The sequence below is a fragment of the Drosophila tropicalis genome, unplaced genomic scaffold, assembly GCF_018151085.1.
Source record: "Drosophila tropicalis isolate 14030-0801.00 unplaced genomic scaffold, ASM1815108v1 contig_1, whole genome shotgun sequence".
NCBI classification, from domain to species: Eukaryota; Metazoa; Arthropoda; class Insecta; order Diptera; family Drosophilidae; genus Drosophila; species Drosophila tropicalis.
In genome coordinates, this window is record NW_027172355.1 from 824,479 (window position 1) to 896,567 (window position 72,089).

A 72,089-nucleotide genomic window follows, 5' to 3' on the forward strand; every position below is an offset into this window, starting at 1 on the left:
CTTCGGAGGCACGTAACAAGCTATATAAGCAAGACAGGAGAATGCACGCCAGAAAAAATAGTAGGCTAAATAATATGCAGGACGTTTTCCACAGAGCTATGGACACTAGCGATCCATTAATCTCAAGCTTATGCCTGGCCCAAAGAAAAAATAAAAATAAAAAGAAACCTATTCCTGCAGACGTACTGGCATTATTGGAAGTACCAGCTCCTAGTATCAGTGAGCGCCAAAACCTGAATGACGAATCTGATTTAGGAGAAATAGATTTGGATGGATTTGACTCAGATCAATCCGATATTTACATCGAATACTCAGTTGATGTGGATGCAGAATTTTTTTGAATGAAGACTTTACATTAAAAATTAAGGTTCTGATTCTTACAACTTATTTTATTTGAAACTCCTATTAATTTAAGTAAGTTAGATGTAATAGTATTTTTAAATCTTACTAAATATCTGATGATAAATAAGTTAAGTTAAAAAAAACGACTTTGGGACCATAGTGCAATCTTTAAACTTTCAATAGCTTCTTCCTTAGTTGAGGCCACGATCATTATATCATCCATATAGACGATATGCTTTCATCACTGTTCTTTGAAAAACAGTCTTGGTGGGTTCTATTAATCGAATTTACATTAGACCAGTAGTTAAGCGAGCTAAGGGAGTTCCGCGAATGAATGATTTTAATACTTTCTTAACAAGCTGAACAATTAACTTTTCGTAACTTTTTACAGAACGGTAACGGTTTTGCCTTTAATTATTTCCACACCTTCTGTTGATACTATAGCAGAGTATCCATATTATTATCTTGGACTACATGAAATACTACTTCGATACAATTCCCATACATTACTTGTGATTTAAATTGACGAAACTACACTAACATTACCAATTCCACTTAATGATATTACGTTATTTGTTCTTTTCACAGACAGTTTGTGTGCTATGCTTTCTCTGACTAACGAGCATTCTGCGCCTGAATCAAATGTAATCGGAAAATTCTCACTTCGGTGCAACATAATTGCTTTTGGTTCATCAACGACACATAGTTCAACCCTCTTATGCTTACGTGATCCTGCGTCACCATTCGAACTCTTGGTGCATTGAGTAGAGATGTGTACCGGCTCGTGACATCGATAGCATGTCACGACTTTAGCACGCACTGACGAAGCTCGATGATCTTCTCCAGATGTAGAAGGTTTCTGCACTCTGCATTCCGACTTCCTGTGTCCAAGCTTCCCACACGAGTAACATTTGATTGGCAAAATTTTTGCACGCTTTGCAATCGAATAATCGTCTGAAGTGCTGGACCGCTTATTGTCAAACGAAAAGACTTGAAACTCGGACTGTAAGTCCATGTGTACGCAATTCGTTGTAATCTGCAGCCATAGTTTGCTAAATGACCAATAACAACCGATGCAGAAATTTGCTCATGGTCCAGGCCACGCCATTTTGTTTAAAGTGACGTCATTAGCCGACTCGCACACACGGCAAGACACTCGCCAGAATTTGGGCGACGGTTCAGCGGCTCCAATGACTACGTCAAGGCCAAAATCAACGCACCACCTTGCAATGGTTTTTCTTTTAGAACGATGTCCACCGTAGCACACCATTGCGTGGCTAGCTCCCAGAAGTTTCGATTTTGTTGTTCTAATAAAATGTAAAACTGCTCCTGATTTATTGTTGGTGTTGGGTTAGATCCCACTTCTGACATCGGCGAGTTGAGTATTTCAGGGATTCCTTAATCGTTGATTCCATTATTGGCTTCCATTTTTGTCACTAGGTTTGTGCAGCGAGTGTCGACGTGCGTTTAGATTGAATTCCAGAAGAAAAAGAGACTGAGTTCTCTCAACCGCACACTGAGCCACACTCGATGACAGCCTATACTGTCATCGCACATATCTAGTGTTAAACAGTTCTACATCAGTCATGTTATTCATTACTCAACACTGATCAATTCGCCTTAAAAGTAGTCACACAATTCAAGTTATTAGAAATGCCTAATTCAATCTCCGACACGGTCATCCTGACAAATTACACATCCTCGTGTAGCAGGAATATAAACCACTTTTACAATCTCCGACACGGTCATCCTGCTTTAATGTTTTTAGCCACTTGTAACAACTTTAACAACTTTTTAGCAGCATAGAACAACTTAGCAACTTTTAACAAAACAACACTCGACTTTTCTCGATCACATATGCATTTAAGTCTCTGTACACGGACGATCCCCCAAATGTAAGATTTAGATTAATTTACTCAGTTCTTTTTATAATCTTGTTGAGCGTTTTCAATGTTTTCTCTTGCTCGACGACGCAACTCTTCGCGCTCGATGTTAAACTGCGAAATGAGCTCTTCATTTAGGACCTCTAATAATCTTCCATCCGCGTTGTAGTGCATTTTGGTCCCAAACATTACTTCAAACGGTGATGACTTCAACGATGCATGCACATGGGAATTAATCGCTTTCTGGACCTGGTGCACAAACTTGTACCATTTTGCGGAATCATGAGCCGACAGCTTTGTTATGATACTCGAGATAGAACGGTTTACTCTTTCGACTTGGCCGTAACCTCTGGCTATACCTGTTGTTGTCCACACTTGCTCCACTTTGTTTTCATTAAGAAACTCCATCAGTTTTGGAACAGCCAACAAATCATTGCCCTTTACGACTTTACAAAGAAGACCTCCTTTCAGCTTGAAATCTTGATACGGACGTTGATTTAAAATTTCCAATACTGCCTTGATGAAGTTGTCTTCTAGCTGGGCCTTTCTTATGCGAGTAGTCAATTCCGTTGTTACGACCATACTTCTGAGCGGAAAACGGCTGAGGAAGTCCACGTGTCTCATCTTATCACCCGGCCGGTGAACTGCTTTAAAAGGGAAGTCTTCCATATACAAAATCCATTGCGAGACTTCTCTTGGTACATCGCTCTTAGTAGTTGTCTGCTTAAACGCCGCACAGTCAGTGACAAGATTAAATTTCAAACCTAAGAGATAGTGTCGAAACTTCTTGAGAGCGAGATAGGCTGCTTTGACCTCCAGATAATAGCTATGACGTTTGGACTCTGCTTCTGTGCTTTTTCTGCCCCCATAATAAACTGGATGAAGATGGCCATCAAAATGCTGCAGCAAAACTGCTCCAAATCCGTCTTTGGATGTATCCGTGTGGAGTTCGGTTAGCGCTTCCCTTGAGTAGTAAATTCTCTAGTGTTTGCAGCGATTGCTGCTCTGCTTCTCCGATATTAAAAACAGCTTTCTTCTTGAGTAAGTTCGTCAGTAGACGTGCGACTTGTGCGTACCCGGGGATAAGTTTTCGAAAAAAGCCCGTAAGTCCCAGAAAAGCTTGAACTGAATTTATGTCCTTCGGCGTAGCCAATCGACTGACGGCTGCTGTTTTCTCCTTGCCAGGCCAAATTCGTCCGTTTTCAGTAATATGGCCAAGAAAACTTACGCGTGGCTGCATAAAACTGCACTTCTTCCATTTCATTATTAAGCCAAATTGGGCTGCCGTCTCGAGTACCATCTTTGTCCTTCGCATACAAACGTCGGGAGTCTCGGCATACACAATTATGTCGTCCATGTAGAGCTGCATTACACCAGAGTTAACTAGTTCTTGAAAAATATGATTCACGAACCTTATAAACGCTGCTGGAGAGTTTTTAAAATCAAAAGGCGCTTGATTGAACTCGAACAACCCATCTTTTGTGACGAATGCTGTATACGGCTTGCTTTGCTCCTCAATAGGGACAAAATTCATTTTCCAGATCTATTATGGTAAACCATTTCGCCGGTTGTAGCTTTTCCAACACCTCCTTTATAATCGGCACAGGAAAACAATCAACCAATACCGTATTGCTCAGCTTTCTGTAGTCCACGCAAACACGAAGTGTTCCATCTTTTTTTTCACGACGACTACTCTGCTGGCGACGTTTTAAGATGACTTTCGAACGATCCCTTGTTCGATCCATTGCTGGACTTGCTTCCTTACCTCGTTGGCTTCATCTGCTGCTAGGCGACTCGGTGAGTGATGAAACGGCTTAATCACTCCAACAGGAATAATCTTCAATTGAATCGGGCACTGCTTTACAACCTCTGATGACCCATGATAACTGCTGCCAATCATCTGTTCAACCCCTTTGCTATATTCTGGCGGAGATATAAAAGAAGCTTCTTCTGTGACATTATATATAAGTGCAAACTCGTTCATAGGAATATTATCTGAATTCTCCTCCAGGAATGTATATCCTTGTTAACTGCCCACCAAACGGAACTTTTTGATCAAATCATCCCTGAGCAGTTCATCGTAATCAATTTGGTTATTCGGAAGTACTATGAACTTTTGGTGTGTGTTCAACTTCACATCTGCAGTGAAGTGTTCAATAGGCTTTGCTGTGCCATTGCCTAGACTATGCAACATACGTATATCTTCAATTAGTGCCACGTTTTTTAATTTCTTGAAAATACTCTCCTTGATCACTGAGACGTCTGATCCTGTATCTACCAGACATTCGACTTCTACACCATTTATACGGATGTTCTTCAAACGACTGCGATTGGAAATAACACGAACTTTATCAGCATTTTGAGGACAATCACGGGATATATGTCCGTTTTGGTTGCACTTGAAGCATTTTGTTTCGGCGTCACATTGATTGCGCTTATGCAGTACTCTTTTTTAGCTATTTGCCCGTTGCTCTGCTTGAAAAATGATTTTTGTTGTTCTTTATTGCCCTTCCTTTCTGATATGTTTAAACAATCATAGATATCGAACTCTTCTTTTAAAGCCTTAAAAGACTTACAACGATATTGTGCAAGCTTATACTCATTTTTTATATCCAAACCATTGACAATATGGCTTATAACAGCGGCATCTTCAATATAACCAAGTGACGCTATCTTTTTCATTTAAAGTAGGTACTTATGCAGTGTCTCACTATTCTTTCTCTTTCTTTCTTGCAGCAGCTGATGAATGTCAGCACTATTGTAGTTGCATAAAAATTCCTCCACTAGGGCGCTTTTAAGTTCTTCATAATTGCAAATATTCTCGGATTCTAGAAACAGTTAGGCTGTACCACTCATTTTAGCTCTGGCATAGCAATATTTCTGCTTCTCACTAAGATCATAAACTTCGGCATTTCTTTTAAATATATCCAACGACTTTTCCACTTGTATAGAATTTCCATCATATTCGCCCACAACTTTTCCAAAGTTGTCTGCAGAAATTTTCATTTGACCATCACGCTTCTCATCAGACACAATTTTTATGCTCAGCAGCTGTATTATTTGTTCCATTTTCGCCTCTCCAGACTGTCCAGCTTCTTCTATATGAAATTCATTTGGACACACTTTAAGTTCATCTGTCATCTCGCTTTGAGGCGTCTTTTCCTCTTTTTTCGCCTAACTTCGAGAATTTTCCGGTTTATTGGTCACTAGAATGTACTTCTGGTTCCGAGGCCAGACTAAGACTAAAGCTACTCCAGAGATCGGGGACTTTAATATACCTCAAGAGTTATAATCTCATTCTGCTTAGTTTTGAAGTTGGGTTAGTCATTGAAAATAGATAAGTTTATGGTCTGTGGTATGTTTTTACTTGGAAGTGATTGCCATAAATTATGGTCGGAGGTGTGTAATTGCCCAGTGAATGGCTGCCAACTCTTGTGCTATTGTAGAATTGTTGCTTTCACCTTTGGTGAATGAGCGTGAAGCATATGCAACTGGGAGTCGTTTATCTCTATATTTTATTTTTTAAACTTTATCGAGATCTGTATATTTTTATACTGCGAGTTCCGTTAGACCCTAAGTAAATGTGTAAGAATGCGTGTGATGTTTTAAGTCCAGAAAAAGTATTTGTCCTCATTCTTTAAAAAAAAAAAATGAAGTAAGTAAGTCGACTCGCCGACTTGGGTATACCATACACCAAGTTAAAGAAACATTTCAAATTTTGAAAACCAAATATATGTCTATTAAATTGTTTTTACATGCCCTCATACCATATGCTATCTCGCTCACTCTACAAACACACGAGCATTCTAGCGCCGCCACTAGCCAACGGCCAATTCTGGCCTTGTGAACCACTTGGTAAAATACGTTCATACGGGTATTTTGCATTTTTCTAGTCCGATAATGGGCGTGGCAAAATATGAGAATATATATACATATACTCTGCGCGCATACTAAGCAAGTGTACATAATAAATTTGGTGACTTTAGCTTTGTTTTATTTGCAGGGGTGGATGTGTGCGTGGCAAAATTTTTAAGTAGCCAATATCTGCGCGTCTATCAAGCTAATCTACATACCAAATTAAATGTCGGTAGCTGTCATAGTTTTTAAGAAAACCAGTTTTATATAAATTCTGGGGGCGGAAGGGGCAAAAAGTTTGAACAATTAGTTTCTGATTTTTTTGATGTCTCTAGCTGTTATACTTTTTATGAAAAACAGTTTTGTGTAATTCACACCCATAGGATGAAATGGTGTATTAAGGTCGCCAAAATGTATGTAACAGGCAGAAGGAAGCTTCTCCGACCCTATACAATATATATATTCTTGATCAGGATCAACAGCCGAGTCGATTTAGCCATATTCGTCCGTCCGTCTGTATGAACTCGCAGATCTCGGAGGCTATAAGAGCTAGAGCCACCAAATTTGGTATGCATACTTGTGTAGTATGTAAATAAATAGCGTTAATTGGAATTTTGGCCACGCCCACTTACGCCCCCAGGAATCACATAAAACTATTTTTCTTAAAATCAATTGTAGACTCGCTTAATAGACGCGCAGATAATGGCTATTTAAAAATTTTGCCACGCCCACTTCCGGCCCCGCAAATTAAACAAAACTGATTTTATCAAAAACTAACAAAGCTAAAGTCACCAAATTTAGTATGTACACTAGCTTAGTATGCGCGCAGAGAATATATATTTTCATATTTTGCAAAAACCGATTTCCTCCTGTAGTTTTTTGACTATCGCAATCAAATTCGGCAGACTAATTAATCTTATCTATTTCTACCAAACTACCATTATTTTTAAATCTAACTAGAAACATGCACAATATGCGTACAAACATATTTTACTACGCTGTCCATAAGGCCAGGATTGGCCGTTGCCTAGTGGCGGCGCTAGAGTGCTCGTGTGTTTGTAGAATGAGCGAGACAGCAAATGGTATGAGGGCATGTAAAAACAATTTAATAGACATGCATTTGGTTTTCGCAATTTGAAATATTTGTTTCACTTGGTGTATGGTATACCCAAGTCGGCGAGTCGACTTACTTACTTCATTTTTGTTTATAGAAATAATTTCCTGCTATTGATTCGGTTTGGAGTCCGAATATGTCTGCGGACATATTCATGCGTGTCGGAAAGCTTTGTTGCCAGTTTTTTCATGACATCTTCACGTGTACCGTTGCGTTTTGGTTGTTATTTCATTGATTTTTAATATTTTAGTTGAATTTGTTGTGTTTAACACTCGGACAAAGATGTTATCTCTATTAGAAATTTTATTTACATTGAATTTTTTTGATTGACTTCAGCACAAGCTTGAAAAATTATAATGACAAGTGTGTGTAACAAATATATTTAAGGGGAAGTTAATATTGTCAGGCATTCGTATTAAAGTATCACTGGTATGTGTACAATCTAATACGCAATAACAAACATATATTAATGAAATCTTTACCTATAATGCTAGCAATAGGGACTGGAAAGTTTTGTTAAACTAAATGATAATTATGTGGGATTATATACATTCCTGTAGGTAATTCTACGAATGCTAAACCTTATGAAAGAAGTGAAGTTTCGCAAATTCCAAATATTTTTGTTGATAAATTGGTATAAGCATAGGCTTGTATATACTACAGGTGTTGTATATCTCGGATACAGCCGGATTAGACCACTATATCATATAGCTTCCATAAAAATGGCAAAGTCACGAACAGTGACTTTTATTATTTTTGGAGCTGTTGTAAAATTTAATATTAGTGAATTTATTACACCTATAAATGTCTTTGCCATATTTGATGGAGATCGGAAGACTATAAGAGATAGTTACCACAGGAACCATCGGTGGAAAACAGTTACTCTTGTCACTAACTTCGTTACCTTTTATGCAAATATCAGGACGGTAAAATTTTCAAATTATCAGCGAAATGTTTTTCGCACAGCTGATGCGCTGGAGATCAAATTTTTATTGGGGAAGCAAATTTTCGATTTTCGAAAATTTCTGCAAGGTCCCGTTAATTGAGCATAAGACTTCGTTTTGATAGCTCAAATTGACTGTCCTTTTCTGAACTAATGTACCGCCCGGATACAACCCATCCGAATATAGTCCTCTTAAGGGTTGGAAGTCCTGGACCTTGTTTTACTTGACCTATTGGTAGAAGGTCGTAAAAGGAATCTGCTCCAATGAGCATCTTTATCTTTTGCGGCTTATAAAACTGTGGGTCAGCTAATTGCAGATTATTAGGTATTCGCCACCCAGTGATATTAACGGTTTCCGAAATCCAAGGATACCTTACTGCGATTTACTCGCGACTTCACCACCGTGTGTACCAATTTTCTGACTTGTACATTGGAACCAGAAATCCCAAGCAAGTCGATTGGACACTCTTCTCTAGGTAACTGCAATCGTTGGGCCATTTTTTCGGTTATCAAGTTGGTTATAGAACAACTATCGAGCAAAGCTCTGGCGAGCACGAAATCACCAGCTTTTGTTCCAGTGCCAACGAGTACAGTAGCAAGAGTGACATTCTTCGTATGATGCGACTTGTTGCATACACGACACTTTTTTGAGTTGCACTTAGCGACAGTGTGCCCCTTCCGAAGACAAATACAAATATGTGCATGCATTTGTTATTGGGAAGCTCAACTATGTACATATGTTTTTTCTGTGCTAGAAATGGAAAGCCTGTGCGCAAGATGGTTAGCACAACCACCAAAGAGAATTTCTCGATTTGGGTTCTTATAATTTTTACCACTACCTCCTGTTTGGAATCAGCTTTCTTTATCAGTCGCCGACTAACACTCATCACAAGTGGACGTCAGTAGCTAATTCAAAGTTCTTCTATATCTTCCTTTGTTCTCTTTCGCTTTGTGAGCAAAACAAATATTCAACCGGTACTTTTTGTGTGTTTCTACCCGCGGTTAATTTTTATACCCTTGCAAAAAGGGTATATTAATTTTGGTCAGAAGTGTGCAACGCATAGAACGAAGCATCTCCGACCATACAAAGTATATATATTCTTGATCAGCACGTCGAGACGAGTTCAAATAGCCATGTCCGTCCGTCCGTCCGTCCGTCCGTCCGTCTGGATCAACGCAAACTCCTCCTAGACCGTAAGAGCTACAGAGCTGAAATTTTGCACCTAGGCTTGTATATACTGCATATGTATATCTCGGATTGTTGTATATCTCGGATTCAGCCGGATCATATAGCTCCCATACAAACCCCAAAGTCACGAATAGTGACTTTTCTCAATAACTTCGTTATTTTCTATGTTATTATCGTGAAACTTACGACTGTGCCCAATTTGATCAAGATCGGATGACTATCCGTCGAAAACAGTGACTTTTGTAAATAACTTCGTTACTTTTACCGCGATTGCTTTCAAATTAAACATTTGTTAGTTTAGTATATCTGTTAATGACTGTGCCGAATTTGATAAAGATCGGGTGACTATATCATATAGCTCCCATAGGAACGATCGGGCGAAGACAGTGACTTTTGTATCTGTTAATGACTGTGTCGAATTTGATAAAGATCGGGTGACTATATCATATAGCTCCCATAGGAACGATCGGTGGAAAACTGTGACTTTGGTCAATATCTTCGTTATTTCCTATGATTGTAGGCCATTCTTTCGCAAACATAAGCCTTTTTAGATAAAACGTTCTTCCACATTGATGGCTAATAGGTAAGGAAAGAGTTACCAAAAAAGTTGCAAGGGTATACAAACTTTGACGCGGTCAAAGTTAGCCCCGGCCCTCTGGGTTTTCTTTAGTTTAAGTCGTAAGAATTAAGGTATCACCATGGCCCCCGGGCCACCCAATGCGGAGGGGAATCGGTACAATATTCTGTCAACGACGACAGCCTCAAAAAATCGCCCTTGAGTTTCCCGAACTCCCAAACACAAGTGGACCCAATCCCAAATACATAGCTTTCTCTGCCATAGATATTGAAAAACCAATTACCGAATATTTATGTTTTGCTGTGCACAGAGCACTCGAATTGATTTTATTGAACATTGAACAATGAATTAAATATGAACATAGATAATAATTTATAGCAAAAAATTCAAAGAGGCAAAAAGTATATTAAAAATATCTAATATTTTGGCAACTCGGAATATCGCGGCGGTGTGGACCATAGCACACTGGAATTACGTTTCAGGTGACTGGGATCAATGTTGGGGAAAATTAACTTCAAATCAGGTGTAGTGGGTGCCACCGAAAAGAAGCTGTCGATGACATCGGTAGGTGCATGGCTTTGCATTTTGATTGCTTCTCCCCGTATATGACTTCGACTCCATAAGGGTGCTGGTGGTCGCTTGTATGTGACCTTCTCCTCATCATCTGTGGAATCATCCTCGTGCAGCATTTCCCATGTGAACTTATTCTTCGGTGGTGGCGGTAACATTTGCTTCGCTTTTGCATTCAATTGCTGCAATTTTTGTTGTTCCAACTCCCTTAGTTTGGCCTTCTTGGCGGATTCGGCCTCCTCCAGTAAACGCATTTTACGTTGTTGCTCCTCCATTTCTTGTCGACGCTTCTCTTCCAATTTCTCCTTTTCCTGCTGTTTCTTAATTCGTTCTCCTCACGTTCTTTCGCCAGTTTGGCCATGCGTTCGGCTCGCTCTCGCTCCTTGGCTTCTCGTTGCTGGGCTGCCTGAAGATGCTTTTGTTCGCGTTGTTTTTTGCGCTCTTCGGCCAATTGATGCAGACCCTTGCGGAAATCATCGCCGCTATTCTCTCGGCTTAAAGTCTTTGTGGATGTGGAATTAGTGGTCTTAAGATTGGTACCAGTCGCTGTCTTTGTTAATGTGCCAGCCTTGGAAGCACTCATCGGAGCCTTTTTGGGTTGAGCCGAATTAATGGGCACTACCGATGAACTCTGAGTTGGCGTAAAGAATCGTCCAACAGTCGGTGCAGGCAATTTTCCTACCTTTGGTGTATTACTCGACCCTGGAGTGTTAATATCCTTGATCCGCTTGGGACGCAAATTATTTTGAGCAATTGCCACCTGCTCAAAAGCCTCCACTCGCATCTTCACTGGACTCTGCATTAGGGGATTGAACAATTCATGCGGACGTGTGGGCATTTTGAGTGCTTTTAATGTGCTGGCACTACTGGTCAATTTGGTGACTGCTGCCACTGGCAACGGTTCCTCAACAGAATTATCCTCGGTCATCAGACTATCGTGCCTTGGTGCTTCTGGTAGACTAACATCTCGAGCTGTTTCCATTGAATCCTCTTGTTCGCCAGAGTTCACTTGGAATGTGGCATCGTTGGCTTCTGGCTGACCACTTATTACGACAGAAGCGTCTGCTGGTGGGACAGTACTGGTTGGAGCTGGTCCTGGGACCACAGTTTCATTTGATGGCGCCTCGAGGGCATCTTTATAGATGGAACGATTTTGAGTGTCGGCTCTTGGACGCGTTTCGGTACTATTTTTTCGTGTACGCGATGATATTGGTGATCCCTGATCCAGTATACTAAAACGCTCAACTTTAATGGGACGATGGTTGGCAGCTTTTTTCTTCGTTTTCTTTGTAGGCTCACCAGTGGTCTTGGAGAGGACTGTGTCATCCGTTTGTCTGGTAGTTTCTGCCTCCAAGGCAACAGTGGAATTGCCTGTGGCTTTTTGCATATCAATGCTGAGCTTTTCACGTTTTACTTCCACTCGAAGATTTCTCGTCCTGTTAGCGGATTCAGACTCTACTGAAGACTTGTCCGCTGTAGATGTGTCCACTGAAGCCGTTGTTGTGCCAACTGAAATGTCGGTAACCGGAGCTGGATCGGGAATAATCGCTTCCTGTTCAATTGTAGTGGTCTTATTTCTACTGCTTGTTGAGCTATTAAACTGTGAGGGTCGCTGTTCGCTTTCCACTTTAACCTTAACCAACTCCTCTTCGCTGGGTCGACGCATTTTTCGCATTAAGCTTGGCTCTTTAAGATTCTTTTCGGATTTCAGTTTGGCTGCCCGCTGAGGTCGTCCTGAGTTCATTGTGGAATCTGCCAAAGTTGGTGCTGGGGGTGGAGGCATTAGCGAAGCTGTACTATTAAGATTTTCCTCTGCCTCAGCAACGGCCAAGAGCTGGGAATTGCTCATGCGCGCACTTTGGCGCACACTTTATTCCGATGGAGGATCTGTCTCACTTTCATGCTCATTTTCCGATAGTGAAGTCAGACGCTTGGGACGCTTCTTGGCTTGTTGCGGCGTCACTGAACTGCTTCCGCTTATTGCCGGAGCAGCTGCCTGGGATGTTGCTTTGGCATTCTCGCCAGAATTTGGCGTCGCACCATTTAAAAGATCTGATAACTCATTTAGTTGTGTTTTGTATAGTGTATCCAAATTCAACTGATACTCCATAACCGAGTTTAATATTTCCATTAAATCCTCCATTTTCTCACTTCCACCCACACACACAAACAGCAAAACACAAAAAATGCACAAAATTTAACAAATTCCAATATTTGTCACGGAATTTTCATCCGTTTATTTCAAATGGCGGCAATACAGACGCGCGTATCAATACAAATATAATTTCAATCTCCAACTTTAAAGACAACAACATTCCTGAGGATGAAATTGTTAAAGAGATAAGCTTTCAAAAAGTCACGTCGTTTTATAAATTCTTAAAGCAAACTGAAGGTGTCTCTAAGCCCAGCGGTCTTGTCCTTTTAACCTTCGATCTATTTAACCTACCAACAAAGATTGAAATCTGCTGGCACTCTGTTCAAATTTCGGAATACTTTCCTAACCCCATGCGCTGCAAATCTTGCCAGAAACTTGGTCACACACAAAAACACTGCAATAACGATGCAGCATGCATTAACTGCGGCCTCTCCCCTCTTAATTGATAAGCATTAAGACATCCCTCTTGTAGTCGACGGCTCACCAATCCTCACTTCTTCTCCCCCTTCATTTCCATTTCCCTCAACTGGGAATCCCTTCCCAACTTTTAAATCTACTAGCGAACAAATTACAACATCCAAAAAATCTGGAAAAAAAACAGTAAAACAACCCAATGAAACTCCAACCATACTCATACACGTAAACATACATTTTTTAAACAAAACATAAATAATGAAACATCTACTCTCTCTCCAAATCAATCGGACTCGGAGGAGTTAATGTCCCAATAAAGGATTATAATCTTAATTCATGTAGGCTTATTTCCAACTATTGTATCTCATGAGTCTTAAGATAGTTCAGTGGAACTTGAAAGGATACTTTAATAACTATGATGAAATTAGCATTCTAATATAATGTCGACCAGACATTATATGTCTTCTGGATACGCACCTACCCCACAATGCCCACAACACAATTTGCCCAAAGCAATATATTGGATATTTTACCAATCTTGCTTCCAACTTAACAGCTAAGCAAGGTGTAGGGATCCTTAATAGGCGACACCTAGCTCACTCGCTTATACAGAATTCGGTTAACTCTAATATTTTACACTTAGCTGACCGTTTATTGATTTGTAATCACAATGTTCCCTTATCTAAGGTAAATGCTTATTTTAGATTTTAAATGATAAACAACACGTCTCCACTTTTAAATTATAAACGGTAATTAGTTTTTAGATTTTCGGAATTCGTGTGGCTTGAACTGATTGACTTCCTGGCGATCTCTTGTACTTTGTCGAACAGGTATACCAGAACGTTTGGAGCTTCATTCGACGTTGCTGTATTTTCACCAGAATCAGGAACAGTTTCCTGAAGGGTATTCGGAAGATCGTGGTGCGTTTCTGGCTGGTCTTCTTGTAATTCTGGTGTTGAACAAAAAGCTGGTATTTGAGGAACGAACCAATACTTTGTCGGGTTATCCTCGGACGTGTTGTCTAACATTCGTGATTTGATTTGGTTGAAATGGCCCTTTGATGTATGTACGACGTACAGCATTTGTCCAATTGGTCGATCGATAATGCCTTCGATCCACTTTTCTCCCTTCAAGAAATTTGCGGATAAATATCTTTTGATTTGTGCTGTATTTTGTCAGCTCTTACTTAGTTTCGACAGTTTCGAAAGTTGACTTAATATGGTGCGAACTGAACGAACGTGAATTAACTCAGCAGGAGATTTACCTTGTGCATTGGGGGTGAATCTGTAAGAAGCAAGATATTTTGCTACTGCTATTCGTACAGGCAAACCTTCCTGAATATTTTTTCTGACAGAAATTTTAAAAGATTGTACAAATGGCACAGCCAATCCATTAGAGGCTGGGTGAAATGGTGCTGTTGTTATATCCTTGATTCCAAGGAGTATGCAAAACTCTTTAAATGCTTCAGACTTGCCGCGGTCCGTTATCGCTGACCATAGTCTTAGGATATCCATCGATTGCAAAAATTGAAGACAAAGCTAAGATTGTGTTCGCGGTTGTTACCGATGTCATTTGAACAGGAAAGAATTCAACCGCCGCCGTGTGCAGACGTGTTTTTAAATGCACTCCGCAAAATTTTGTGTAAAAATAAAAAAGATCTCGATCCTCACCAGCAACAGCTTCCATAAGCAATAACACCGAAAGTGCAAGCCACTCAGCAATCAACGGCAATTTACCGTGGAGAGAGCAGTGTGCTTCTCCAACTATATCGATTGTTGCCGAAATTCGGGCCTGCGAATAAACTTTGTGGCACTGTATCACAAAACGGAACTCTGTCCGAACGAACAGAATGACGCTCTTTAAAAACTTGAAAACTCTCTCTCTCATTCTACTCTTGCGGTACTTTATTATACATAAGTAGACACATAAGCGCGAAAAATACGCAGCTGCATTGATCTAAGTACATACATAAGAACCGCGTCTTCAGTTGTTTTTTCGTGGCCAAGACTAGAGTAAGTGGAAAGAGATTGTATATTTATTAGTTATAAGAAATTTGTAAAATAACCTGAAATTACTTGCAGAATGAAAAAAGCTTACGCTGACCTAACTTGAGGATTAAATGGATTAAATTTATTTCAAAGGCACTGGCGGAGCTAGATTAATTAGTCGAACAAGCAACAAATCTTTTTAATTTCTACGTGAAATTAAATTTACCCTTTCGTAAAGAATTTTGAGCAAATTCTTTAATTCCTACGGTGTAGTAGACCTACGGAGAGCTAAAGAGAAGGTACTTACACAAATCCCAAGGAAAGAACAAATTTAAATTTTACCACGCGTAAAATTACGTACATATAGACATGGCAACGACTGGAAACTGTGGTCTATGCCAGGAGCCTGCCAACCACCTCGAGTTCCTGGATGTGCGAGACATGTCGCCACGTGTCTGATGAAGGTGAACATAACCTCGAAACTGAATCACATTTCAAGGTTAACCACCTAGGCAACAAAGATCAACACGTGGAAGATGAAGCAATGCCGGAAGACCAGCAAATACTTTTGCAACAATTAGAGGACGAAATGTGCCTCGAAAGGGAATATCTGCGCCGTAAGTACGCCCTACTCAACCCAAGAGTACAGTCAAACGGAGAAGCGAAGGATCATCCACAACATATTACTGGAATACATCGATACATAATGATGACGATTGATAGTGCCACCAACACTCCACAGGCGACGAGTACCAGAGCGCAGAGTATGCCGTGCAAAACCAACGGCATAACACCACAACAAGTAGCTGCTCGACAATCAATGCCAGAATTACCAGTTTTAAAAGGAGATCCAAGAGAATGGCCACTTTTTATAAGCACCTATAAAACTAGCACCCGGATCGGTGGATACAGCAACGAGGAAAACGCAGAGATGTCTGAAAGGTAGGGCCCTTGAAGCCGTGCGAGACAGACTACTGTTCCTAGAAATGCTGCCGAGCGTTATAAGTACTTTGAGAATATACTTTGGACGCCCGGAACACATAATAAAACTGTTGATGGAGAATGTGCCAAATTTGCCTCCTCCAAAGGGCAAGCTAGAACCGCTGATCGAATTTGCATTTGCGGTGAAAACTAGGGCAAGCAAGCTAGATGAGCACCTGAACAACCCTACGTTATTACAAGAGCTTATCGAGAAGACTGGACCTGATATGATGCTTAACTGGGCCCTACATTCAAAATCCATACCCTACCCGAATATACAGCACCTAGCGGATTGGTTGTTTGAGTTGGCGGAAGCGGCGAGTCGCGTATCGTCGCGAAGAGAATCAACAGAGGAGTGATGCATCCACATACCGCAGCGCCTACAGATAACCATAAGAACACAGTCTGTGCGATATGCAAAGGACACCACAAACCAGTGTCTTGCGAAAAGTTGTTGCGGATGTCAGTCGAAGCCGGGTGGAACGCGATAAATAACCATCACCTATGTGCTCAGTGCCTCAAAAACCACAAGGGATCCTGCTGGAGTCGCGTAGCTTACGACATAAATGGCTGCAAAGCAAAACATCACCGTCTCTTTCACAAGGATGTGACGGAAAGCGTTCTGCACAATCATCGTGGGTCACTAACCAACCAGCTAGAATGCTATGTTCGAATCGTTCCAGTCACTTTGCACTCCAATTCGAAATCCGTCGATATATACGCATTTATTGATGACGGATCGACTCTAACACTTGTAGAAGAAAAATTGGCTGATGCGCTCGAAGTGAAAGGTTTCGCCAATCCCCTATGCATTAGATGGACCGGCGATGTTAGTCGGCAGGAGCTGGAATCCAAGCAGCTGAACTTGAGAATCTCAAAACAAGGACTGGGCAATAAATTATTTAAAGTAAATGAAGTCTGTACGGTTAAGTTCATTGGTCTTTCAGCCGAGACGATGATAGCAGATAGGATAAAACAGAGATATCCGCATTTAAAAAACCTGCCTATCCCGAGCTTCATTAACGCAATGCCTCAAATGATAATCGGCAGTAATAATCCGAATCTCATACACCACGGGATTGCTTTGGAAAGATGGCACCCGTGTATTTCCAAATAGCCTGCCGGTAGCAAAACGACGACTCTTATGTAAATACAAAACTTGATAGCCAAAGGGTATGCCAGAAAGTTGCCAGAGGAAGAAGTCGGGGAGAAACCCGAAAATGCATAGTATTTGCCCATTTTTACTGTACGAAATCCACATAAACCTGACAGGGTCAGATTGGTGTGGGACGCGGCAGCTCAATCATGAGGAGTAGCCCTAAATGACTTTCTTCTAAAGGGACCCGATTTGCTCGTGCCCTTGCTGCAGATTATGTACAACTTTGGAATGAGAGCAATCGGCTTGAGCGGTGACATCGCCGAAATGTTCCATCGAATAGCAGTAAGAGAAGAAGACGCTAAAGCACAACGATTCCTATGGAAAAATCAGACAACCGGAGTTGTAGAAACTTTCCAATTAAATGTGTTGACATTTGGAGCCTCGTGCTCACCCCGTATAGCGCACTATGTGCGCGAACTGAACACTAAAAAACACGCGGACGAGTTTCCTGCGGCAGCTAAAGCTATTCAGTCAAGTCACTACGTAGACGACTACATCGATTCATGCCATTCAGAAGAAGAAGCCATTACATTAGCGAAGGAAGTTAGAGAAGTCCATGCACGCGGGGGCTTCCATATGCGCAAGTGGTGTACGAACTCCAAACGGGTACTTGCTGCACTTTGCGACACAACAACCTACGACGAAAAACAGTTCTTTAACAGTGAAGAGATACACTCTTATGAGAAAATATTGGGCATGTGGTGGAGCCCACATCAAGATGCCTTCACCTATGCACTAAAGTTTGTACGCCTTAAGCGCAACATAATAGCGACAAAAGTCGCACCAACCAAAAGGGAAATTTTACAAGTCTTGATGTCAGTTTTTGTCCCCATGGGTTTTGTATCCTGTATAATGATGTATCTCAAAATACTACTCCAACAAGTTTGGCGATCGAAGATTGAGTAGGATGAGGAAATAAAACCCAATCTGCAGGATATGTGGCAATCATGGCTGTCCTTCTTACCCTTGATAGAGAACGTGCGAATTCAGAGATGCTATTTTAAAAATTTGCATGCACAAGACTGCCGAGTTCAAACTCACGTATTCGTGGATGCGGGAGAAGACGCCTACTCTACCGTTGCGTATTTCCGTATCGAACAAAATAACCAAATACTTTTGAGTCTCGTTTCAGCTAAATCCAAAGTAGCTCCGTTGCAGCCGCTTTCAATACCCCGCTTGGAGCTACAGACAGCAGTAACTGGAGCGCGACTGATGAAAAATATAATAGCACAACATGAAATCGACTTTGAGCAATGTTACTTATGGACCGACTCGAAAACGGTACTAGCGTGGCTCGATGGAGATCCACGACGATATCAACAATATGTAATGTTTAGGATAGCTGAGATATGTGAGCTCACAGAGGCCAGAAACTGGAGATGGGTACCAAGCAAACTAAATGTTGCGGACATCGCCACCAAACGACAACATAGGCTTGAAACATATACACAATGGTTCGAAGGACCCAAATTCCTAAAACTACCGCCGGCAGATTGGCAGACGGAAACTACCAATGAAAGGACAGTCACCTAGGAACTGCGTTCTCGTTTCCTTCACATGCAAAGGGAATCAGTAAGAATCAATTACGAGTACTTTTCAAAATGGAATCGATTGACAAGGGCAATTGCATGTTGGCTTGCCTATAAGAGGAAATTGATCAAGAAAATACGTAAATCAAATGTGAATACAAACCGACCGGCATCCCAAGTTAATGAAACCAGAATGTTTCTTTACCGGAACATAAAACAAGAATGTTACAACGAAAACGGCCACCACGTTTGCCGGAGCAGTCCACTATGGAGGTTACAACTCTTTCTAAATGACCATGGGGTATTGTGTGTACGCGATAGAGCCAGTCGCTTCGCTGGCATCCCTAAAGGACGAATCGCTCTACCCACCCAACACTGGGTTACAAAGCTGATAGTCCGGCACTACCATGAAAAATATTATCACATGAATCATGAGACAACAGTAAATGAGGTGAGGCAAAAATATTTTATTCCAAAACTAAGACCTCTCCTTAAAGGGATTCGTCTAAATTGCCAACAATGTAAGCTGAGTAGTGCTCGACCCATTGCACCATTAATGGCGCCCCTACCGAGGGCTAGACTGGGTGCATTCAAGCCAGCGTTTACGTATGTAGGAGTTGATTATTTTGGGCCACTAACAGTTATCGATGGAAGAAAGTCATTGAAAAGATGGGGCATGCTGATAACCTGCCTCACAATGCGAGCAGTCCAACTACAAACTCATGCCTAATGGGCTTAAAACGCCATATATCGCGCCGAGGCACACCAAAGGGAATATATAGCGATAACGGGACTAATTTTCGAGGGACCGATGCCTTTCTTGAAGACAAACTTCAACTGGATGATGCGAGAATTGCACCGAGAATTGTCGCAGCAGGAAATATCTCATCAAATGGAGAAACCCCGATTTGCGATCCAGAACAAATCGACTATAAATGGTCGCTCCGCCAGAGTGAGATGTTCGCCAACCTATTTTGGAAACGCTGGGTCAAAGAGATGCTACCAAACATAACACGAAGGTGGCATAAAGAAGTAAAGCCAATTGGTGTAGGCGACCTCGTACTTATAGTGAACGAAAATCAGCGTCGCACATACATACGTAGATTTTGCAAAATTAGGCGGCCAAAAGTCAAAAAAAAAAATCATTTTAAGAACAAACTATTGATGTACATTGTTAGGAGATACTTCCGAGAAACTAACCTCATCTTTCTCACCTTTCAAAACAGCCCCGCGCCGAATTACAGGTAGTCCAACTTCGATTATCATTCACAGTGTTCATATTTAATTCTCGCCGTTTTCAGTGATACATTTTTCCAAAGTCAATATTTATTTTTGCAAAGTTACTATCTAAGTAATTGTGATGGATATCAATAGTCCAGAAATGTATCTTTATGTGTTATGGAGTACTAACCAATTTTAAGAATGTTTTGCATACATTAGCATTGTTATAAAAGACCACATTTTTTGAGACAGATTTTTCTAAAAAAAAAAATTTCAAAGGGGCTTATAACTACTTTCCCTGTCCGTCCCTGTAATATTTCTTAATTTAATAATTTATGCATAGTTTCAATAATTATATGAAGTTGGCCATCTTTGCACGAAATATAGTTATTCAAAGTTAGCCCATATTCAATAGAAAACCTTGCTATTTTAGTATTAAGTTAAAAAAAATTAAATTAATGTTTTTTAATTGAAATTAATATATTTTAATAGGAAACAATAATATTTAATTATTTTTTCTATTTAAAGTGTATTCTATTGAAAAAATGGCCGCCTAATTTTGCAAAATCTACCTATGTGCGTCGTAATACCTGGACAAAGGGTCGAGTGGTCGAAGTGACCAACGCAGAAGATGGTCAAGTCCGTCAGGCGAAGGTACAGACACACCTGTCCTCTCCAGTCCAGCAGTAAAGTTAGCAGTCCTCGATGTCGGGAAAAATGAGGCAAGCTCCAGTGGCTCGCTTGCTGGGAGGGGAATGTTGCCGAAATTCGGGCCTGCGAATAAACTTTGTGGCACTGTATCACAAAACGGAACTCTGTCCGAACGAACAGAATGACGCTCTTTAAAAACTTGAAAACTCTCTCTCTCATTCTACTCTTGCGGTACTTTATTATACATAAGTAGACACATAAGCGCGAAAAATACGCAGCTGCATTGATCTAAGTACATACATAAGAACCGCGTCTTCAGTTGTTTTTTCGTGGCCAAGACTAGAGTAAGTGGAAAGAGATTGTATATTTATTAGTTATAAGAAATTTGTAAAATAACCTGAAATTACTTGCAGAATTAAAAAGCTTACGCTGACCTAACTTGAGGATTAAATGGATTAAATTTATTTCAAAGGCACTGGCGGAGCTAGATTAACTAGTCGACCGAGCAACATCGATAACTGTGTCGCCGATTGCACCGACCAGCACCGTCACCTCGTTGACAGCGTTGACGAAGCTAGTAGAAACAGTATGGGCAAATAACTTTGTTGTAACCCCTCTCAATAGGGGTAACATAAACTGAGGACAATTTCCGCATCATCGAAAAGTACCTCCGTAATGCTAACATCAACTTCTATACCTACCAACTAAAAAGCAGTAAAGGGCTCCAGGTTGTGTTAAAGGGGATTCAGCCATCGGTCCCAACTCAAGAAATAGCAGACGCATTGGCCGAAAAAAACTCTGCGAGCTCCAACCAGATGCAAAGCGGTCGAAGCCAAATGAAGTGCACCCAATCTACAACCTTCAGAAAATATTTTTAAAATACCACAATATACCTTCTACGCAACAAACCGTCCAGACGGAAAAGCTCATGGCGGGACTTGTATCCTAATCAAAAACCGTATAAAACACTCGTTCCTCAACAGATTTGAAACACAGCACCTACAAGCAACTGCTATAACCGTCCAAACCAGCTGCGGCAACACTACACTGGCTGCCCTGTACTGCCCACCAAACTTCTCAATCTCTGAAAGGAATTTACCGATTTCTTTAACACACTCGGAGATCGCTTCATTGCAGCAGGGGACTATAACGCCAAACATACGCACTGGGGATCTCGTGTGGTGAAGCCTAAAGGCAAGCAGTTGTACAGCACAATAGTCAACCCACTCAATAAGATGGATTGCGTCTCACTGGGTGGGCCTACTTATTGGCCCACAGATCCACAGAAAGTGCCTGACTTGATAACCTAGAGGATTCCGCGTAATCGGATCACTGCGGATACACTGCTAGCTTTAACCTCCGTTCACTCTCCAGTGTTATTCACACTATTAACAAGACCTCAAGTACTTGATCGCCCATATAGGCTTACAAACAACAAAACAAATTGGCTTAAATTTAAAATGTACAAGAGTGCCCACATTGACTGTTCGCCGAAACTGGATGCTGCAGAGGACGGGAATCGGTACAATATTCTGTCCGATAGCCCCCCACTTAAAAAAAGGCGACACCCTCAAAAAATCGCCCCTGAGTTTCCGGAACTCCCAAACACAAATGGACCCAATCCCAAATACATAGCTTTCTCTGCCATAGATAGTGAAAAACCAATTACCGAATATTCATGTTTTGCTGTGCACAGAGCACTCGAATTGATTAATAAAAATATAATTTCAATCTCCAACTTTAAAGACAACAACATTCCGGAGGATGAAATTGTTAAAGAGATAAGCTTTCAAAAAGTCACATCGTCTTATAAATTCTTAAAGCAAACTGAAGGTGTCTCTAAGCCCAGCGGTCTTGTCCTTTTAACCTTCGATCTATTTAACCTACCAACAAAGATTGAAATCTGCTGGCACTCTGTTCAAATTTCGGAATACTTTCCTAACCCCATGCACTGCAAATCTTGCCAGAAACTTGGTCACACACAAAAACACTGCAATAACGATGCAGCATGCATTAACTGCGGCCTCTCCCCTCTTAATTGACAAGCATACTGACATCCCTCTTGTAGTCGAAGGATCACCAATCCTCAACTCTTCTCCCCCTCCATTTTCATTTGTCGAACAGGTATACCAGAACGTTTGGAGCTTCATTCGACGTTGCTGTATTTTCACCAGAATCAGGAACAGTTTCCTGAAGGGTATTCGGAAGATCGTGGTGCGTTTCTGGCTGGTCTTCTTGTAATTCTGGTGTTGAACAAAAAGCTGGTATTTGAGGAACGAACCAATACTTTGTCGGGTTATCCTCGGACGTGTTGTCTAACATTCGTGATTTGATTTGGTTGAAACGGCCCTTTGATGTACGTACGACGTACAGCATTCGTCCAATTGGTCGATCGATAATGCCTTCGATCCACTTTTCTCCCTTCAAGAAATTTGCGGATAAATACCTTTTGATTTGTGCTGTATTTTGTCAGCTCTTACTTAGTTTCGACAGTTTCGAAAGTTGACTTAATATGGTGCGAACTGAACGAACGTGAATTAACTCAGCAGGAGATTTACCTTGTGCATTGGGGGTGAATCTGTAAGAAGCAAGATATTTTGCTACTGCTATTCGTACAGGCAAACCTTCCTGAATATTTTTTCTGACAGAAATTTTAAAAGATTGTACAAATGGCACAGCCAATCCATTAGAGGCTGGGTGAAATGGTGCTGTTGTTATATCCTTGATTCCAAGGAGTATGCAAAACTCTTAAAATGCTTCAGACTTGCCGCGGTCCGTTATCGCTGACCATAGTCTTAGGATATCCATCGATTGCAAAAATTGAAGACAAAGCTAAGATTGTGTTCGCGGTCGTACCGATGTCATTTGAACAGGAAAGAATTCAACCGCCGCCGTGTGCAGACGTGTTTTTAAATGCACTCCGCAAAATTTTGTGTAAAAATAAAAAAGATCTCGATCCTCACCAGCAACAGCTACAATAACTAATTGTACAACAACAACGTGAGCGTCGACTCTCGGTCCAATGCAACAACGCATACTTTTCTGTGGTATCGCCGACCCCACTGAATGCTTCCATAAGCAATAACACCGAAAGTGCAAGCCACTCAGCAATCAACAGCAATTTACCGTGGAGAGAGCAGTGTGCTTCTCCAGCAATATCGATAACTGGATCACCGATTGCACCGACCAGCTCCGTCAGCTCGTTGACAGCAACTACTGCAAGTACTGCAATACGCCGAAAATAACCAAACCAAATGAACGAGTAGCACTCCTAAGCGGGAATCGGTTTATAATTCTTGCCGATCAGCAAGATTTCCAAGCTGGCGCTGTAGATAAAGTTTAATCGGCTAGACCACCCCCTTTATACATCCGTGGAGCCGACTGAAGCGCCCTAATTTCGAAGCTAGTAGAAACAGTAGGGGCAAATAACCTTGTTGTAACCCCTCTCAATAGGGGTAACATTAAAGAAATTAAATGTCAAACCCAAACTGAGGACAATTTCCGCATCATCGAAAAGTACCTCCGTAATTCTAACATCAACTTCTATACCTACCTACTAAAAATGAGTAAAGGGCTCCAGGTTGTGTTAAAGGGGATTGAGACTCAAGAAATAGCAGACGCATTGGCCGAAAAAAACTTTGCGGTTAAGTCTTTGTCAACATCGTCAACAGGAACAAAGTCGCACAGCCGGTCTTTAAAATCGAGCTTCAACCAGATGCAAAGCGGTCGAAGCCAAATGAAGTGCACCCAATCTACAACCTTCAGCTCCTATTGCACAGAAAAATCACCGTAGAACAGCCCCATAAGAGATACCAACCACCGCAGTGTAAAAACTGCCAGGAATACAACCACACCTCTAACAACTGCAATCTCAGGTCAGTGTGTGTTGGCTGCGGCGAACATCATAAAGATGGCATTTGCACCAAGGACAGAAACAACGTCGCCCTAAGACTATGCAGTAACTGTGGAGGGAACCACACGGCCAACTACAGAGGATGTGCTGTCTTCAAGGATCTTAAGGATCGCAAACCCCCAGCTGGACCAAAAATCACCTTCAACGCCTCTAAAACTACACCGGAGGTTTCTTCGCCAAGGCTGTTAGATCATCTAACATGCCTGCTACAAGCAGTCCTAGTGTGCTCCGAACTGGACAGACGGAGCCCGCGAAAGAGTCCCCGCCACTCCACCAACCACAGAATCCGCAAACTAGCTCACCAGAACTTGGCCAGCAAACTCCAAGTGGTTTAGAGGCCCTATTGATTTCACTGAATCAAACCATGACCGCTTTTATGACGTTCATGCGAAACAGTATGCAGGAACTGATGCGGAATCAAAACCTGCTTATCCAGAAGCTTATCGAGAATAAATAATGGCTTCCCTACGTCTATGTCTTTGGAATGCTAACGGCATTTCCAAGCACAAAAATGAACTGCAACTATTCCTAGACTCAAGTGAAATCGACGTTTTGCTGATTTCGGAAACACATTTAACATCAAAAAATAATTTTTAAATACCAAAATATACCATCTACGCAACAAACCATCCAGACGGAAAAGCTTATGGCGGCACTGGTATCCTAATCAAAAACCGTATAATTACTTGAATTTGAAGAATTTCACTCGTTGCAGAGGACGGACGTGTTTTTTTTTTTTTGCGCTTATCAACTTTTAGTTTTTTCTCGCGATTAAATACTTTTCCATAACTTTTAAATTCATTATCTTTCATTATTCTTTCTGTCGCTTTTGTGTTTTTGTTTAAATTTAAATAAAATCAAAACTTACAACAATACTTGCATTAGCGGTGTTGTTGTTTTGCTTATCTCTTTTGCTTTTGTGTCTTTACCGTTTTAAGTAACTCTCGCGCTCTTGCGTACTAATTTTTGTTGCATGTGTTCAATTTGTCGCGCTCTCCCGCTCTTTCCTATTCTTTTTTGATTTGCGCTCTCGCCTTTTGCCTACCCGCGACTCTGTGATACGTGTTTTTTGTTTTTGTGCATTCTTGCTCTTTTAATTCCTTACTCTGCACATTAACCCTTGTGTCAGTACTGGTCAGTATATTCTTATACACAGATTTTTAACCTTTTCAATTTTTAATTTTTTTTATTCAAATGGTTGTCTGCTCAAAAAATAATATCAAAGTTGCCACTTATGCGGTTGACTCCCATGATTATATTCTTTGTTGGTTGTGTGACAATGCGGTTCACGTTAAGTGTGCAGGTTACACAGGCAGAATCAATGAGTCTATTGCCAAAGATGGTGGCTTAAAATATGGATGTGATGCTTCCCGGAAGGTCGAGAATGAGATGCGCTCTTTCATGAGGCGGACTAGAGATAGTTTTGACACTTTAAGGACTTTTTATTTAACATTTCGTCGTTCAAAATTAGTGTTTCTGCCAATATCTTCGACACTATATGTCAAGAAGACTTTTGGCCGAAACATATAATAATTAAGGAATAAACTGTAAAAAAGAAAAATCGGCAACCGATTCGCTTGCCACATCAGCATCTGCTGGTGTGATTAAGAATAAACATCGTGTTCATCTGAAGCGGCTTCACCAAATCAGATGCACTAAAGAAAACACAATACAACTGTACTTTTGTCACAAACACGTAATCTAGCATATGACTAAAATTACAATCAGCCACACACATTGTAGAAAAACACTTGTAATTCTAAACTAACCCAAAAGATCACAACGGCAGGATGTCAAGTGGCCGAAGACGTGCCCAAAATAATAATTATTTTCAACCCCCGAAATCTTGGGTTTGAGTCTCATTAGAATAAGATATTTTAAGAACAATTGTTACCTCCTAGAGCCTAAGATTCCCTATATAAACTCCATACTTTTGTTAATAAGATCAGTTCATATTTTGAATTCAACGAATGAAGATTGGGTTATTCTTCTCCTCCGGAATCCCTATTCACGGTTTGTCAAAAAACTAGCTTCGTCCCTTAACCTGGGTTACCAGAACGTTAGAGGACTGAAATCTAAACTTCCTAATCTCTATGTAGATAGTCTTTTTTTAGAGCATAACATTCTAGCTTTTACAGAGACGTGGCTAAAACCTGATATTGCTGATGCATCGGTTTTTTCCACAAACTTTTCTATATTCAGACGTGACCGGATTTCTCGCAAAGGTGGTGGCGTTCTGATAGCTTTTGATGCTTCTTTATTATCTGAGATGATTCAATTTTCTAGTACCCAGGAGATTGAGTTAAAGTAAATTTTAAATCTTTTAATGCTTTTATTACTTGTTTCTATATTCCACCATTGTCAGACATGGTGGTATATTTAAATCATTTAGAGGCAATCATGACTAGAAACTAAAGAGGAGACAAACTGAACTCCTCTTTGGTTTCCAGTCAAGACATGTTCATAGTTGTAGGTGATTTTAATTTACCCGCTTTAGCATGGTCACCAACAGATGAATGTACCATGTTGCTGCCCTCTTTGTCACATGACTTTATTGATGGCCTTCTAGGCTTATCTTTATCTCAAGTCAATCCTGTCTTAAATTCTATTTATTCTTATTTTTGTATTGGATTCTTCTTATTGTAATGTTTCTAGGATTGAACCATTTGTTCTTCCCGAAGACAAATTTCATCCTACATTAAATTTAAAAATTGATCTGCCCTGGCTTTCACTATTACTTGGTTCAAATGAGTTACCTCTAACTAGGTGCTTTTGTAAGACTGACTTTGCCAGCCTTAATGAAAACATTACTACTACCGATTGGTCTTATCTGTACAATTGTAAAGATATGAACTCAGCTGTTCGTTTTTTCTATGATACTCTGAATTCAGTCTTTGATATTTGTGTGCCTCTTGGTAGGCTGGAGCGGCTTAACAAACCTCCCTGGTTCTCTCGAGAGTTATCCAATTTGAAAAATGTGAAGACACGATATTATAAGAAGTTTCAAAAAACACGTCGTTCATCAGATTATGATCTGTTTACAGTCGCTCGATCAAAATTCATGATGATTAATACACAATGCTATAAGAATTATCTTCAGCGGTGTAAGCTTCAGTTTTCTTCTAACCCTAAACTATTTTATAATTTTGTTAATTCTAAACGTAAGACCTCTGTGCACCCATCTTTTTTGTCTTTTCAAAATAAAAAAGCGAGCACTGATCAGGCAATTGCCGATATTCCTCATCGGAATATCGAGCAAGTCCGTATCCTTATCATTTGGAAAAGGCTAATTGCATTCTCAATCCAGTGATTGATGAAAGTTCTCTTCTTAGCGAACTAGTTAAACCTAATTATTTCAGATGGCCAGATGGTCTACCTGGATGTGTACTCAGGTTCTGTGCAAACGCATTATGTAAACCCATTTTAAAATTGTTTCTATTGTCTGTCGAATCTGCCTCTTTTCCATCTATTTGGAAAGAGTCGTATATAATGCCTCTGCATAAAAATGGCAAAAAGCAATGAAATAGTTGCAAAGAGGCAGCACGTTAACAGCAGAGCCACAACATAGTTGCAGAGACGAAAAGAATAGTGCCAGGTGGCCGCAGGAGCAGATCGGAGAGGCGAGCGGAGTCCCAACGAGCTTAAGAAGAGGCGAGCGGAGGCAAAGCATGGTTTTTTAACAATTTAAAGGTCGATTAAATCAAAAACTAACTACATACTATAAAAATAAACTCCAAAACGTCACATTTGGCGGCCCTTTGCAGAATGTTTAAGAATAAACATCGTGTTCATCTGAAGCGGCTTCACCAAATCAGATGCACTAACGAAAACATAATACAACTGTACTTTTGTCACAAACAAGTAATCTAGCATATGACTAGAATTACAATCAGCCACACACATTGTAGAAAAACACTTGTAATTCTAAACTAACCCAAAAGATCACAACGGCAGGATGTCAAGTGGCCGAAGCCGTGCCCAAAATAATAATAATTTTCAACCCCCGAAATCTTGGGTTTGAGTCTCATTAGAATAAGAACAATTGTTACCTCCTAGAGCCTAAGATTCCCTATATAAACTCCATACTTTTGTTAATAAGATCAGTTCATATTTTGAATTCAACGAATGAAGATTGGGTTATTCTTCTCCTCCGGAATCCCTATTCACGGTTTGTCAAAAAACTAGCTTCGTCCCTTAACCTGGGTTACCAGAACGTTAGAGGACTGAAATCTAAACTTCCTAATCTCTATGTAGATAGTCTTTTTTTGAGCATAACATTCTAGCTTTTACAGAGACGTGGCTAAAACCTGATATTGCTGATGCATCGGTTTTTTCCACAAACTTTTCTATATTCAGACGTGACCGCATTTCTCGCATAGGTGGTGGCGTTCTGATAGCTTTTGATGCTTCTTTATTATCTGAGATGATTCAATTTTCTAGTACCCAGGAGATTGAGTTAAAGTAAATTTTAAATCTTTTAATGCTTTTATTACTTGTTTCTATATTCCACCATTGTCAGACATGGTGGTATATTTAAATCATTTAGAGGCAATCATGACTAGAAACTAAAGAGGAGACAAACTGAACTCCTCTTTGGTTTCCAGTCAAGACATGTTCATAGTTGTAGGTGATTTTAATTTACCCGCTTTAGCATGGTCACCAACAGATGAATGTACCATGTTGCTGCCCTCTTTGTCACATGACTTTATTGATGGCCTTCTAGGCTTATCTTTATCTCAAGTCAATCCTGTCTTAAATTCTATTTATTCTTATTTTTGTATTGGATTCTTCTTATTGTAATGTTTCTAGGATTGAACCATTTGTTCTTCCCGAAGACAAATTTCATCCTACATTAAATTTAAAAATTGATCTGCCCTTGCTTTCACTATTACTTGTTTCAAATGAGTTACCTCTAACTAGGTGCTTTCGTAAGACTGACTTTGCCAGCCTTAATGAAAACATTACTACTACCGATTGGTCTTATCTGTACAATTGTAGAGATATGAACTCAGCTGTTCGTTTTTTCTATGATACTCTGAATTCAGTCTTTGATATTTGTGTGCCTCTTGGTAGGCTGGAGCGGCTTAACAAACCTCCCTGGTTCTCTCGAGAGTTATCCAATTTGAAAAATGTGAAGACACGATATTATAAGAAGTTTCAAAAAACACGTCGTTCATCAGATTATGATCTGTTTACAGTCGCTCGATCAAAATTCATGATGATTAATACACAATGCTATAAGAATTATCTTCAGCGGTGTAAGCTTCAGTTTTCTTCTAACCCTAAACTATTTTATAATTTTGTTAATTCTATTCCTCATCGGAATATCGAGCAAGTCCGTATCCTTATCATTTGGAAAAGGCTAATTGCATTTTCAATCCAGTGATTGATGAAAGTTCTCTTCTTAGCGAACTAGTTAAACCTAATTATTCCAGATGGCCAGATGGTCTACCTGGATGTGTACTCAGGTTCTGTGCAAACGCATTATGTAAACCCATTTTAAAATTGTTTCTATTGTCTGTCGAATCTGCCTCTTTTCCATCTATTTGGAAAGAGTCGTATATCATTCCTCTGCATAAAAATGACAAAAAGTCCGAAGCCTCTAACTACAGGGGTATCTCAAAATTGTCCGCTATTCCTAAAGCTTTTCAGAAAATTATAACTTCTCAATTGCAACATTTTTGCAGCTCTATTATTTCGCCATCCCAACATGGGTTTGTGAAACGTAGATCTACAACCACTAACCTTTTAGAATTTACCACTATAATTATCAAGGGGTTCAAAAATGCTAAACAAACTGATGTCATATACACGGATTTCAGCAAAGCCTTTGATTCTGTTAATCATACTCTATTACTTGCTGAACGACATTGGATTTCCACCTCTTTTACTTTCTTGGGTTCGAGAATATTTAACAAATAGAAAACAGAAGGTACTTTTTAAGTCTTCTTTTTCCAATTCCATTCCTGTGACTTCTGGTGTACCTCAAGGTAGTCATCTTGGCCCTCTGCTTTTCACATTATTCATTAACGATCTTCCATCAGTCATTGTTCATTCTCGCGTGCTTATGTATGCTGACGATGTTAAGCTTTGTCTTACTTATAAAGATACAAATTTATTTAGTCGGCTACAAGCTGATCTTAAAAACTTTCAATCCTGGTGCCAGTTTAATCTACTAAATCTTAACACTACCAAATGCAAGGTAATGACTTTTTTTCGTAAGTCTACTAAACTGGCCACTTATTTTCTTAACAATAGCCCTTTAGAACGTCTAAATTATATGAATGACTTGGGCGTACTTATGGACCATAAGTTAAATTTTAACACCCATTTTTCCAACAAGGTCGCAAAGGCCATGAGTGTCCTGGGTTTCATTAACAGATGGTCGAAGGAGTTTGATGACCCCTATGCAACTAAAGTTCTTTTTACTTCGCTTGTCCGTCCTATTTTAGAGTATGGATCTTGCATTTGGTCACCTCAATATGAGTCGCACCAGATTAGACTTGAATCCATTCAAAAGCAGTTCTTGCTATTTGCTCTTCGTGGCTTAAGCTGGGATCGCAATGTCAATTTGCCTTCGTATTCTAGTAGACTCCTCTTGATTAACCTTCCTTCCCTAATTAACCGTAGAATTATGCTTGGTGTCATTTTTATGCACAAGCTCCTAATTGGTGATATCTACTCGCCCGAGTTGTTAGCTCATTTAAATCTGTCGGTACCATGTAGACGGAGTAGACATCCTTTGATGCCTTTATCCCTTAGTCGATGTTCTTCTAACTATGGCTTGCATGAACCTTTTAGGGTCCTCTGCTCTGATTACAACCTTCTATTCCCTGTAATCGGCTCAGAGTTTTCTATTAATATGCTTAAAACATCTATCCTATCCCATTTAGTTAATAGATAGCTATAGTATTATTTGTTTGTCTGTTTGTTCTATTGTGTATTTGTCTACGCGATTCGTGCCGTGTGTTATACGGCTGCACCCTTCGGTAGATCTGGTGGGGGGTGGTCAGTTATCTGCTTGGGCTCGCGCGTAACACGCTTTGTCCTGGTGTCGTAGGGGCCACTTGAACGTACTGCGCATAGTATCGTCAACGTCCGCTAAAACACTCGTTCCTCAACAGATTTGAAACACAGCACCTACAAGCAACTGCTATAACCGTCCAAACCAGCTGCGGCAACACTACGTTGGCTTCCCTGTACTGCCCATCACAATTCTCAATCTCTGAAAGGAATTTACCGATTTCTTTAACACACTCGGAGATCGCTTCATTGCAGCAGGGGACTATAACGCCAAACATACGCACGGGGTGTCTCGCCTGGTGAATCCTAAAGGCAAGCAGTTGTACAACACAATAGTCAACCCTCTCAATAAGATGGATTGCGTCTCACTGGGTAGGCCTACTTATTGGCCCACAGATCCACAGAAAGTGCCTGTCTTGATTTATTTCGCAATAACCAAGACGATTCCGCGTAATCAGATCACTGCGGATACACTGCTAGATTTAAAGTCCGATCACTCTCCAGTGTAGTGGATGCTGCAGAGGACATTGACATGTGCGTCTCTGCACTTGAGTCGATGATGGAAGCTGCAGCAAGAGTGTCTACTCCACATGCCCCTACTTACACTTAACCTGTGGAGAATCCTACGAACCGGCGGATAGAACAATTAATAACGGAAAAACGACGTCTAAGAAGAGAATGGCAGATTACTCGATCACCAGCAGAAAAACTTCTCCTAAGGCATGCCAATCGCAACCTCTCCAAGGAGTTAAGACAAGAGGAAAGCTGGGCTCAAAAGAAATACATAGAAAAGCTCAGTCCAACTAGCACTAAACATCCTCTGTGGAAAGCCCACCCAACTTTAAGCGCTCCTATAGAGACAGTTTCACGAATACGCGGTCCAATGTATGGATGGGCCCGCAGTGACGATAATAGGGCATCCGTATTTGCCACACATCTTAAAATGGTTTTCCAGCCAAATCCAACATTAAACTCATCTGTAGTTCCCCCTTCGAGCACATAAACGTATAGTGAGTACTCGGAACTCCAAGCGGATGAGATCACCGCAGTTATTAAAAACTACATAAAGCCGAACAAAGCCCCTGGCCATGACCTAATCACACCGAAAATGATCCTAGAACTTCCTATCATCGCGATCATCATACATCTGCAAACTGTTCAACGCTATAATAAGAATTGGCTACTTCCCAAGAGCATGGGAAAGGTCCACTATCATCATGATTCCTAAAGTGGGAAAGCACAAAACCCAGCCATCATCCTATAGGCCAATTAGTTTGCTGCCATGTCTTTCGAAGCTTTTTGAAAAGGTCCTGCAGATCCGACTAAACTCATTTCTGGCATCGGAGAAAACAATCCCTTCACACAAGTTCGGCTTCCGCGAAAAACATGGTACAATTGAACAAGTCAATCGCATAACATCCGAAATACGAACAGCATTCGAACTAAAAGAATACTGTACGGCTGTATTTCTCGACGTTGCCCAGGCTTTCAAAAGAGTTTGGCTGGAAGATCTGATGTTCAAAATACGGCAAAAACTCCCACAGTACACCCACAAACTCATGGAATCTTACCTTTACAATAGGAAATTCGCTGTAAGATGTAATGGCTCCGTCTCGGCTGACTTTGAAATCAAAGCTGGTGTACCGCAAGGCAGTGTACTCGGCCCATTGCTCTACCTGCTGTACACTGTAGACTTACCAACGAGTTTAGGACTTACAACGTCCACTTTTGCCGATGACACGGCAATCCTCAGCGGATCCAAATGCCCAATACAAGCCTCTGCATTCCTCTGGTAGAGGAATGGCTAGCATCCTGGCGTATCCGGGTCAACGAGCAGAAATGCAAACATGTCACATTTACGCTTAATGGAAGAAACTGTCTAGCTCTAATGCTAAACAACGTACCAATTCCTCAAGCCGTGGGTGTCACTTACCTTGGCATCCACCTAGACAGAAGACTAACTTGGCGCAAGCACATCAAAGCAAAAAAGTCACAGCTTAAACTGAAAGCGAGTAGCTTACATTGGATCATCAATGCTCGGTCCCCTCTACGTCTACAGTATAAAGTCCTCCTATACAACTCCGTACTGAAACCCATCTGGACTTACGGTGCCGTACTAAGGAGAATATATGTATATTAAACGTTAAAAAAAAAAATTGAACAGTAAACGGGAACTGCGAGTATGCGTCTTCACAAATTAACCACATGGCACAGTGGGGCCTTTTGGCATTTTACTTTGCTAAAATCATAGCTTCTAAACCGATAAAAATTTAAAAAAGCATGATAAAGAATACCTTAAGCTTCAAAATATATGTTTGCCAAAAGTGCTGGGTGTTCGTGGTGCTGTAATATTCAAAGACAGAAAATATATTCAAGCTTGTTTTTTCTTTAAAAATGGAGCAGAACCCGTTTGTTTCATTCACAAATGGAATTTTTCATTGTTTTAAACGACTATGAAACATTTGTTAATGTTTTATTTTGATTTTCTAACATAATTACAAAAAGTAAAAAACAAAATTTTTTACACATTTTTTAGTTTGATTTTAATTTAATTTTTTCAATGTTTACATCAATATGTAATAAACTCAACATTTCGGGACTAAAGTTGCTATTTTCCAAATGCTTTCGTGATCGCACGCGTCTCAGTGATGCAAAAAGTGGGTCCGAAGAGGCTGCCTAACATGCTGTAAAAGGTCTTTATTTTGTCTAACACGAGAAGTTTTTAATATATTCTCTTATCTGAACCTTTTGTAGTCCTTGTTTTTTCATTCCTGTGCTTCTTCGGATAGATCTTCCTTTGGTAAACACTGATATTCTATGAAATCCCTTTTGTGAGCCGGCTTGTTGTCTGCTTGGGCTCGCGCGTAACAGGCTTTGTCCTAGTGACGTAGGGGCCACTTGAACGTACTGCGCATAAGATCGTCAACGTCCGCTAAAACACTCGTTCCTCAACAGATTTGAAACACAGCACCTACAAGCAACTGCTATAACCGTCCAAACCAACTGCGGCAACATTACATTCCACCACGCTTCTCAATCTCTGAAAAGGAATTCACCGATTTCTTTAACACACTCGGAGATCGCTTCATTGCAGCAGGGGACTATAACGCCAAACATACGCACGGGGGGTCTCGCGTGGTGAACCCTAAGGGCAGGCAGTTGTACAACACAATAGTCAACTCACTCAATAAGATGGTGTAGTATAGTCATACAAATAATCATTTAATACAATGAGCTCAACTTGTAACACTCTGTTGCAAGTATAAACAATTAAACATATACGCATTAAAATATAATTATGCACGTGAATATGTTTATATATATACATTGATGTATGTACATAAACATATTCACATAAATCTACAGCTAAACATGATCATATATGTATGTACATTTGTACATGTACATACATATATTCACATAAGCAATGTATGCACAAGCGTAACATGAGCTAGAGCCAGGCCAGCGTGTGAACGCTGACCAAGCACTTTGATGCAAGCGCTCCAACAATATGTATGTATGTACTGACACTCTCCCTCCCTTTTGTACCTGTCGCAGCATAAGAATATATACATATGTAAACTTACCTTAAGCAAAAGAATAATTTGGTATAAAGAATCCATCTAAAACCCACAACGAATGGACACTGACGTGTCCGTCTGGGTCATTCATTTCAATACAAAGGAACCCGGTCTTTGCTCCTTTTACATGGCGACCGTGACAGGACACTAAAAGACCTACAAGGACTCTGCAAGGAGAAACTATTCTCTAATAAAATTACATATATATAGAAGTATATAAGTCCATGCTATAAATATTCTGTGTTTAAAAAGAAGACAAAAAGAGAAACATAAAGCTGCTAACAAAAGCAACAACCAACGGCAGAAGAGCAATGAGAGGCCCAATCCATCAAAACCAAATGCAAAAATCAAACCATCAATCAATGTCAATGTCAGAAGAACAACAACTGCAAATATTAACGACAACACAAAACATGAACATTTTATTTATTTAAGAAATGAAAATTTAATTTTAAATCAATTGGAATAAATGCCCAGAAGAAAGCAGAAGCAGCGGCTGGAACCATCTGATAAATCAAGCGAACCAAAAGAAAATCAACCAATCAACCAACAAGGAACACGAATGAACAGTGAAGATATTCCCTTTGCGGAATCTGCTCCTATCGAGCAAAGGGATGCACCGACGCTAGAAGAAGCGTTAGAGTTGTATCCCAACGATGCACCGCGCCCACTCACAATAGCTGAGTACCGGGCCCGCAACACCAAATCAACAAAGCCAAAGAAGACGAAAAGAGGAGGCCAAGACGCAAGCTACTCCAGCAGAAGAGGCTGGAAGTAGACTTACTGGCAACTCTGATGACTGAGGAAGACCGACAACGCTGCATAGAGCGTATTGACATCCTAAAAGCTGAACTTCGCCAAAGATAGATAAAGATTTAATAATACTAATTAAAACGATAATAGCAAATTGAAGCACGAAAGTGCAACTTGCGAAATACTAACTGTCTGATAGGCTTTTACTAACAATGTGGTTGGAATTTTTTTTTTTTTTTTTAACAATAAAACAAATGAAATGTATACCTGAATTGTGAGCCAACCACATACTTTATAATTTTTCCACGTCTCTGGCTCGCTGTGCAAGACACAGTTGAGATAAATTTTATTTCTCCCTTACTTTTTTTTTCTTCTCGAATAATTTAAATAAAAAAATTTTTTTTTTTTTCATTATAAATATGCATGAATCCATAACAATTTAATTTTAATATTTCAAATAATATTCAAATCAAGCAAATATGTACCGGTCAAAACATATTTATGAAAAAAATTAAAATAATTGCTAAACAAAAGGTTTTAACCTGTCTTTATGAACTTTATTCCGTATTTTTGTATACTTGCAAAAAATAAAAACAGAAATGCCATACGTATGTTCGATAATAGCAGAGGTAAATTTGATGATATATCCGTTATACCCACAATGGGGTTAATCAAAACAAAATCAGTGGACTCCACTGCAAATGTCATAAATAAAATTGAATCATCAAATGCTGATATGAGATTAACGAACATACTACTATTAATAATTGTCATAATATTGTGCGCATATGTATTATATAAGGCTTACCTATTACACAATAAATGTGTAACAAAAAAGAGCTCTAAGCCAAGCTAATGATCTAGATAAAATCTAAAAACACATATGCACACAAGCAACTATAAATCAAGACAATTTTTAACAAAAGAATAAATTTAAATGAAAAATAAAAATAACTCATGTTGACAAGTACTTTGAAAAAATAAACAACAGGCACCCTACCATAGTCCAAGACTTAATTGAGGTTTTTAGGAGCGAGGGAATTAACTCACCTCAACGCTCCATAAACTTGTTACAAATTAGGTTAGCTTACCTTAAAGGAGGCACTAGGGTACAGATAAGTTTCATTCTCACGGTACCATATGTATGGTGTTTTTCAAACGCAGCAGGCACACTGCGTTTCTACCTAATGAAAGAACCACAGCATTAAAAAAAAAAAAAAAAAAAAAAAAAACAACAAATGTATTTTTTTTTCTTTTCTCAAAGAACTAAACACACCCATAATCAGTTTAATAGGCTTAGGCAGTTAGTGTAGAATATGGATAAAAGAAACAAAAAAGCTACAAAAATATTTAGCTTTCCTTGATTTCCTGATACAATCAGGTGAAACGAATCACAAATACAAGGAAATAAGGTATTGGATAGCCCGCAACTACAAATTTCAAAAATATATATATGTATAAATTTATTATATAAAATAAAATCCATAAAAGTAGCTTATAGTAGATTGTTAGCTGAGACTCCTTTAAGAAAAGACGTGCCCGTATGGGTCCACGAACTTTTCAAGGACTCAATCGCGCTGATAAACATATCAGAATCGAGTGCAGAAACAATAGATTTGACAGACTCAGATGTTGAAATAATAGACATAGAATAGTAAAACCTTACACATTTTCAAAATTTTTCTTAAATTAACAACAGGTCTAAACGATCAAATTTTTATTTTATTTTAAGTAAAATGGGTTCTCAAGAATCCAAAATAGAAACATAAATTAATCTTAGTAGCCATAAATCTGACTATGAAAAATAGAATTCTACCCGCCTGGGTACGTGAACTATTCGACCAACCCATAGAGACAACTTCTCTGGGAATTAAAACAAAAAGTGGATATTTTTTTATGTTTTTTTTTTTAACAAACTATGGTTACTTGGGATGATATAATAGGAAAAGCTAGAATACACGCACAAGAATTAACTAAATCTTGTAAGTGCCTCTCGCAGAATAGAGAAACATCCCAAGACACAGTAACCAAACACACGAAAATAATAACCGAGAATCTCCAAGCTATTAGAGCAGTATTAACTAAACACTATAGCAAACTAAAGACATGGCAAAAAACAGCCGCAAATGCGTCTACAGTGATTGCAAACAAAAAGCAATAACTGTGCTGAACAGACACAATATTGAATTTAAACAAACATCTGATTTGGAAACTTCAATAGTACTGGAAGAAAAAACGCAACTAATGGCTGATGAAGAAATAAGTCAAGAAGAACCCTTAGTGAGCTCTGATCAATCAATAATAAGTCTTAACAAACCAGAAATTCCCAAAGAAAACAACAAAATGACACAAACACTGATATTAAAAATCTACCGGGTTTCCTTGGAGCGTGAAGCACGAAGCAGTAGCTATCGAAATCATAAAATCAAAATTAAAAGGTCAAGCGGGTAATATCCTAAGTTCTGAAACAACGATTGATGAAGTAATACGAAAACTATCAACAATCTTCAAGGGTGAATCAGTGGATCTTTTAACAGCAAAAATTAAAAATCTGCAAAGAAACCCCAATAACTGTGTTTCATACACAAAGGAGATTACTGAGTTGACCGACGCCCTTAAAGGCGCATATATTTCGGATGGTCTTCTAACTGAACAAGCAATAAAATACACCACCAAAGTGGCAGTAAATGCTATGGTAAGCCATACCAAAAGTCAAAAAGTCCAGCTATTAATGGAATCAGGAAACTTTGATTCGGCTAAAGAAGCCATTGCTAGATTCACCACTCTTTCAGTAGAGTCGGGCTCCACAGAAAGTTTCCAAAATAATACCATTTTTTATGCCCAGCATAATGACCGCGGCAGACGCCGCTATAACAATAATGGTAATTAGAGAAACAACTCGAATTGGAACAATAACAACTCGAATTGGAGCAATAACGATGCCAACAGAGCCCAACGAGGCCGAAATTATTCACGTTACCGAAGAGGCGGCCGTGGAGGTGGACACAATAATAATAGACAAAACACAAAAAACCAACAGAATTGTTACAACAACACAAATGTTCTAATTACCCAAAGCGACCAGGCAAACGGACAAGCTCCTCCAAATGCTCAAAATTAAAAAATAAAGTCTATTCTATTAACCTAAGTCTTAATAATTTCGTATCATTTAAGAATGTTAAAACAAATAAGAAAATAACATTCTTAATTAATACCGGTGCAGACATTTCAATAAATTCTGATGTATTTCACGACATCCAAGTAAACAAAACTGTACACATTCGAGGCATAGGAGAAGGAGTAATAAACTCCAAAGGCCTAGTCTCAATAGAATTGCAGACAGATAAATATATTATTCCATACGAATTTCACATGCTTCATTCAGATTTAGCAATCTCATGCGATGGAATAATAGGATTAGATTTCATAAAAACTTTTAATTGCAAATTAGATTACAGCAATTCAGAAGATTGGTTTATACTTAGACCACGAAAATTATCGTACCCAATTTATGTTCCAATAACATTCAATTCTGGCAATAACTCAACACTTCTACCAGCAATATGCCAAGTGGTACGCAAAATAGAACTATCTTCAGCAGAAGATAACATTTTAATTCCGAATCAGGAAATTAAACCGGGCGTTTATGTTGCAAACACTATTGCAACAGCCCAAAGTACTTTTGTCCGATCCTTAAATACCACAGATAAATGCCAAATAGTAGGCGTTAACAATATAAAATTTGAATCACTTTCGAAATACGATATAGTTAAAAATACCAAAGATAAAAGAAAAGAATCTGTAATTCATAAATTGAAGAAACATTTCCCAATAGTATTCAAAAACAAACTCGAAAAGTTATGCACTGAGTATAGTGATGTGTTCGGATTTGACACCGAACCGATCACAACAAATAATTTTTATAAACAAAAATTAAGACTTAAGGATGATGAACCGGTATATGTGAAAAATTACCGGAGTCCGCATAGCCAAATAGACGAGATTCAGCAACAAGTTGGAAAGTTAATCGAACAGGGTATTGTTGAACCGTCTATTTCGCCTTATAATAGCCCACTCTTACTAGTCCCAAAGAAAACACTTTCGGGATCTAAAGAAAAAAACTGGCGATTAGTAATTGACTATCGTCAAATAAACAAAAAATTGCTGTTAGATAAGTTTCCGCTCCCAGAATTGATGATATTTGCGGAATCTGTTCCTATCGAGCAAAGGGATGCATCGACGCTAGAAGAAGCGTTAGAGTTGTATCCCAACGATGGACCACGCCCACTCACAATAGCTGAGTACCGGGCCCGCAACACCAAATCAACAAAGCCAAAGAAGACCAAAAGAGGAGGCCAAGTACGCAAGCTACTCCAGCAGAAGAGGCTGGAAGTAGACCTACTGGCCACTCTGATGACTGAGGAAGACCGACAACGCTTCATAGAGCGTATTGACATCCTAAAAGCTGAACTTCGCCAAAGAGCGAAGAAACGCAAGGGGGCCGCGGAAATGCGCAAGCCTTAACTTGCCTTTAATTTAATAATAATAATTATAACCATAATAGCAAATTGAAGCACGAAAGTGCAACTTGTGAAATACTAACTGTCTGATAGGCTTTTACTAACAATGTGGTTGGAAATTTTTTTTTTTTTTTAACAATAAAACAAATGAAATGTATACCTGAATTGTGAGCCAACCACATTCTTTATAATTTTTCCACGTCTCTGGCTCGCTGAGCAAGACACAGTTCAGATTTTTTTTTTTTAACGTTTAATATATATTTGTTGAATCTACTCTTAAATTAGACCCTAACAACAAGTTTGAGATATTTTTCTTAGTCTAGTACTTAAGATAAATCCTGGGGATATTGCAGGCGGCCCTAATCACATGTTGTTGAGGTGGTCTGTCATTTCTTTTAAGACGATTTCTATTATTAGTTCGCATAAGGGAATTGGCAAGAACATTTGGGTGTGCATCCAGTTTCGCAGAATACTTTAGTTGTTGACTACCTATTTCAGATTTTACGCTAGGTACATTTAGATCGTTTTAAATGTTGTCGTTCCGTATATACCACGGGGCCCCCGTGATTGATCTTAAAATCTACGACTGCGCTCTTTTTATAATATCGACATTGCTGGTACTTGCATATCCCCATAGTACGGCTCCGTAAGTCCAGATGGGTTTCAGTACGGAGTTGTACAGGAGGACTTTATACTCCAAACGTAGAGGGGACCGAGCATTGATGATACAACGTAGGCTACTCGCTTTCAGTTTAAGCTGTGGCTTTTTTGCTTCGATGTGCTTGCGCCAAGTTAGTCTTCTGTCTAGGTGGATGCCAAGGTAAGTGACATCCACATCCACGGCTTGAGGAACTGGTACGTTGTTTAGCATTAGAGCTGGACAGTTTCTTCTGTTAAGCGTAAATGTAACATGTTTGCATTTTTGCTCGTTGACCCGGATACGCCAGGTTGCTAGCTATCCTCTACCACCTTGAGGTGTTCCTCTAATTTTGCAGAGGCTTGTATTGGGCACTTGGATCTGCTGAGGATTACCGTGTCATCGGCAAAAGTGGACGTTGTAAGTCCTAAACTCGTTGGTAAGTCTGCAGTGTACAGTAGGTAGAGCAATGGGCCGAGTACACTGCCTTGCGGTACACCAGCTTTGATTTCAAAATCAGCCGGGACGGAGCCATTACATCTTACAGCGAATTTCCTATTTTAAAGGTAAGATTCCATGAGTTTCCCGGATTTTGAAGATCAGACCCTCCAGCCAAACTCTATCGAAAGCCTGGGCAACGTCGAGAAAGACAGCCGCACAGTATTCTTTTAGTTAGACTTGTTCAATTGTACCATGTTTTTCGCGGAAGCCGAACTGGTGTGAAGGGATTGTGTTCTGCGATGCCAGAAATGAGTTTAGTCGGATCTGCAGGACCTTTTCAAAAAGCTTCGAAACACATGGCAGCAAACTAATTGGCCTAAAGGATGATGGCTGGGTTTTGTCCTTTCCCACTTTAGGAATCATGATGATAGTGGACCTTTTACATGTTCTTGGGAAGTAGCCAATTCTTATTATAGCGTTGAACAGTTTGCAGATGTATTGTATGACAATGATAGGGAGTTCCAGGATCATTTTCGGTGTGATTAGGTCATGACCAGGGTCTTTTTTCGGCTTTATGTGGTTTTTAATAACTGCAGTGATCTCGTCCGATTGGAGTTCCGAGTACTCACTATCCGTTAATGTGCTCGAAGGGGGAAGTACAGATGAGTTTGATGTTGGATTTGGCTGGAAAACCATTTTAAGATGTGTGGCAAATACGGATGCTCTCTATTCGTCACTGCGGGCCCATCCACTCGTTGGACTACTTATCGGTGAAATTGTCTATGTAGGAGCGCTTAAAGTTGGGTGGGTTTTCCACAGAGGACGTTTAGTGCTGGTTGGACTGTTAGATGATCTAACAGCCTTGGCGAAGAATACCTCCGGTGTAGTTTTAGAGGCGTTGACGGTGATTTTTCGTCCAGCTGGGGGTTTGCGCTCGTTTAGGTGAGATTTAAGATCCTTGAAGACAGGACATCCTTACTATTACAGTTACTGCATAGTCTTAGTGCGACATTGTTTCTGTCATTGGTGCAAATGCCATCTTTATGATGTTCACCGCAGCCAACACACACTGACCTAAGATTGCAATTGTTAGAGGTATGGTTGTATTCCTGGCAGTTTTTACACTGCGGTGGTTGGTGTCCCTTATGGGGCTCCTCTACGGTGATTCTTCTGTGCAATAGGAACTGTAGGTTGTAGATTGGGTGCACTTCATTTGGCTTCGACCGCTTTGCATCTGGTTGGAGCTCGATTTTAAAGACCGGCTGTGCGACTTTGTTCCTGTTGATGATGTTGACAACAGATTTGACCGCAAACACTTTTTCGACCAACGCGTCTGCTATTTCTTGAGTAGGGACCGATGGCTCAATCCCCTTCAACAAAACCTGGAGCCCTTTACTGCTTTTCAGTTGGTAGGTATAGAAGTTGATGTTAGCATTACGGAGGTACTTTTCGATGATGCGGAAATTGTCCTCAGTTTGGGTTTGACATTTAATTTCTTTAATGTTACCCCTATTGAGCAGGATTACAACAAAGTTGTTTGCCCCTACTGTTTCTACTAGCTTCGAAATCAGAACGCTGCAGTTGGCTCCACGGATGTATAAAGGGAGTGGTCTAGCCGATTTAACTTTATCTACAGCGCCGGCTTGATCATCTTGCTGATCGGCAAGAACGTTAAAACGATTCCCGCTAAGGGGTGCTACTCGTTCATTTGGTTTGGTTATTTTCGGCGTATTGACACTTTTTTTCCTTTGCGGGCTTAGCTTCCGCTTAGTTATTTTAATATATCTATCCATTCCAGTTTGGACAGAAGTCGTTGGGTTTACTATTACACAATAAATGTGTAACAAAAAGAGCTCTAAGCCAAGATAATGATCTAGATAAGATCTAAAAATACATATGCACACAAGCAACTATAAATCAAGACAATTTTTAACAAAAGAATAAATATATATGAAAAAAAAAAAAAATGACTCATGTTGACAAGTACTTTGAAAAAATAAACAACATGCACCCTACCATAGTCCAAGACTTAATTGAGGTTTTTAGGAGCGAGGGAAGTAACTCACCTCAACGCTCCAGAAACTTGGTACAAATTAGGTTAGCTTACCTTGACATAACGGGCGAAGATTTCCCAGTTAAAGGAGGCACTAGGCTACAGATAAGTTTCATTCTCACGGTACCATATGTATGCTGTTTTTCAAACGCAGCAGGCACACTGCGTTTCTACCTAATGGAGAAACCACAGCAGTAAAAAAAAAAAAAAAAAAAAAAACAACGAAAATATATATTTATTCCTCTTCTCAAAGAACTAAACACACCCATAATCAGTTTAATAGGCTTAGGCAGTTAGTGTAGAATATGGATAAAAGAAACAAAAAAAGCTACAAAAATATTTAGCTTTCCTTGATTTCCTGATACAATCAGGTGAAACGAATCACAAATACAAGGAAATAAGGTATTGGATAGCCCGCAACTACAAATTTCAAAAATATATATATGTATAAATTTATTATATAAAATAAAATCCATAAAAGTAGCTTATAGTAGATTGTTAGCTGAGACTCCTTTAAGAAAAGACATGCCCGAATGGGTCCACGAACTTTTCAAGGACTCAATCGCGCTGATAAACATATCAGAATCGAGTGCAGAAACAATAGATTTGACAGACTCAGATGTTGAAATAATAGACATAGAATAGTAAAACCTTACACATTTTCAAAATTTTTCTTAAATTAACAACAGGTCTAAACGATCAAATTTTTTATTTTATTTTAAGTAAAATGGGTTCTCAAGAATCCAAAATAAAAATATAAATTAATCTTAGTAGCCATAAATCTGGCTTTGAAAAATAGAATTCTACCCGCCTGGGTACAGGAACTATTCGACCAACCCATAGAGACAACTTCTCTGGGAATTAAAACAAAAAGTGGATAATTTTTTTTTTTTTTTTTTTTAACAAACTATGGTTACTTGGGATGATATAATAGGAAAAGCTAGAATACACGCACAAGAATTAACTAAATCTTGTACGTGCCTCTCGCAGAATAGAGAAACATCCCAAAACACAGTAACCAAACACACGAAAATAATAACCGAGAATCTCCAAGCTATTAGAGCAGTATTAACTAAACACTATAGCAAACTAAAGACATGGCAAAAAACAGCCGCAAATGCGTCTACAGTGATTGCAAACAAAAAGCAATAACTGTGCTGAACAGACACAATATTGAATTTAAACAAACATCTGATTTGGAAACTTCAATAGTACTGGAAGAAAAAACGCAACTAATGGCTGATGAAGAAATAAGTCAAGAAGAACCATCAGTGAGCTCTGATCAATCAATAATAAGTCTTAACAAACCAGAAATTCCCAAAGAAAACAACAAAATGACACAAACACTGGAAGAATTCATAAACACAGCCACCAGGCTGCTACCATACTTCGATGGTGATATTAAAAATCTACGGGGTTTCCTTGAAGCGCGAAGCTCGAAGCAGTAAAATCAAAATTAAAAGGTCAAGCGGGTAATATCCTAAGTAAACTATCAACAATCTTCAAGGGTGAATCAGTGGATCTTTTAATAGCAAAAATTAAAAATCTGCAAAGAAACCCCAATAACTGTGTTTCATAGACAAAGGAGATTACTGAGTTGACCGACGCCCTTAAAGGCGCATATATTTCGGATGGTCTTCTAACTGAACAAGCAATAAAATACACCACCAAAGTGGCAGTAAATGCTATGGTAAGCCATACCAAAAGTCAAAGAGTCCAGCTATTAATGGAATCAGGAAACTTTGATTCGGCTAAAGAAGACATTGCTAGATTCACCACTCTTTCATTAGAGTCGGGCTCCACAGAAAGTTTCCAAAATAATACCATTTTTGATGCCCAGCATAATGACCGCGGCAGACGCCGCTATAACAATAATGGTAACTAGAGAAACAACTCGAATTGGAACAATAACAACTCGAATTGGAGCAATAACGATGCCAACAGAGCCCAACGAGGCCGAAATTATTCACGCTACCGAAGAGGCGGCCCTGGAGGTGGACACAATAATAATAGACAAAACACAAAAAACCAACAGAATGGTTACAACAACACAAATGTCCGAATTACCCAAAGCGACCAGGCAAACGGACAAGCTCCTCCAAATGCTCAAAATTAAAAAATAAAGTCTATTCTATTAACCTAAGTCTTAATAATTTCGTATCATTTAAGAATGTTAAAACAAATAAGAAAATAACATTCTTAATTAATACCGGTGCAGACATTTCAATAAATTCTGATGTATTTCACGACATCCAAGTAAACAAAACTGTACACATTCGAGGCATAGGAGAAGGAGTAATAAACTCCAAAGGCCTAGTCTCAATAGAATTGCAGACAGATAAATATATTATTCCATACGAATTTCACATGCTTCATTCAGATTTAGCAATCTCATGCGATGGAATAATAGGATTAGATTTCATAAAAACTTTTAATTGCAAATTAGATTACAGCAATTCAGAAGATTGGTTTATACTTAGACCACAAAAATTAACGTACCCAATTTATGTTCCAATAACATTCAATTCTGGCAATAACTCAACACTTCTACCAGCAAGATCCCAAGTGGTACGCAAAATAGAACTATCTTCAGCAGAAGATAACATTTTAATTCCGAATCAGGAAATTAAACCGGGCGTTTATGTTGCAAACACTATTGCAACAGCCCAAAGTACTTTTGTCCGATCCTTAAATACCACAGATAAATGCCAAATAGTAGGCGTTAACAATATAAAATTTGAATCACTTTCGAAATACGATATAGTTAAAAATACCAAAGATAAAAGAAAAGAATCTGTAATTCATAAATTGAAGAAACATTTCCCAATAGTATTCAAAAACAAACTCGAAAAGTTATGCACTGAGTATAGTGATGTGTTCGGATTTGACACCGAACCGATCACAACAAATAATTTTTATAAACAAAAATTAAGACTTAAGGATGATGAACCGGTATATGTGAAAAATTACCGGAGTCCGCATAGCCAAATAGACGAGATTCAGCGACAAGTTGGAAAGTTAATCGAACAGGGTATTGTTGAACCGTCTATTTCGCCTTATAATAGCCCACTCTTACTAGTCCCAAAGAAAACACTTTCGGGATCTAAAGAAAAAAACTGGCGATTAGTAATTGACTATCGTCAAATAAACAAAAAATTGCTGTTAGATAAGTTTCCGCTCCCAGAATTGATGATATTTGCGGAATCTGTTCCTATCGAGCAAAGGGATGCATCGACGCTAGAAGAAGCGTTAGAGTTGTATCCCAACGATGGACCACGCCCACTCACAATAGCTGAGTACCGGGCCCGCAACACCAAATCAACAAAGCCAAAGAAGACCAAAAGAGGAGGCCAAGTACGCAAGCTACTCCAGCAGAAGAGGCTGGAAGTAGACCTACTGGCCACTCTGATGACTGAGGAAGACCGACAACGCTTCATAGAGCGTATTGACATCCTAAAAGCTGAACTTCGCCAAAGAGCGAAGAAACGCAAGGGGGCCGCGGAAATGCGCAAGCCTTAACTTGCCTTTAATTTAATAATAATAATTATAACCATAATAGCAAATTGAAGCACGAAAGTGCAACTTGCGAAATACTAACTGTCTGATAGGCTTTTACTAACAATGTGGTTGGAAATTTTTTTTTTTTTTTAACAATAAAACAAATGAAATGTATACCTGAATTGTGAGCCAACCACATTCTTTATAATTTTTCCACGTCTCTGGCTCGCTGTGCAAGACACAGTTGAGATAAATTTTATTTCTCCCTTACTTTTTTTTTTCTTCTCGAATAATTTAAATAAAAAAAATAAAAATTTTTCTTTTCATTATAAATATGCATGAATCAATAACAATTTAATTTTAATATATCAAATAATATTCAAATTCAACCAAATATGTACCGGTCAAAACATATTTATGAAAACAAATTAAAATAATTGCTAAACAAAAGGTTTTAACCTCTCTTTATGAACTTTATTCCGAATTTTTGTATACTTGTAATAAATAAAAACAAAAATCCCATACGTATGTTCGATAATAGCATAAGTAAATTTGATGATATATCCGTTATACCCACAATGGGGTTAATCAAAACAAAATCAGTGGACTCCACTGCAAATGTCATAAATAAAATTGAATCATCAAATGCTGATATGAGATTAACGAACATACTACTATTAATAATTGTCATAATATTGTGCGCATATGTATTATATAAGGCTTACCTATTACACAATAAATGTGTAACAAAAAGAGCTCTAAGCCAAGCTAATGATCTAGATAAAATCTAAAAACACATATGCACACAAGCAACTATAAATCAAGACAATTTTTAACAAAAGAATAAATATATATGAAAAAAAAAAAAAATGACTCATGTTGACAAGTACTTTGAAAAAATAAACAACATGCACCCTACCATAGTCCAAGACTTAATTGAGGTTTTTAGGAGCGAGGGAAGTAACTCACCTCAACGCTCCAGAAACTTGGTACAAATTAGGTTAGCTTACCTTGACATAACGGGCGAAGATTTCCCAGTTAAAGGAGGCACTAGGCTACAGATAAGTTTCATTCTCACGGTACCATATGTATGGTGTTTTTCAAACGCAGCAGGCACACTGCGTTTCTACCTAATGAAAGAACCACAGCATTAAAAAAAAAAAAAAAAAAAAAAAAACAACAAATGTATTTTTTTTCTTTTCTCAAAGAACTAAACACACCCATAATCAGTTTAATAGGCTTAGGCAGTTAGTGTAGAATATGGATAAGACAGAAACAAAAAAGCTACAAAAATATTTAGCTTTCCTTGATTTCCTGATACAATCAGGTGAACCGAATCACAAATACAAGGAAATAAGGTATTGGATAACCCGCAACTACAAATTTCAAAAATATATATATAAATTTATTAAAAGTATGTTTTGCCGGCTCGAGGTCAAATTTTCTTTTTAGAATAAAACAAAATAATAATATTTTGTGTTGTTCTTTTCCGATATATTTCGACCACTCATCGGTGGTCGTCTTCAGGGCAACTATAAAAACATTTAATTGTGATTAACTTTAACATAACATAATTTAACAACAAGAAACACCTACTTATTTTTACACGTCCGCACACTGTGACGTGGAGCTACACACTGACTTGTCCCTAATAAATGCCTGTATAAATGCGCGCAGTTGTCTGTATCTACCTTATAATTAAGTCTTATATTTGTCGGTGTATTTATTATGTGCAGGTTGTCCCTATATACATTTTATCACAGCTTTCTTCGTTTGTCCCGTTGCACGGTATTTTATATACTACGTTACTCTTGTCCATTGTATCAATCTTGCTTTTTGTCCTGTTGAAAATACTCCGTAGCGTGTTGTTGGGCTTATGTGCTATCTGTATTTGTTGTGTGTCATAGCAATCGGAGTTTGCCAATCTTTCCGACAGTTGTGGGACATATGTGACAGACATAAAGCGTTTTGTCGAAACCTCTTTATTGGTTTTCTTATTGTTGGATTTTAGTAAAGTCCTTATGGTGTAGTTTGGAAAGTCATTAGCCTTTAAAATTCGTCGTATTTCTTTCTTCGTTTCTTCGTGAAAAATTGGGTCCGATATGTTGAGCATCCGTTGTATACAACCTCTTGCTGTATTCATTATCATCGACTTCGGATGTTTGGAGTTGAAGTTGATGATTCGTCCTGATGATGTTGGCTTTTTGTACCATTTTAATTTTAGCTCGTTTCCTCGTCTGTGTATTGATGCGTCTAGATATGTCAATTTGTTGTCATTTTCTAACTCTATTGTAAACTTTATGTTTCTGTCAAATAAATTTAGGTTGTCAAGTGTGTTTTGGATCTCGTCTTCTTTAGTTATGGCAAAATGGTCATCTACATATTTCGTTATAACTCTAGGTGGTCGCTGCAGTGTTCTCATCATTTTTTCTAAGAGTTCTTCCATAATTATATCGGCTATTATTGGTGATGCTGGTGAGCCCATAGGCATTCCTTTTAGTTGTGTGTATATCTTGTCCTTGTATTTAAAATATCTGTTCTCTTGTATACAAAAACGTACTATTTCCATGAATGTTGATTTTGGAATGTTAGTGTGCGCTTTTATTTTTATCCACTTTTCCCTAATATTGTCAAGTGCCAATTCTATCGGAATACTTGGAAAAAGGGAGACTACGTCAAATAATATCAATCGTTCATCATCGCAAATAAATGTGTCATTGATCCTTGTCTTAAATTCTGAGGCGTTCTTTACGTTGTATGTTGAGTCTGCTGTTATATTTTTTTTAATATGTTGCGTATGATGGAGAACCAATTGATGAGCAGATTGGTCTCAATGGCGTACCTTCTTTATGAATTTTGGGTAATGCATATATTCTTGGTGGAATTGATGTGTTTATTATAAGCCTATTTCGTTCGGTCCGTGAAATAAGTTCTTGTTTGTATAATTTTTCCACCAATTCGTTGTTTCTGGTCTGTAGTCTAGTGGTCGGGTCCTTCCTTAAAGTTCTATATGTATTTAAATCGTTAAGTATATTATCCATTTTATTGTCATACTCAGTCTTATCCATTGCAACTGTCTTATTCCCTTTATCAGAAGTTAAAATTAATATGTCGTCATTCTGTCTAAGAAATTTCCTTGTTTGCTCCACTGTGTCAAGTATTGCACGATCAGCTGCGTCTTCTTTGTTAGATGTTTTGTGGTCTTTTATTAATAAAGAGAATTTTGTGCGTGCTTCCTCTTGTTTCTCTTTGTCTTTTAGAGTCTGTACTAGCTCCTCTCCGTCTGCTATATATTTAAAGAGAGGGAATTTTCTCTTCTCCACTGGGATTGCGAACTTAGGGCCTTTCGCCAGTAACGCTTTTACGTCGGTCGGAAATTCTATATTCGTCTTATTTACAAACCAATCGTTTGTGTTGTTGTTGTTCTTGTTCAAGAGAACGCTGTTCCGTTGTTTTCGTAGTCTCTCATGTTTGGATTCGTGATGTCTCTTCAAAGTTGTTGATAATTTTTCGGCTATCGTGCTCTCACTCTTCATAAATGTTTTAAAATCATTTTCGTCCAGCTGTTCTTGTAACTTTTTTGTTGCTTTTTCCTTCTCTTTGTTTTGTCTGGCTAGTATGTTATGTTTATGTTTTATTAATAAGCTTAATATCTTCGTGTTAAAATTATGAGTATGTCTTTCTAATATTTTGTTAATGTCCGAATATGTGTCAGTATCTTTTGTGAAAATCCTATCGTATTTTGAGTTATTGCTAATAAATTTTGGGACTAATTTTGATTTCCTACATTTTAGGAGAAATTTTATGCTAGACTTAAGTTTTACTGATTTTTTTGTTGTTGATTGGTACTTGTTAATCTCCGTCTTATATTTGCTATAGTTGGACTTAATTTCTGCATAAGCCATGGTGTTAGAATATGATTTCGGCGTGCCTTCCGTTCAAGTTAATTGTTGATTTTTTGCGACCTTTTATTGTTAAATGTATGTATCTTTATTAATAAAAGACCACAAAACATCTAACAAAGAAGACGCAGCTGATCGTGCAGCAAACAAGGAAATTTCTTAGACAGAATGACGACATATTAATTTTAACTTCTGATAAAGGGAATAAGACAGTTGCAATGGATAAGACTGAGTATGACAATAAAATGGATAATATACTTAACGATTTAAATACAAGTTAACTTCCTCTTATTTGAGGAGGTCACCTTGCTGCAGCAAGGATTTAGTTCGGTCTCACGTTATAATCGTTTATTTGCTCTATTGATCTTTTTCTGGTGTTCTTCCCGCAGCCACCTTTGGCTTCGGCCTCCTAGCCCGTTCTGCCCCTTTTGCTGCTGCCGATGGCGCTGCTGCTGCTGCCGCTGATGCTGACGCTTCTGCTGCTGCCGCTGATGTTGGCGCTGCTGCTGCAGCCGCTGATGATGCTGCTGATGCCGCTGCGGCTGATGCTACTGCAGCCGCTAATGCTGCTGTATGGTGTTAACTCCTCCCCCTCTAAAGATCTGCGTCCCGCGGATCAACACGTTGCAGCCTCGGTGTGTAGGTGATACCCGTAATGTTTTCCAGGAATGCCCAATCGATAGGTTCTGCGTTGGCAAAATAGGATAACGGTTTACGTTTTGCCAAGTCCATTTAATGTCTTCTCAGCATGGCTATCTGCAATCAGAGCGGCTTTTTGTGTTGCATCTTCAATTGTAAAGTTGGTATGGCGCAGGTCAGCGGTTCGAGCAAGCTTTGGGATAACACGAGCTGAAGAAATGAGCTGTAGCAGACAGTTGTAGAGTGGGCATCTTTGTTGGTGGAGACATTAAATATTACTTATAATGTTAGGTTAGTATTCTTAAATGGTATTGTTTATTATTATTTACCAGGTTTGTGAAGAGTGCCAATTATTAATTATTTTGATAAAAGATAGTGATTTCGAATAATTTTTTAATCGCGACATACCCAAAGAAAAACTTAGAAAAACAGCAACAACGAAAAATTAATAGTAGAAAAGCCAAATGTGAGAATTATGAATGAATGCTCGTTGTTCCTTTCTAAAGGGAATCAGAAGAGTTCCTCTTTTGGCTACTGCCATTTCCATAGTTCCGGAAACGGCTCCTAGATTGGCCTGATCCACTTGCTTCTCGTTTTATAGCCGGTGTTAGAGCCTGTGGCCTGGAAGGTAACGCATAACGGTACGGTATTGGGTTTTGTTGGTGAGGATAAGACATGGTATAACGTAGCGAAGGAAGGCCGATACATGGTTCGGGGTCGGTAGTAAGGGGTGTTTGTGTGTGTGTGCCAAGTTTCGTTAGAGGCGTATGCTAGGGAGGGCTTCCCAGCTGAAATAACAATTTCCAGTTTTAGGGCTGTAGAATAAGCTTCTCCTAACGTTTTTGGGTGCTTAGCTGTTACCAAAGCCGATAATTGTGGTGACAATCCTCTTACAAATGCGCGCAAGGCTCTTTCACGGTACGAATGAATTAACGCTTCAAGAGCTTCTCTAGTGTGATTCTCGCTCTTAAGCTTCTCTATAATAAGTGAAAGATGGTTGTTGATCTGGGAGTAAAATGCTTCTAGGGTCGAGTTATTTCGGACTACCAAACTCATTTGGTATTCCAAAGTTCCTAGGTCTCGTTTGTCCTCATAATGGGAGGCTAATGCCACCCTTATTTCCTCCCAACTATCATTGGGCACGTTGCATATATAGAGCATCTCATCTGCTTCGCCCCGTATTTTGGATCTCAGATGGAGAACCACTGCTCTATACATAGGCTTGTCCCTGACTACCTGATACTCCTGGATGATTATATCTGCTCTTCGTATCCATGTGGTAAACATACGAAAATATTTCCATCTCCTTTACGCAATCGGGGAGGGTTGCTATCTGCATAAGGTCATATTCGTTTATTGCGCGAGTGGGTGGGCTAACCACTTCGACCACAGTTTCCCCACGCCTATCTTCTAAGATTGTTACTTTCTCCTTTTGCTTTTTTAGCTCCTCGGTCAACACTGCCACTTGTTCTACCAAACATGTAATTGACTGTTTGATTTCTTCCATTGTTTGCACTTTTTTCTGTTCTCCAACTTATTCTTCGATTTTAATAAAATAATAAATTTTTTCCAGCTTATCGATTTTTTTTTTTTTAAATATAAAAATAATAAATTTGTTCAGTTTATTTCAATAATGTAATTTCATTTTTCTGGAATGAAATTGGGTATGATTTTTTGTTTTATTCATTAAATTTTGTTTTCAAACTTTCTTTATTGTGAATCAAAACTATCCTTAATTGGGTATGTGTGGGTTTTATTCGCGCGAAAATAAATTCGAAGTACAATTTCTAAGAGGCTTCTTCACTCACCCGTTTTTTTAATTATCGTATGTTAGTGTTGTAAGTATTTCTTCTTTCTCAGTGTAGTTTGTAGTTCTTCCGTTTTTCAAAGACTCCATATTCTCCAAAGAACGATGGTGCTATGTGAAAAGATGAAAAAATGGAATAAGTGTTTGTATGTACAAATTTTGTCGTTAGATGTATTTAATTCCTCATAAATTTGTTTTTTTTTTTTCTTTTTATATTGTGTTTTTTTTTTATTTTGTTAATTCACAATTTTATTTGCTTTTTGTTTTCAATTTTTGAATATTTTCGTTTTTTAATTGTCGCAAGGCTGTCTATCGTGATGCCCCCCTATGTCGGTTCAGGGAGATCTCCATTATCCCTATTAGTCCAAACAAGGACCTACTTAGGTGGAGGTGACTCCACATCCTCATTCGGGAGGATACCTTCGGTGGGAAGCACCACTGGTGGCCAATACCTGCGCATTTATATTTTATTCTATTTTTCATAAACTTGCCACTCGCGGTGGATTTGACACTCATTAATATTTTTGTAGGTGACCGCCAAGCGCCACGTTCACGAGAGCCCATCAATTGCTGAACGAATGTTATTCCCTTTTTTTTTATAATTTTTATTCGTTTATGTCGCCAATGAGAATGTAAAATTTCACTTTCAAATTAACTCTTTGAGTTCCAACAACTTTTAATTTTCAGCGGATATTCTTTATTTTTTTATATCATGCACTGATGGAGATTTGAACCCCGGACACAAAAAATTAAAACTTTATTTTTATTTTTTTGAAACCAACACTTGGCAACACAAAACAAAAAAATTTTTCTGATTATTTTATGAATTTCTTACCTATGCCATTCACCGACAGGGTTTTGAACCCCGGTTACACAAAACAAAAATTAACTTGTGGATTTGTCAGAGAATTTATTTATCCTTGGCATAAAAATCCTTGATATAAAAAATAAACCACGACTTGTCTGTTTGACAGATTTAGGAAGAGTGATCTTGCTGAGCGACAAGAAATGTTGCGCTTTTAAGGGTTCCAAGGAAGTTTGGCACGCGCAGAACAATTGAAACAATTGCTTCGCGCTGCTTTTATTTCATAGGAATTTAGAAGCGTCGCGGCGGTCGCAGATTAACTAGAATTATTGAACTATTCGGCACACGTAGAAAAACTGAAAAAATTGTATTTGCTGAGATTCGGCGAAATGTTACATCATCCCATTGGATGGACAAATTCTTGACAGCGATTCCAAAATGTTTGTTGTGTAACCATCCACTTTTTTTTCGGCGGGCATTCACAAGAAACAAAACTTAGATTTTTTTGTTTTTTTTTTTTTTTTTTATGTAAAAAAAAAAAAATAAAACATATTCCTAAAAAAAACATATAAAAAAATGTTTTTTTTAGGTATATGTTTTATTTTTTTTTTTTTTACTTTATTTACTATACTTATTTTGGAAACACATTCGCTCAAGGCACTTATGGGCGAGGAAAAAAAAAAAAAAAAAATTTTATTTTCAAAAGACGCGATGGAAGACGCTCCCTGCTCGGGCGCCAGTTAACTTCCTCTTATTTGAGGAGGTCACCTTGCTGCAGCAAGGATTTGATTACCGTCCCCCAACGGCACGCACACCACCCAATCATCAAGCCTTTTGTTCGGTCTCACGTTATAATCGTTTATTTGCTCTATTGATCTCTTTCGGGTGTTCTTCCCGCAGCCACCTTTGGCTTCGGCCTCCTAGCCCGTTCTGCCCCTTTTGCTGCTGCCGATGGCGCTGCTGCTGCTGCTGCTGATGCTGGCGCTGCTGCTGCTGCCGCTGATGCTGCTGCTGATGCCGCTGCGGCTGATGCTACTGCAGACGCTAATGCTGCTGCATGGTGTTAACTTACATATAGAACTTTAAGGAAGGACCTGACCACTAGACTACAGACCAGAAACAACGAATTGGTGGAAAAATTATACAAACAAGAACTTATTTCACGGACCGAACGAAATAAGCTTATAATAAACACATCAATTCCACCAAGAATATATGGATTACCTAAAATTCATAAAGAAGGTACGCCATTGAGACCAATCTGCTCATCAATTGGTTCTCCATCATACGCAACATATTAAAAAAAATATAACAGCAGACTCAACATACAACGTAAAGAACGCCTCAGAATTTAAGACAAGGATCAATGACACATTTATTTGCGATGATGAACGATATCATTTGACGTAGTCTCCCTTTTTCCAAGTATTCCGATAGAATTGGCACTTGACAATATTAGGGAAAAGTGGATAAAAATAAAAGCGCACACTAACATTCCAAAATCAACATTCATGGAAATAGTACGTTTTTGTATACAAGAGAACAGATATTTTAAATACAAGGACAAAATATACACACAACTAAAAGGAATGCCTATGGGCTCACCAGCATCACCAATAATAACCGATATAATTATGGAAGAACTCTTAGACAAAATGATGAGAACACTGCAGCGACCACCTAGAGTTATGACGAAATATGTAGATGACCTTTTTGCCATAATCAAAGAAGACGAGATCCAAAACACACTTGACAACCTAAATTCATTTGACAGAAACATAAAGTTTACAATAGAGTTAGAAAATGACAACAAATTGACATATCTAGACCCATCAATACACAGACGAGGAAACGAGCTAAAATTAAAATGGTACAAAAAGCCAACATCATCAGGACGAATCATCAACCCAGACCCATCAATACACAGACGAGGAAACGAGCTAAAATTAAAATGGTACAAAAAGCCAACATCATCAGGACGAATCATCAACTTCAACTCCAAATATCCGAAGTCGATGATAATGAATACAGCAAGAGGTTGTACACAACGGATGCTCAACATATCGGACCCAATTTTTCACGAAGAAACGAAGAAAGAAATACGACGAATTTTAAAGGCTAATGACTTTCCAAACTACACCATAAGGACTTTACTAAAATCCAACAATAAGAAAACCAATAAAGAGGTTTCGACAAAACGCTTTATGTCTGTCACATACATATGTCCCACAACTGTCGGAAAGATTGGCCAACTCCGATTGCTATGACACAGAACAAATACAGATAGCACATAAGCCCAACAACACGCTACGGAGTATTTTCAACAGGACAAAAAGCAAGATTGATACAATGGACAAGAGTAACGTAGTATATAAAATACCGTGCAACGGGACAAACGAAGAAAGCTGTGATAAAATGTATATAGGGACAACCAAATCGAGGCTAAAAATAAGACTATCACAACATAGATCTGACTATAAACTTCGGCAACACTCCAATATACAAAAAACAGCACTTATGGCCCACTGTGCTGCCAGTGGACATTCCCCAAATTTTGACGAAGTAAACATAATAGACCAAGAACAACATTACAACAAACGTCATAATTTGGAGATGCTGCATATGTGTAAATACACCGACAAATATAAGACTTAATTAAAAGGTAGATACAGACAACTGCGCGCATTTATACAGGCATTTATTAGGGACAAGTCAGTGTGTAGCTCCACGTCACAGTGTGCGGACGTGTAAAAATAAGTAGGTGTTTCTTGTTGTTAAATTATGTTATGTTAAAGTTAATCACAATTAAATGTTGTTCGTGGAGGGGCGGAAGGATCCAAATCAAATACAAGTAGTTGGCGGGTGCCAATTTCTTCTAGGTATGGTGAGCGGGTGGTGAATTAAAAACGCGCGAAAACTTCGGTTAAATAAACTTTTGTTTTATTAAATATTCACAGAGAGCCCGACACACACGAAATGGTTCGGGTTGAAAAAATTGACAAATCGTAAAGGCAAAAGAACGGGTGTTCGGGTGAAAAGCTCGATTCAGAATAATGGCGGTGCCCATTGGAAAAACCGAGTCACTCCTCCTGGTGTGACCGTAGATGCTGAGGATCAAAAAACCCTCCTCACTCCTCACCGCTCATTGCTCTTCGCCGCTCACTGCTGTTCACCCGGTGGCGTGAACATACCGCCCCCCTTGCAACATGTTGCAATTGCCACCCTGGACATATAAAGGATGGGGGACGGCAACGTCCTGGAGCGCCTAGATCCCACAGGAGCCGGAGACGACCCATCCGAACACGGTGCTCTGGGCTGCGGGAGTACCGCTATGACCGGGCACACAGCCTGGTTGGATGACCTCAGGATAGAGGTCTGCCCCGAGCACCACGGATACCGACGCCGGCCGATAGAAATAGGGGTCGGCCAGGATCAGGGTGGCGAACTTCTCTCGGACCGGCGCCGCCACTTCCCGGATGGGAGTGCGGATGAGCAAGTCCTCTTCGACCCGGAATATAACGTTCCGTCGGAACGTCTTGTCGGACCTCGACTCGAGGACGGCCGTACAGGCTTGGTCGACCCCGACCTTGGTCACAGCTAACCCCAGGGACCGGGCAAAGGAGAGATTGATGCGGCTCTCAGCCGCACACGCATCAAGAAGGTCGCGGGTCTCGAAGGATTTCGAGCCATTGCTCAACCGGAGGACTGCGGTTGGCAGGACAGTCGTCGTCCTGGCGTGGAGCAGGGAGGATAGCGAAATCTCGGGTGCGCCTTCTGGGGAAGCGGAGCGGTCGGACGATGATCGGGAACGGGGTTGTAGCGGGGGTGCAGCACGCCCGGAGGGGGGTGATTGGCTGCGACGCCGGGCGGAGGCACGTTGTCTCGGCGGTTGGTCGGCCATGTGGAGCAGGGTATGGTGCCTTTGCCCGCATCGTCGGCAACCGACACGAGTCCGACACGCGTCGGATGAATGCTCGTGTGCCAAGCAATTGGGACAATACTTATTGATGAGCACCGCCCGAAGCCGCTTTTCCCCTCGGAGGTTCAGGAAGCGCTGACACTGCCGGAGTGCATGAACCCCCCGACAGACCCGGCATCGGTACACGTTCGTGCCCTGTGGAGCTCGTTTGCTGCGGTGGTGCGGCAGGCGCGTGGGGGCCATGTCGCTATGAAGGGGCGAGCTGAATGAACTGTAACGAAAGAAATTACGTATGGGGGGTTGGATTAGTCTATGCACGGGAACGAGAAACATGCACGGAGACGAGGACATTCGGAGGAAACATAGAGGGATTGGGAGTCACGATAAGGTTTTAGACTCAGGACTCCTGCTGTGTTGCAACAGAATGAGCTTCGCTACGGGTCTTCGGATAGACCCACGCGCGGTGGTGACATCAGCCACTCGGACGAGACCGTCAGCCCCGGGCAGAGTGCGCTCAATTCGCCCTAAGCGCCACTCGTTGGAGGGGAGATGATCTTCGGACACGATCACGAGGTCGCCGGTCTGGATGCTGCGAGTCGGTGATTTCCACTTGTTCCGTTTGTGAAGCTCCTTGAGGTACTCACTCTTCCAGCGGCGGCAGAAAGCCTGCTGGATTGCCTTTAGTCGCTGCCATCGGTTGATCAGCGACATAGGCTCGACCAGAATTTCCGGTTCCGCAATGGATAAGAGTGGTCCTCCAATCAGGAAGTGTCCCGGGCTTAGGGCCAGCAGATCCTCTGGGTCCTCGCTCATGGGAGAGATTGGCCTGGAGTTTAGGCACGCTTCGATCCTACACAGGAGAGTGGAAAGTTCCTCGAAGGTGTATTTGACAGTGGACGAGGACTTGTAAAACAGGGTCTTAAAACTTTTGACCCCTGCTTCCCACAGTCCTCCCATATGGGGCGCGCTTGGCGGAATGAACTGCCAGGATAAAATGTGCTGGGGAAATGCCTTCATTATTTCAAGCTTGGTGGCGTTCAGGAAATCTTTTTCGAGCGCCTTTGAGGCCCCTACGAAGGTTTTGCCGTTGTCGGAGTAAATGCGCTGTGGGCATTGTCTCCGTGCGACAAACCGAGAGAAGGCTGCAAGAAATCTTTCAGTGGTGAGGTCGGAGGTAGCCTCGAGATGGATTGCCTTCGTGCTGAAACACACAAAGACGCAGACATAACCCTTAGTTATGAGGCACGCACGCCCGGTGTAGTTTTTGATCTCGAACGGCCCTGCGAAGTCAATGCCCGTGTGGGTGAAGGGCCTGGAGTACGTGATGCGTTCTCGAGGGAGATCACCCATCATCTGGGTCTGTAGTCGTCGACGATGAACGATGCAGACCTTGCACCCCTTGATGTGGGACTTTACCATGTTCTTTATCCGTGGGATCCAGAATTTGGTGCGCAAATACCGCACCATCAGTTGATTGCCGCCATGCAACGTGATGCGGTGGGCGAATTCGACAAGCAGGCGAGTGAAATGAGTACTATAGGGGAGGAGAATAGGGTGACGTTCATCATATCGGAGGGATTCAGCGGCCCGGAGTCGCCCGCAGGAGCGGAGTAACCCATGCTGGTCGAGAAATGGGTTCAGATTGAGTAGAGTGCTGGATGATGGTAGGGGTCGCCCTTCACCCAGGGCCCGTATCTCCGCGAGGTATTCCCGCCGCTGAGAGGTCCGAATCAAGGCGCGCTCGGCGGAAAGAAGTTCGTCATTGGTGAGGCGAACCGTGGAAGGCGTCGAAATCCTCTTGGTGGCGAAGCGTAGGATGTACGCGATGACTCGTAGTGCCCTACCATAATTCGAGAAACGTTCGCTGACGTCCTCGAGTAGGGTAGTCGCGGTGGTGTGGCACTGGACCCGTTGCTCCAGCTGGGTGTCTGGGAGTTCGTTATGGGGAATTGGCCAATACTCGGGGGCTCGCTGGAGCCAGTCCGGCCCATGCCGAAAGCTCGGCCGCAGAGACTCCACGGCTCGCCAGATCAGCGGGGTTGTCCTCGGAGCGCACATGTGACCAGCTTTGGCCACTGGTGCTTTCGGAGATCCTGGATACCCGATTGGCCACGAAGGTGGACCAACTGCACGGGGGTTTATTGAGCCAAGCCAACACGATGGTAGAGTCGGTCCAAAACTGGGAGGTTGCAGGCGGGATTGGGAGTTCAGGAACGATCGACGCCCAGAGATCGGCTAGCAGAACCGCTCCGCACAACTCCAGCCGAGGCAGCGAGACTGTTTTGACTGGAGCTACACGGGTCTTAGCCGTTAGTAAATGGACGTCTACTTGATTGCCGTACCGAACCCGCACATATAGGGCCGCTCCATACGCTTTCTGTCACGCGTCACAGAAGCCATGAAGCTCCCACGAGAGCTTATCGCTGGTGTTTAGCCAACGGGGAATGCGGAGTCGACTGAGGCCTGGGTAATCCTGCAGGAATTCGTGCCATTGCTGCAGCAGGAGAGGCGGCAGAACATCATCCCAGCCCACTTCGGTAAGCCAGATTTGCTGCATGAATATCTTCGCTCGGATGACAAATGGGGCTAGCCAACCAGCGGGGTCAAAGAGCTTAGCGATATGGGACAGAACCTGCCTCTTGGAGATCGACTCCTTCAAGGGGGGTCCGCCACGGTGAAGAAGAAGACGTCCTCAGCAGCTTGCCATCGAATACCCAAGGTTTTTTCAGTGCTCGCGTCTTCCAGCTCGAGAAAGTCCTCTCGCAGCAGGTGCTCTCTCGGAATGGCTTGAAGTACTTCCTTCTTATTGGAAGTCCACTTCCGAAGCGGGAAGCCCGCAGATTGGAGGGCCGCTTGAAGCTCTCGTATGGCGAGACGGGCGTCGGCTTCAGTGTGAGCGCCGGCAAGGACATCATCAACATACATATAGTTCCGAAGGATTTCGCTCGCCTGAGGATATATCGCTTGCACGTCTTGTGCCAGTTGTAAAAGGACTCGGATCGCCAAGAATGGCGCGCAGTTAACCCCAAACGTGACAGTTTGTAACTCGTAATCCTGAATATTGCCGCAGCGGTCTCGGTAGAGGATCCGCTGAAAGGGGGTATGCCTGGGATCGACTCGGATTTGTCGATACATCTGCGTTATGTCGGCGTTGAAAACGAATTGAAAGAACCGCCATTTCAGTACCTGAAGCGTGAGGTCGGCCTGAAGAGTGGGACCGGTGTGCAAGACATCGTTGAGGCTGACGCCTTGTGTGGAGGGGCTCGACGCGTTAAATACCACGCGTACCTTAGTGGTGGTGCTATCGGGCTTAAACACCGCATGATGGGGGAGATAGAAGTTTTTCCCATCTTGAGGCGGCGTCACCCGAATCATATGACCCAATTCCTCGTACTCTTGAATAATGGCATCGTACTGCGTTTTTAGGACTGGATCCTTGAGAAGGCGTGCTTCATTCCGCAGGAATTGAGCCAGCGCGATCGGCCTTGAGTGACCCAAGTCAACGCTATTCGGACCTTTGAACGGTAGGGACACAACATATCGGCCGTCCTTTCCCCTTTGGGTGGTCTCCTGGAAGTTCCGCTCGCAGAATGCGTCATCCTCCTTTTCCGGCTTTGCGGGAAGGTCTTCCACCTCCCAAAACTTGGTGAGGAGTACATCAAGTTTTGCTTCGGGACTAACTCGCGTCTGTGCCGCGAAAACGGATCGAGACACCGGAGGGTCAGGAGTGATAGCCCCACACAGAACCCATCCAAAGATGGTTTCTAGCCCGACAAAATCACCGATATCCTTTTTGATCCGTTCTCCGAGGATGTGGGGAAACAGGTCTACACCGATGATCATGTCAATAGGCGCGGGCTTGTTGTAGTACGGGTCAGCCAGGGGGCGATCGAGGCACTGCGTCGGAACCGTATTAAAAAATGGAGCTGTTGGAATGGCCCCTGACAATTTGGATACGACCAGGGCGGAGACTCCAATTTTGTTCAGTCTGTCACACGGAGGAGACAGCATCAGCAGACACACCTTGTCGGCGCAGCCTCCATCACTCTGGCCCATGCCAGTCACCGCGGCGTCTACTGGGTAAAAGGGGGGCTGGACCATGTTGAAAACACGCTCGGAGAGAAAAGTTGAATCGGCCCCAGAGTCGATCAACGCACGAATATGGTGATCCACACCACGATGGTGCAGAGTGACAATCGCAGTGCCTAAGAGGCCTCTGCCTGGGGTAGATGCAAAATAACTTTGAGCATTTGTGAGCTGGTTGCTCGTGGACGGACGCTCTGTGGCGCTGGATGGTGGGACTTGCGCAGCGGACGGCGAGGACACGGACACATCACTAGGATGCAACAGAGTATAATGACGTTCCTTGCAGGTATGGCAATTATGCGCGCTGGAGCAGCCATTCACTTGATGACCGCGGGCAAAACAGTTCAGACAGAGTCCCTGCTGCCTAATGGTTTCCAAACGCCTCTGAACAGGCATATCAAGAAAACTAGGCCAGAGCCGTATTGGGTGATTCTCCCGATGGCACAGCTTGCAAGACGCCGGTTTTAGCTGAAATTTCGCGGGAAACGCTTGGACCTTCATCGTTGCAGAGGATTTGCGGGGTCAATGGGGATGGCTTGGACACTTGGGGCCGACTTATGTTCTTCGGTGGCATCCAGGACACGATACCGATCGGTAAGAAATTGGTTCAAATCGGACCACGTTGAGACGACAGTCTTATTGGGCACTGATTGCTCCCACAGGAGGATTGTGGCCTTCGGCAATTTACTAGTGCAGATGGCGATAAGTAAGACATCCCAATTCTCAGTACTAACACCCGACCGCTCAAGTGCGGTAAGACACCCTTGAAACGCGGTCTGCAGCTCTCGCAAGGATTTGCCCGATTCTTGTGCCACCGCGGGAATCTGAAGGAGTTGTCTGGCTTGAGTCATGACAAGCAGACGGCTATTTTCGTACCGTGCGGTGAGGTTCTCCCACGCGGCCTGGAAACCCTCATTCGTCAGGGGGACTTAGCCACGATGGTTCTCGCTTCCCCTCGCGTCTTGGCGTTCAAGTGATAGAGCTTCTCCACTTGTGACAAATACGGATTGGCGATATAAATGGCGGCGAACAAATCGCGGAATGTGGGCCATGCTAGGCTGTCGCCATCAAATGTCTCTACCTCACACGGAGGAACTCTATGCCCCGGTGGCCCCGACGGAGCGGTTGGCTGACGCCTAAGAGTCGTCATCTGTGCCGAGAGCTGTTCGATGCGTTCTCCGAACAACGTCCCACATCGTACATACGCCGCGTAAGCGGATTCGTGCTTCGCCTTGATGTGGCTTATGTTTGCCAAGCTTTCCTCGTCGGCTTGGATTGTCAAGGCCTTGTGACAACGGGAGTATTCCATCTCGACAGTTGACCAAAGGGATTAGAGCTGCTCTAAGTGCATTTTAATGGAAAACAAGGGCACTTCAGAAGTTAGAGCTTCACTCTCGCGAGCTTCAAACAGAGTCAATGCGTCGCACGCTAGAACGAAATCGGAGAGGGACATTCTGGAGTGTTCTCTACGCTGTTGTGATACGGATCGGGTGACGGGAGCGTCAGAACAGTGCGTCACAACAACGTGCGGAATCTGGGTCTGGGTTGAAAGCTTGGAACGACCTTTGTGTTCCCTCGCGTCTTTAACCGAGAATCTGCGACCCTCAGGTAAGCTGGACGAAGACGGACGGGACCTTGGGGATTCGCTGCGGCTGCGAACTGACGAGAACTTGCGCGAAATATCCGTACGCTTCACGGTCACCGGAGTTGTCGGAGGCCGAACCTTCTCCGTAGTTGCAGAGGGAGACGAAAGACTGTTGGACTTCGGCGCAGTCTTGGACGGCTCCGTGGACATACTCAGGGACGACCTTACCGATGAACACCGCGTTTGTGAGCGCCCCTTTTTTTTTTGTTTTGGAAGTGAGAAGTGGACCGCACTGTGCACCGCAGGATTGCGGGAGGATTTTCTCGCGTGTGGCTCGGAAACGAAGCCCCTTTAATGGGGATAGATGCGGAATAATATACGAACGCACGAATGCGGATTGAAAATTACCGATGGGAGTACGTATAAAACACAACACGGATGAAATATATAAATAAAGATGTATAGGATAAAAAGAAAATACGTTTTTATATAAATCTGGATCTGGATATATATATGTGCGCAAAAAAATGGCCGGAAAAAAATTGTATATATAATTTATAAATATGGACGGATATATAAATATGGGCCCGATAGTGCTGGAAAAAAATTTATATGTGTTTATTTATAAATATGGGCGGATATATATATTTATTTATTTATTTATTTATTTACGTCAACTAACACAGCAGTCGACGAAAAGGCTTAAGCTAAAGACAGATAGTAATTAAATGAAGAAGGTAGCTTAGCTTTATATACAACTAAACATCCCCAGCCCGGTGGAGGTGTTTTATTTGCACAAGGTGCCAGCTATGCTCCGATTCACAGCCAATGTGGCCAGGGATGAGTTGCAGCCAATCCAAGTCCAGAATATTTTCATTGGTTTCGCTGTAGATGATTAAAAAGTATAGCGCGAAGAGAAGTGACAGAAAGATGAGGAGAGATAAGGTGAGAAAGGTTGTTAAAAGATTGGCAAAGAACACGAAGAGGTTCGTGAAGAGAGTAGTTAGTCAGACATCTACTAAGGTGAATAGGAAAAAAAGTTTCTGGTCCGACGTGAGGGAACACAAAAATACAGCGTATCTAGTAAATTCGTAGAAATGACTTCGCCGTTGACTAGTTTATGGAGAAAGAGAATGCCAAAAACAAGCCTACGGTTATAAAGTGAAGGAAGATTAATAAGAAGAAGTCTGTCAGAATAAGAAGGTAGGCGAAGACCCGGGTCCCAATTTAGACCGCGTAGCGCAAACTTAAGGAATTGCTTCTGTACCGATTCAATACTACGCTGGTGAACATCATATTGCGGGTTCCACACTGGCGAGCAATATTCTAGAGTAGGGCGAACTAACGAAGTGTATAAAACCTTTGTTACATAGGGATCATCAAATTCTTTGGCCCAACGTTTAATGAAGCCGAGAAGGCAGCTTGCTCTGTTGACAATTGAAGAAATATGAACATTAAATGAAAGTTTAGGGTCAAACATAACGCCTAAGTCTTTGAATGATGGAACACAATCTAACAGAACAGACTTAATAGAGTAATGAGCTAGGAGCGGAGACAAACGACTGAAAGTCATAAAAGAACACTTAGAGGCATTAAGGTGTAATTTATTAACGTGGCACCAATCACAGAACGCATCGAGATCTGATTGCAAGTACTGTTGGAAAGAAGGATCATTATAGGAATAACAAATCTTGACGTCATCCGCAAACATGAGCACGCGTGAATGAGCCAAGGCCAAAGGCAAATCATTTATAAACAATGTAAATAATAGTGGGCCCAGATGACTGCCTTGGGGTACACCTGACGTAACTCGAACAGTTTTAGATATCGAGGAACGAAAAGACACCTTTTGGGTTCTGCCAATAAGATACGACTTTAACCAACCCAATAATTTTGGTGAAAAACCCATGATGTTAAGTTTCGCGAGAAGCAAAGAATGATCAACCGTATCAAAAGCCTTACTGAAGTCAGTATAAATAACATCAGTTTGACACTTTTTACGGAAGCCATGGTGTACTAGGGTAGTCAATTCTAAAAGGTTGGTAAGCGACGAACGACCTTTCATGAAACCATGCTGGCAAGGAGAAATAGTGGATCTGGATAGATGTTGAAGGGAAGACGTAATAATTTTCTCAAACAGTTTAGGTATTGCCGAAAGTTTGGCAATGCCACGGTAGTTGGAAACATCCGATTTGCAACCCTTTTTAAAAAGCGGAATAATAAATGACTCCTTTCAAATATCAGGAAATCTACAAGTCTCACTCGATATAAAGAATAACCGAGCTAAAGGCTTAGATAGAGAAATCGAACACATTTTAAGGATGCAACTAGGTATATCATCAGGCCCGGGAACGAAGGATGACTTCATAGATGACAAGCTAGAGAGAATACAGTCTTCAGTAATACTGGGAAAAAACATACAATTTAAATGTGGGATTGAAAAGGGATAGGGTGTGGGATCCGAAACAGTAGTAGAATATGTCGACTGAAAAAATTTAGCAAACAGATCTGCAATATCTAAATCATTATTAGCAGACTGATCGTTAAGTCTGAAGGTGGAAGGTAGGACATTAGAGCGTCTTTTGGAATTGACAAAGTTGTAAAATCTTTTGGGGTTATTATAAAATTCAGCCTTACAGCGAACGAGATAATTGTTGTAGCATTGAGTATTTAAAAGACAAAATTGAGATTTAGCTATACAATAATTTGCATAGTCAAGTCGCGAACCAGTTTTTTTAAATCTTTTAAAATATCTCGATTTAATGTTGCGAAGATTAGAGAGCCTACGTGTGAACCAGACTGGCGAGCTGGAGACGGTAGAGACATTCACATAAGGAACGCATTTATCAATTAGAGAATTAAGAGCAGAATAGAAAAACTTCACTGCACAATCTATATCGCAGCACTCAAATAGAAACGACCAATCAAAAGAGAAAATAAGGCTGTTAAGAAGATTGAAATTTGTTTTACGAAAACATCTACGACGAGAATTTGAAATGTTTTTAAATAAATTAGTAACGGAATTGTAAGAAATAGTAACTTCAATGGTAGGATGATAAGGATCTTCAGGTTTCACTAGTGGCTGTGTTTGCGATACAGCACTAACAGTGGGATCAGAGACAAAAACAAGACATTCAAGTAGGCTATCAAGAAAAACATGTTGAGATGAAGGAATTAAGAAAGATAGATTATCATCAGCAAGCCAAGAAATATTAGGCAAGTTAAAATCACCTAAAACTATAAGAACATCACGATCTTTAAGACGACCAAAAATAGTTCGTAAAGCATCAGCATGGTGCACGTAGATCATGATATCAGAAGCTGGAGGAATATATGAACAAGAGATATATAGGCTAAAGTTAGAACATGTAACTTCGACGCAAATAAACTCAACACCTAAGGGGAGATCAATCGGCACCACACTTGAAGACAGATTCGAGTTTACAGCAATGAGTACTCCACCGCCACGACGACCAACACGATCAAGCCTATAAGAAATAAAATTATTAGAACGAATTTCATTATCTAAAACAGAGGAGTTAAGCCAAGTTTCAGAGAAAGCTAATATGTCAGCCGAAAAGGTTTGGCTATCACAGAAAAGGTTCGACAGCTTGGTAAGAAGTCCTCTTACATTTTGATAATGAATGCAAAGACTAGACGTTATTAGTTTTTTGAAGCAGAATATAAAGTAGGAAGGTGGACAGGCAACGGACGAGAGCGCTTATTGGGCGCAAACTCGTGTACAACTAGGCCCTCTGGCCAAAAATTAGGGTCAACCATAGCTGAGAAGTACTCATTTGGTACTGTAATTTTAAAAGAGGAGATTTCGCGAGGCCTAGAAAACTTAAACTTTTGAATTAAAACCTTAGCAGGGCAAATATTACCAATGTAAGCTGCCACAGACGACTCAGAAGTATCTGGAGCAAGCCTAGAAATAAATAATTGTTTGCGATGAGGCACTACAGTTAGTGGAGGCGGAGGAGCATTGGGATCCGCAAGTGATTGAGAGCCGGCATGATCCTGTGATTGATCAGAGTTCCCGTGAGGGATAGATTGAGGTACACCAGGGCTTGTAATGGGTACTTCAATCTGAAAAGAAGAGCATAAAGAGGGACAAGAAGATGGTGTAGGCGAAAGTAAAATCGGAGAGGAAGTAATAGAGAGAGCTGGCGACTGCTTACGAGGCAACTCAAGGGTACATTTCTTGTGCAATTTCTCAGAAGGTGGAACAAATTTGAATTGCGACAATAATTGAACGCTAGAGTCACACTCGTTTGACAGCTGTTTGGCCAGTTTGTTTAAAGAAAGAAACCTTAAACGAAGATCCCTATACATACGGCTAAAATCAAGCTGCTGGCTAGCACAAGATGGGCAAGTCCAGCGCATTAAGCCAAGCTCAGGCTTAGAAACAGACAAACCAGAAAATTTGTCGTAGTCGCGGCCATTGAGGCCAGCACATTTTAAGTGAATAAGATTATCGCAGAGCCAACAAGATATTGCTCTATACTGATCATCAAAACGATCAGAATGTTTGCAATTAGGTAGACAACAAGCCATTGAAAAGCCGAAAGAAAGGCAAAAAAAATTATATATATATAAGAATATATAGAAAAATTAAATTCACAGCACAAAGATAATTATTGATAAATAATCAATAATTACAAATAAAACAAAGAGACAGCTAGAGTGCACAGCACAACAGAGAGTTCAAGAACAGTTATAAGCCGAGCTTTGAGAGGCGGCCTTACAAAAGTGATTACGCGGGAGAGAAGCTAAGCACAAGCACAAAGCAGAGAGAACAACAAAGCCACTAGCACTGATGGTATGATGGGGGTGATGAGGGGAGCAACTGCAGAAGCAATGACGAAAGAAAAAAAAAAATATGTAAATGCACCAAACACTAATCACGAAAAAGAAAAAACTGTTTTAACTGATTAATTTGGCGAATTATGGAAATAAAACACAAGGGAGTCAAGCGAACAACACCAGCGGAAGTGTAAACAAACTAAGCACAATTAAAAATTGAGAAAAAACAATAAATATTAATAAAAACTCAGGAGCTATGCAAAAACATGACCGTCACGTCAGAGAGCAGAAAGCTTTTTTTTTTTTATGAGCGCAAAATACTGGCCGAACAACAAAAAAAAAAAAATTATATATATAATTTATAAATATGGACGGATATATAAATATGGGCCCGATAGTTCTGGAAAAATATATATGTATTTATTTATAAATATGGGCGGATATATATATGAGCGCAAAAAGTTGGCCGGAAAAATTATATAAATAATTTATAAATCTGGACGGATATATAAATGTGGGCACGACAGTGCTGGAAAAAATATATATGTATTATTTTATAAATATGGGCGGATATATAATTAGGCGAAAAAGGAGAATCGGAAATAATGTGATTTGAATTTGGCGCGCTTGAGCCGCCTATCGATATCACGACTCGACTCACTTGTCACCACTACTCCGAAAACAGCTGTCGGCCGCTGTTTATATATTTGGTTTTTGATTTTGTTGTTTAATTATGTTAATAATTTTTTGTGGTTGTGCGGAAAAACCAAGAACAAAAGAACGCTTTTACACACCGCGAGTGTTGTGCGCAAACAAAACAACCGATCAATGCATATGGACAGATGCTTTGATCTATGTATGTACGTACATGCATAAGTACACAGGTGAGTATATATGTAGATATGTATGCACACGCGTTGTTCACAACAAAAAAAAAAAACGTAAGTAATTGTAATTTAATTAGATGTGGGGTTGTGTTAAATCAATGCGCGACACCGAAATGTATTATGTGTTGTGGATATGTACATATGTATGTGCAATGAATGACTATGTAAGCATATATGTATGTACGTATGTAAGCAAGTGCACCGGTATCCAAAGACGCGCGTGAGGAAATTAATTTCGCACCTAATTCGAACGCGCAAGAAATCGCGATGCATACGTTAAGTGCTATTTTAAAAAGAATATTTTTTTTGCCTTTTGTGTCGTGGTAAATGTGCGAAGGGATTATATGTATATGGATATGTACATATGCGCGTACATCAACAGGTGACGATGTATGTATGTACGTAGATACGCGCGTGCGGAAATAAGTTTGGCATTAAAAGTAATTATTCCAACACATAAGAAAACGCGGTGAACACTTTGATTATTATTTTTTTCTAGTTTTTATAACACTTTAATAATTTTTTTTTTTTATTTTTTAAACTTTTACGCGGATTTGGCAAACAGCTGTGGAAATTACATACATGTACATGTGAATGCATATGTAAAAAAAAAAAAGAGGTGGATTTGGACGAGTGCGAGGAAAAAACATAAATAAAAAATGGATACTCGTGGAATGTAAAACGAGAACGTTGGACAATCACGCTAAGGATTAGGAACTACCATGTAACCTTGGAACAGGTCAGGTATGTACATACAATATGTAAAAGTGTGTAGGTCGCTATGGAGAAGCGGGAAAACCTCACACTTTTAGTAGTATGGAAATGAAATGAATAATGAAATTTTGTACTTATCAGGAATTCCGCCGATGCAAGCTGGAGGAGCGGAAGGATATCCGGCTCGAAGGACCAATGTTCGTGGAGGGGCGGAAGGATCCAAATCAAATACAAGTAGTTGGCGGGTGCCAATTTCTTCTAGGTATGGTGAGCGGGTGGTGAATTAAAAACGCGCGAAAACTTCGGTTAAATAAACTTATGTTTTATTAAATATTCACAGAGAGCCCGACACACACGAAATGGTTCGGGTTGAAAAAAATTGACAAATCGTAAAGGCAAAAGAACGGGTGTTCGGGTGAAAAGCTCGATTCAGAATAATGGCGGTGCCCATTGGAAAAACCGAGTCACTCCTCCTGGTGTGACCGTAGATGCTGAGGATCAAAAAACCCTCCTCACTCCTCACCGCTCACTGCTCTTCGCCGCTCACTGCTGTTCACCCGGTGGCGTGAACAAATGTTTTTAAAGTTGCCCTGAAGACGACCACCGATGAGTGGTCGAAATATATCGGAAAAGAACAACACAAAATATTATTATTTTGTTTTATTCACAAAAGAAAATTTGACAAGAATTAACTAAATCTTGTAAGTGCCTCTCGCAGAATAGAGAAACATCCCAAGACACAGTAACCAAACACACGAAAATAATAACCGAGAATCTCCAAGCTATTAGAGCAGTATTAACTGAACACTATAGCAAACTAAAGACATGGCAAAAAACAGCCGCAAATGTGTTCTACAGTGATTGCAAACAAAAAGCAATGACACAATATTGAATTTAAACAAACATCTGATTTGGAAACTTCAATAGTACTGGAAGAAAAAACGCAACTAATGGCTGATGACGAAATAAGTCAAGAAGAACCATCAGTGAGCACTGATCAATCAATAATAAGTCTTAACAAACCAGAAATTCCCAAAGAAAACAACAAAATGATACAAACACTGGAAGAATCCATAAACACAGCCACCAGGCTGCTACCATACTTCGATGGTTATATTAAAAATTTACGGGGTTTCCTTGAAGCGCGAAGCACGAAGCAGTAAAATCAAAATTAAAAGGTCAAGCGGGTAATATCCTAAGTTCTGAAACAACGATTGATGAAGTAATACGAAAACTATCAACAATCTTCAAGGGTGAATCAGTGGATCTTTTAACAGCAAAAATTAAAAATCTGCAAAGAAACCCCAATAACTGTGTTTCATACAAAAAGGAGATTACTGAGTTGACCGACGCCCTTAAAGGCGCATATATTTCGGATGGTCTTCTAACTGAACAAGCAATAAAATACACCACCAAAGTGGCAGTAAATGCTATGGTAAGCCATACCAAAAGTCAAAAAGTCCAGCTATTAATGGAATCAGGAAACTTTGATTCGGCTAAAGAAGCCATTGCTAGATTCACCACTCTTTCAGAAGAGTCGGGCTCCATAGAAAGTTTCCAAAATAATACCATTTTTTATGCCCAGCATAATGACCGCGGCAGACGCCTAACTAGAGAAACAATTCGAATTGGAACAATAAGAACTCGAATTGGAGCAATAACGAGCCCAACGAGGCCGAAATTATTCACGCTACCGAAGAGGCGGCCCTGGAGGTGGACACAATAATAATAGACAAAACACAAAAAACCAACAGAATGGTTACAACAACACAAATGTCCGAATTACCCAAAGCGACCAGGCAAACGGACAAGCTCCTCCAAATGCTCAAAATTAAAAAATAAAGTCTATTCTATTAACCTAAGTCTTAATAATTTCGTATCATTTAAGAATGTTAAAACAAATAAGAAAATAACATTCTTAATTAATACCGGTGCAGACATTTCAATAA

The 72,089-nt window shown here is 40.4% G+C and overlaps 1 protein-coding gene and 1 pseudogene across 1 annotated transcript; one reads left to right on the top strand and one right to left on the bottom strand.

Annotated features, from left to right (window-relative positions):
• Positions 1–10,304: 10,304 nt before the first annotated feature.
• LOC137587090 (inner centromere protein-like) lies at positions 10,305–12,734 on the bottom strand (annotated as a pseudogene).
• Positions 12,735–17,383: 4,649 nt separating this feature from the next.
• On the top strand, positions 17,384–51,539 carry LOC137582612 (uncharacterized). The gene is made up of 2 exons (XM_068297619.1): positions 17,384–17,914; positions 51,306–51,539. The coding sequence occupies exons 1-2, from the start codon at positions 17,384–17,386 to the stop codon at positions 51,537–51,539; spliced, it is 765 nt and encodes a 254-aa protein (XP_068153720.1).
• The last annotated feature ends 20,550 nt before the right edge of the window (positions 51,540–72,089 follow it).

Bases quoted from the DNA above. Each gene is read 5' to 3' on its own strand.
- LOC137582612 (XM_068297619.1), top strand. From the start codon at position 17,384: ATGTACAACTTTGGAATGAGAGCAATCGGCTTGAGCGGTGACATCGCC. The intron at 17,915-51,305 runs GTACGCCTTAAG...TCGGCCTCCTAG, and splicing joins TCACCTATGCACTAAAGTTT to CCCGTTCTGCCCCTTTTGCT.